The 72,089-nt window shown below is 41.8% G+C and overlaps 3 protein-coding genes and 1 long non-coding RNA gene across 4 annotated transcripts; 1 reads left to right on the forward strand and 3 right to left on the reverse strand.

Moving 5' to 3' along the window:
- Positions 742-5,331, reverse strand: LOC110436262. Its single transcript, XR_002454073.1, has 3 exons — positions 1,947-5,331; positions 1,550-1,838; positions 742-822 (listed from the first exon to the last, which is right to left on the reverse strand). It is a non-coding gene; the product is annotated as an uncharacterized LOC110436262 (long non-coding RNA).
- Positions 11,496-14,913, reverse strand: LOC110436187 (calnexin homolog). Its single transcript, XM_021462574.1, has 6 exons — positions 14,752-14,913; positions 14,579-14,648; positions 12,420-13,546; positions 12,249-12,320; positions 12,035-12,151; positions 11,496-11,925 (listed from the first exon to the last, which is right to left on the reverse strand). Exons 1-6 carry the CDS (start codon positions 14,821-14,823, stop codon positions 11,782-11,784), a joined length of 1,602 nt encoding a protein of 533 aa, XP_021318249.1. The 5' UTR covers positions 14,824-14,913; the 3' UTR covers positions 11,496-11,781.
- On the reverse strand, positions 31,851-39,690 carry LOC8075236 (ribonuclease TUDOR 1). The gene is made up of 17 exons (XM_021463980.1): positions 39,605-39,690; positions 37,650-37,808; positions 37,489-37,563; positions 37,263-37,370; positions 37,067-37,171; positions 36,780-36,974; positions 36,463-36,678; positions 36,266-36,373; positions 35,984-36,160; positions 34,791-34,991; positions 34,296-34,652; positions 33,980-34,210; positions 33,639-33,824; positions 33,484-33,561; positions 33,002-33,397; positions 32,443-32,814; positions 31,851-32,277 (listed from the first exon to the last, which is right to left on the reverse strand). Exons 2-17 carry the CDS (start codon positions 37,803-37,805, stop codon positions 32,053-32,055), a joined length of 3,186 nt encoding a protein of 1,061 aa, XP_021319655.1. The 5' UTR covers positions 37,806-37,808; positions 39,605-39,690; the 3' UTR covers positions 31,851-32,052.
- LOC8075237 (putrescine hydroxycinnamoyltransferase) lies at positions 44,295-45,862 on the forward strand. Its single transcript, XM_002446337.2, has one exon. It carries the CDS (start codon positions 44,344-44,346, stop codon positions 45,718-45,720), a length of 1,377 nt encoding a protein of 458 aa, XP_002446382.1. The 5' UTR covers positions 44,295-44,343; the 3' UTR covers positions 45,721-45,862.

The raw sequence follows: 72,089 nt of genomic DNA on the forward strand, positions 1-72,089 counted from the left end.
TACAGGATCCAACTGACTGGTTGATCACAAACCTAAACTCCTCCTGAAGTATGGGGGAAATAACAAGAGTAAGTCCATGTCGAACTCCACAAGTATAGCAACTAGATTGTATAGATCCCACAATCTCATGATCAATGTGACATAAATAATGTAGAGCATTAAACAATAAATAATGAGCATATTAACACACAAGAATCATCACCCTTAATGTAGATGTCCCCAAGGTCGTTTCTGACCGTGAGCTCGGCTAGTATACTAGTTTTAACACTCTGCAGAGGTTGTACATCTTTACCCATGAGTCATGATTTACCCATTCGCCCGAGGTAGCTAGTCTCTTAACCCCCTTCCTAGAGAGGTCGGCAGAGATCACTATGAAGCCTTTCAAAAGTTCGTCTAACATGTTAGGGCCGCAAGGTTTCCTTCGCGAGCAGATATAGATACCCCCTTCCGAATGGCACAATGACGCGCAGCCTATACACATAGGGACAGGGGCTCGCACTATACCCGTGTCGGTTCAGCCCCTCTAGCGCTCTTTTGGGTAACCTCTAACAAGCTAGAAAAGGTCTTCATATTGAGCTAAAGCCAGAGCCATTACAGCCCTCATGGTTACACTGTTATCCCGGGTGATCACATACAGATAAATCATCAAGTGGCTAAAAAGTCATTTTTATCATTTATTACTTAACATTAATCTAGTCATACGATCATTGTCATAGAAATAAAATCCAAATGCTATACTTGCCTTAAACACTTGCTCAATTCTCACACCATCAGCTTTCAGTCATCATCTTCTGATCTTCGGCGCCCACAAACGATCCTCGTCTACTCATAGCAGGCGCCACGCAATAGGCAGCCATACAAGCAGCAAATAGAAACAACTAAGAACAGCACACCACACAAGAGAAAACAATGTACTAAAAAAAACTAGTTTTGCTGTCACGGGATCGCAAGAAAAGCTGATAGCAAAACTATTGTTATAAATAAACAGCCATTAAGAGATTTATATTATATAAAAGAAAGAACAACAGGCTTAATTTATTTTATTTAAATAAAATCATAGGAAATTTACTAATTCAGATTAGATAAATTATATTTAAACTTTAAAAGTGGAAGTTAATCATGTTTTATTTATAATTATTAATGTGTGGTTCATTTATCAAGTTAAAGTAAACAAGTGACAACATCTAATTTCAATTTTTGTACGTGGAACAAGTTTAAACTAACCAGATTTAATTTAAAAACATATTTATGTTACTAATATCCAAATTTACAGTTAAACATAAAAGCTCGATATTGTCCTATATTGTTTTTTTATTTAGCAACTAATTTCATGCACATTAATCTAATTAATATTTAATTGTAAACACAAATTAAAAACTCGTAGCATGAAAACCGTCGCCCGCTAAACACGTCAATATGATATTAATCAAACAAAAATAAACTTGCATAACTAAAACGTACGTACGATGAAGGGTTAAAGCTATTGAAATTTTGTGGGATTTTACTAAAAAGGAGAACCGGAGACTTCACGAGAGATGTAGATACGTACTGTGTTTGGTCATATTAGACGGTTTCTCGGGCTAGTCTGATACGTGATCGCTACTTGCTTTGCTTGAACATGGCTGATTACGAACGAACTGGCCCTCCATCAGCAGTCTCACGGCAGCCGGCAGGATGTCTGGAAGTAATCATGATCTTCATGGCCATAGTCCGCTGGTCACCAATGGCAGCGTCAAGCACGACAGCTCTAGTTGACAAACATATAGGACAGCTCCAGTTGACAAACATATAGATGATTTCAGATGAGCAATACGTCAACAATGGTCCGAGGCTCGCAGCTGTAGATCGGCAGGATGCTGGGCACGTTAAGGAAATAGATACCAGTGTACATGGCCTAGGGCATGATAGACGATAGGAGAAAGGGATGAGGACATGCAGGTGCTCACCAGTAGTTAGTCAGCTGAAGAGGGCGTTGACAGATGATGGCGAAAGATAGATGATGACAGCTTGGAGCGGAGAAAAAAATATTATTATTTACTACCTTAAAAGAATTTCCAAACTAGAGACTCTCTTTACGTAGTTTTGGTGTACTTTAGTCAAAGGATCGGTACGTATATATATAGGGAGAGAAACTCCCCACCTCCACGTCAACTAGCGATATGGTACTAATTGATTTACAACTTTTATCTTTACTAATAGGCCTAATTAATTATTAAAGCCCATTAGTAAAAAAACATTTGGCCTTTGAATGATGACGTTGGGTTAGAGTAAAATGAAGGATTTATTATTTTCGAAATTAATTATTTTCATGGATAAAATAATTCTAGAAAAGTCCAGAATTAGTAGTTAAGCCACGAAAAATACTCTAAAAGCTCCAAAAATTTGGGAAAAATTCTCAGAGACATTATAGAACATGAGGAATCCAAATAAAGTATTTGGAGCTCATGATGAGATAATTTGGGGCATCTAAAAATTAGATTTATGCTCATAGAAAAGGCTAGAAAAATACCTGAGAAGTTTGTAGAGATTGCTTGATGGACAAGAAACTCAAACGAGTGACTTAGGTTTGAAAGAAAAAATTCTGAGAGACCCTGACCGAAATCTTGAGCTAAGAGACAAGGAATTTGTTTGTAGAAAAATATAAAGATGTACCAGTTAAGGAAGATCGATCTACTAAACGTATTTTTTTAAAAAAACTTTGCTTAGTCTCAACACACAAAGGAGCAACAAACAAACATCACATAAAACATATGTACCAGCATGTATGCACAACAACGTTGCTAAACCCTATGATGAATTTTAATTTAAGGAAAATTTTATTTTACTATATTTTCATGAGCACAGAAATAAAAAATAAATTATTTTAGCTTTATTTTCAAAGAAGCAAAATTTAGGGTGTTACATATTATTCCTTCGCTATGCCCTGCTCGTATGGAGGAAAACGGATCGGTTATGGACGGATATAATTGATATCATATTTGTTTTCATATTTTTGGTCGGATTCGGATTCAAATACAGATAGTGTTAGCCATGCCGGATAGGATACGATTCCATGTTGACATCATAAATATACGATTTGAGTATTCGGATATAGATACAGTATTGAAATGTTGAATATCTAGACTCGGATATGGACAACTTTAAACTCATCTAAAAGAATTTGGTCTCGAATACATTCGAAAATTATTCGTACTATTTGTATCCCTACCTACTCATCAGCACTACTTCAACGGTACTTCTTAGCAAAGGAACAATGTTTTCTTCTCACAATATTTTAGCATCAGCATCAGCCTTAGAATCCTTATAATTGGAGATAACTTTTTAATGCTTCAATATCTTATAATTACATAGGACAGAAGGAGTAGATACTAATTCATATATTGACACAAACCAAAATAATTTTGTTAATTGTACCTTAGAACTTGTAATAGCATCTCGAAGACACTCTCCGTGTGGATCATTATCATAAATTTACAAAAAAACACGATAGAATTTCTAAACCACATTCCAGACCAACTCTTCACTCTCCACTGAGCCTCTTTGTACCCGTAGAAGAGAGATTTTAGTGAAAAATACCCTCCAATAACTTCTCTAATTAGATCTTCAAATATTAACATCATCTATTCTAGATTTCTCACTAGCTAAAGATAGAGTAAGGTTGGATCTTTAGAGTGCACCAAAAAAATTAGAGAAGCTAATGGAGGGTGGAAGGATATCGAGAGTAATCTTTATTCAAATATCTCTTTAAATAATGATTTAGAAAGTGGGTTTCAGAAAGCCTCTTGAACATGCTCTAAGAAAAAGACTACATCACTGTCTCTATATTCAATATATGGTAGTTTTATCATGATTTTTTTACACAAGAAAAATGGTAAACCTAGTGTAATTTAAAGTGGTACTAGCAAAATAGTAGTATACCTTTTTTGTACAACACCAAAGTGGCAGGAGTTAAGGAAATGAAATATACTACATATGGCGAGTATACAACCCAAACCAATAGCAAAACATATTATTAGAGGGTATCAATCTGGAAAGCACTTAAGTATTCCGGCTGCGGAAATAATAGACTTTCTATGTACCCTGTGATATGTTCTAGTTCTTGCTAAGACCACATAGTCACAACATGTCTACTAACCTAGTCACAAAAAAAAACATGTCTACTAACCTCTGTGAAAGCCCAGTGAGCAAAGGGTAGGAAAAAACGCCCAAACTCTATGTAAGATGGATCACCTTATTTTCAATAGTAGATCTCTTGGTTTTTAAAGTTCTAAATGCAAAATTTGGGCCAAGGCCAAGAAGATCCTATTTTTCTGATATTTCAGCCCAAGAAGATTTTGGAGAAATTCAAATCTTTTTCAAATGATCGAACAAATGCAAAATTTTAACCAAAGATTCATAACAACAAGATGAATTAATCCAGAAGATCTACTCAAAAGGATAATAACTGTGCTTCAAGCCATTATATGACCAAGTTTGAACAATCCAAAACCATTCCTAATTCATGTCAAACTCTCGGCCAAGGCAGTAGATAAAAAACCATCAATAATAGCTCCAAAACTGACATGTTTTATATTTTGAGATAGGAACAAACTGAAGCATATAATTTAATAGTAATATAGAAGCTAAATATTATTAACCATGTCATATAGAAGCTAAATATTATTGACCATGTCATATAGAAGTTGTAATAAAGATTGTAGTCATATAGAAGCATATATAAACTTATAGTCATATAGAAGCTTCTACAATATCTTCTGGAGTTGGTATCCGATCTCAAGAAGGTAGAGGCTCACCTTCCCCAACTCTAAATGGTGCTGGAGAGATCTAGAAGTAACAAGAAACCATTGGGCAAATAAAGACATCATCTAGATAATAATATAAGTAACAAGAAACCATCTCGTGAAACTGAACCAGCTAGCTATGAATAAACAACATAAAAGATTCAGTAACTAAACCCACCATTATATCTGAGTAATTCTAGTGAGATCATTGAAAACCGACACAAGGACACTACTGCATACAGGAACAGTTCTTTTTTTTTTTTGTGACTACAGGAACAATTCTTATATAGCAGTCCAAATAATACTAAGAAAACCTGATGGTGTAGCTACGATTAATACAGCAACCATGGGGCTATCATTTTCCAGAGTTACAGTTTCCAAAATTCTTCGAACTTTGTAGTTTCAGAAATCAGAACTGTCCAATAACTGTCTATTTTCAGAAATCAGATAATACTTCAACTGCAAGGATAAAGATTCAAATGATGCTCAAATAAGTTGAAGTAATAGTTGAGCTGTGCACTAACTGGGGCTGATATGGCAGCAAAACGGGTAGCCGGGAAGGGGGAAGGCACCTGTCCACTGCAGTGCTCTTCTTATATACAGTAGCAGAGGGGCAATATTCCCTGGTTAGGACAACACGCAAAGGAGAAAGGAGATCTCTCTCTCTCTCTCTAAGATATGTAATTACTATGAAATTTTGACTATTCTTAAATACAAATAAATATAATCCAAATAATATACATTTACTCAAGGTCATCGGTAGAAGTGAAAATACATGAAAATCATAAAATTTCGGTTGAAATTCCAAGCCTTTATACCACTATTGAGGGTGACGAATTTGTTTGATGGTTATTAACTGTCAAGAAAATTGATTTTTAGTTTTCCTGTTGGTATTTTTCTATTTCCCTATTGGTAACTGCACCGGCAGGGATATTCCAGTTTATAGTCTTAAATGATATTGTCACGATGGAATACGTAATATTGTCATGACAATTTTATGATAATTCTGTTCCCCTTTTGATATTTTAGTGCACTTGAGGCATTGAATATTTAATTGTGCTTCATCTGAGGATACTTAAAAAGACAAATTGTGAATACTTAAAAATGTGCAAATGTGGCAGACAAAAGATACTTTTAGAAAGTATACTGAGTTACTGACCATGGCAATATCATATTCACTCTGAAATCACCCGGAACCTACGATGCTATCAAGGCTCTTATAATCACCAGGCTATCTACTCTAAAATATAAGATATTTTGGCGTTTTTAGGAACATACTTTTGATATAGACTTAGATATACATTATGCCTAGATATATAGTAAAAAGAAATGTATCTTAAAAACAAAAATATCTTATAATTTAAAACTGAGGGAGTCCACAGACATTATAAGTTATTATTTTGTTTTGTTTGTTTTTTTTTTTTTTGCATCCAACAGAACCCGGCAGAAAGAGACTAAACGGGAGGGTGGAAACAAGGTGGCAGCCAAACGAATAGCTGGGAAGGGGACTGCAGTGCTCTATCCGCATTCCGGAAGCTAATTAAAGACTAAAGCTGAGAATAATGTAGGAATGGAATCATGCTCAAAGAAGAAAAGGTAAAGGGGATAACTTGCAAGGTGCGTCCCGTAAACCACAAGGCATCTCAGGATGGAGGCACAGCCGTACCAAGGCATTCTGATTCTGACAGTCTTTAATCTAGCGTTGCTTTCACTCGCAAAAAAAAAAAAAAAAAAAAAAAAAAAAAAAAAAAACCTAGCATGAGCTTTACTTTCTTTTAGATAATGCGCATTGTTTTGCTTGTATGACAATATATCTCAAGAAGTGAACATGAGTTAAGCAAGAACACTTTTATTAGCACGCTGTTAGATTTAATATGGGCTTGGCGCATATTTTATTTAAAAGAATCAAATAAATCCTAGGTTCATATTATATGCTATGGTGCATGAATTGTTTCTTATCACTCAAGACAATTATGGGTAGGAGTTTCTATTCCTAAGTGTGAGCGGAAGTTACATTCCATTCCTAAATGAGAGAGTTACAAGAGTTTCCGCTCCTAATGGCGACATTTACAGGAGTTTTACTTATGATGACGGAAGTTTTTTCGTGAGCGTCTCTCCCACTCCTGACTCTTGATCTCTTGTGCCCCCACTCGGCTTCCTAGCTAAGTGATAAAAACAAGACACGCTTCAATATTCAGACTAGCTCTAGTCTCTCTTGGACATGCACCTCACCGGTCTTTGTCGAGTTGTCTTAGAGTTTTCTTGTCCCAGTTCTCTGCACGTATGAAGAGTTGGGAGAGCAGACCTCTGGAACTGTGCTTGGGTGAGCTAACGATCAGGTTTTTTAGGACACTTCTTTGAATCGTCGTCATCTTTTTTCTGGTGGGCGCCGACGTTGTTGTCTCATTCTTCCTCCTCGATTCCTCTTCGTCTACCTCCCGGTGGACGTTCGAATGACGGCATTGCATACATCTTTCTGCGTCAACTATGATCCACGACTTCAAGCAACTCACCATGGGTGAGAATTGAACTACCAGTGCCTTGGGCTCTAGGTCCCTCTGCAGGGTACATACCTACTCTCAAATTTATTAAATTCAATCTCTTTTTGGCTATGATCAGCATGTCGTTCATAAACATATTTGCTAGTAATCTGAGTAGTAGTAAAAGCACACATGTACACATATTTGTCATCACAATTTTGCTATTACATTTTATGATTACTTTTAACATAAAAATGCCTAAATTTTTAACAGACGCTTGATAAGACATACAAGCCTTCTGCGAGATTACTACCATGGGTGAGAATTGAAAATGCCTAAATTTTCACTATAACTGAAAATTCTCTCATATCCTCTTGCAAACTCAAAAGTATCAAACATTTAACAGTGCTTATCAGCAGGTATCTTCGTGTAAGATCTATTTGTGACAGGCAGAGTTTGTCATGCCTAAGATTTGCCATATTTCTTTTTAAGTAAATTGCATGGCCGGTCCTTAAAGTATTACGTGGTTTTTATTTAGGTCCCCAAACTACCAAATAGCATGTCTGACTATTTAATGTATTTAAGTGATCTCATCTAGGTCCACAAACTACGAAATCACGCGTCTGACTCCCTAATGTATTTAAGTAATCTAAGTCCAAAATATATATAAGGTGTCTTAGGAGCTGACATGGTCATCCACATGGATATAATTTAAGCACGTGGCTCCTGATTTAAGACCACAGGTGCGGCCGCCCGCTCGCCCCTACGGCATATGACTTAGTCATGTACTCCCTCTGTCCCGATTTATCTGTCGTTGGGAGCCATGCACAAAGACTATGGTGGAAGTTAAAAGACCAAGATGCCCCTAAGAAATCAGTGCATGACAGCGATTCTCCCTCCCCTGCTGTTCCTTCGATTTTCCCGAGACAAATCTAACCAAAAACTCAGATCCATGCTCGACAAATCAGATCAATCAACTAATCAGATCCAATCGGCCAAGATCATCCAACAAAATAGATTAAAAAATAGAGGAAAACACAACTCCAAGCAGGGGCGCGAGACACAAATCCGCCACTGCATTGATGGCTGAATCGGCTTCCGTCCAACGAACCATCTTGACGACGACTCGCAGCTCCTTGTCGGTGCGCACCCAGGAGGCCGCTGCACCGCACGGTCGCCGGTAGATCTAGGCTGCTCCACCTCTAACTGCACGCGGGTGGAGGAGAATGCACGCCGGTGGAGGAGAAGGGGAGTCATCGGTGGAGGAGAGGTGGGTCGCCGGCGAAGTAGGAGAAGGTGAGGGGGCGCCGATGAGGGCGCCGATGTCGGCCCACTCGGGAGAGGGGAGCGATGGTGTTGCGGACTTGCGGTGACTACGAGGGGATGAGAACAGGGGGCGGTGGTATCGGTGATAGGGTAAGACTGGGCTAGACGGTAGGTTAGAACGACAGATAAATCGGGACAGAGGGAGTAGGCGGTAATGACGGCAATCACGTTACCATCCATCCTACTATTGTTCTTTGCTCAGACATTTTGTCGAACGCACGCTAGGCCACCCATCCTACTCATTGCTCACCGGCCGGCGGCCACCACTTCCCTCTTGCCGGTCGCCTACGCCACCGCGGTGCCCTGCTCGCTGCTCGCCCGTGTGGCCACCGCGTCCCGCTCGCCACTCGCCTGTGCCGCCGCGACGCCCTGCTCGCCCACGCGCATCTCCTAGTCGCACAGGCACATGCACAACGTGGCGAGCACCTCCATGAAGGCGGCGGCGGACTCGGCGTTGGCACTGACGGCACGCGGTCAGACACGGTAGAGCCATGTCATCCTTTTGGCCGGCGCGGCCTACAGCCACCACTGCGTGCTCGTCAAGGCGGACGGCAACGGAGAAGAAAGGTAACGGTGGGTGAAAGAGACAGAATCGGGAGATGACTCGAAGCGCGAGCGCTCACGCCGATCAGGACGCCGAGAAAATGGAACTTTTCTTCGGCCTTGTTTAGTTTCCAAAAAATTTCAAGATTCCCCGTCACATCGAATCTTGTAACACATGCATGAAATATTACCTATAGATAAAAACAAATACTAATTACACAGTTTACCTGTAATTCACGAGATTAATCTTTTGAGTCTAGTTAGTCCATAATTGGACAATATTTATCACAAACAAACAAAGGTGCTACAGTAGCCAAAACCAAAAAAAATTCCAAACTGAACAAGGCCTTTCGTTGCTTGGAAGCCATGACAGAGCATCTTTTGCAGCCGACAAGCCAGGCTTGGTGATTGGCAAAATGAATCAAACAAGTGAGGTTGCAGCCCAGGAGCACAGGGACACCCTCTCAGACCTTGAGAATAGACATACAGTAGGTTGTACGCGATCATGCTCTGCTTGTTCTAACACTTCTGATATAATAATTACTCTGTAATAGAAATGTGATCAGCATTATATGCTACAGTTATTTCAGATATACACTGTTCTTCTTGTCGAGAAAGACCTCAACAAGTTATTGGACACACTCGTCATTCACAGAGCCAACATGTGTTTACCTTGGAATAGCAACGGATACTGATTGTACTTGAAATGAATATTTGTTGATTCCTTTTGTCCAATGTGCATGAAGCTACTCATGCATGGTTCTTACGGCTGTTTCAGTTAGATTGGTGTTCCTTTTCCTACTCATTTACCTGATAATTCATGTTGCAGTCATAGGCCTTGTTTAGTTCACCCCGAAATTCGAAAAGTTTTCAAGATTCCTCGTCACATCGAATCTTGCGGCACATGCATGCAGTATTAAATATAGACGAAAACAAAAACTAATTACACAGTTTGTCTGTAAATCGCGAGACGAATCTTTTGATACTAGTTAGTTTATGATTGAACAATATTTATCAAATAAAAACGAAAGTGCTACAGTAGCGAAATCCAAAACAAAGCCATATTTATGAACTCTGATTCTGGTGCCGCTGCCGTTAGCAGGCTGTTGTCTTTGTTTTAAAATAGTATCCGTATAGCGGAACTCTGGTCTAAGTTCCTTTCTTGTATTGTTGGGCCAAGCATTCACGTGTGAATGTGAAGGCCGGAATGCTGTTTATTCCGTGATCTAAAAAAAATGTTACACTTATATTTATGAAATCTTCTTCGGTCAGAATTCAACTTCTTCGGTACAAGTGGCTGAGGACGGAGTACATTCATCCATGTTTCTTCAGTAAGAATTCAACTTCTTCAGTACAAGTGGCTAAGGATTTCGACAGGATTTTGGAGGGGACTAAAATTGCGCGGACACAGACTTCATCCCTTTAAGAACGCGGACAGACCATCATGATTCGTGAGACGCACTTGAAATTCGTCGACACTCCTGTGAGACGCACTTGAGCCAACATTTTTGCTGATCCCTTTTCAGAATCCACCTTCTTTTAACAGTTAAGACCGGTCGCGGACTCGCAGCTACATATGGATTCACCATTGCAAAACAACGGAGTTCGGTTTAGCAATGGAACATTCAAACATTCCAGACATAAACCTGAGTTCAGTTTAGCGATGACACATTGACATCAACCTGCTCAGCTATGGAACATTCAAACATTCCATACATCAACCTTAGACTTTGCTTAGTTTTGAAAAGTTTCTGAATTTGGCTAGTATTTTCTTTTTATTTAGTAATTAGTGTCAATCATAAACTAATTAAACTTAAAAGATTCGTCACTGTGCAATTAGTTTTTTTCATTTACATTTAACTTTTTTTTATTCGACAATTAGTGTCCAATCATGAATTAGGCGTAAAAGATTCATCACTGTAATAGGCAAAAAATGGATTCGATGTGATGGGTAAAAAAATTTTAGGTAGAGAACTAACAAGGCCTGAGTTCAGTTTAGGCCTTGTTCAGGTAGTGAAAATTTTTAGTTTTAGATATTGTAGCATTTCGATTATATTTGGTAATTATTGTCCATACATAAATTAACTAGACTTATAAAATTCGTCTCACAAATTACAATTCATATGCCCCAAGAATTCCATTGTTTTGCAAATTACAATACATGTGATAAGAAATCCAAAAAATTTTAAGATTTCATGTGACAGGAAATCCAAAAATATTTTGAAAACTAAACAAGACCTTAGCGATGGAACATTGACATCAACCTGGTGAGTGCTGACAAGCATTCATACCCACCAAATCCTAAATCCTAAGACGTCCAGAAACAAGAATTTAACCAGGCATTCATCCAACTGAACAGTCTCCCAAAAAAAAACATATGAAATATTTCTTCATTTGATCTACCAGAACAAAAAAAACCATCACCTCTATCTGATTGAACAAGTGATTATACCCGTCAGGCACAGCACACAAATGACCAACAAGAACTAAATTCTACAGCTCGTGAAGGGTCCTGGTCTAACCATGTAAAAACAAATCAGCAGCAGGGGGAGCGGCAGAGGTGACTTAAGTTCCTATTATACACTCAGAAATATTAAGAGTTCTCAAAATAAGCAGGCGCCAGAACAGCCAAACACATCAAAAACAGGTCTCTACGTCTCCCTGCGGGTCCTCCGACGTGGGGCTGCTGTCTCCTCCTTTTCGTCCTCTTTCTCATCCTTGTCACCACTGCTTCCAGCACCGTCGGTCTCTGTGGCTTTGGGCTTCTTCGCCTCAGCTGCGGGTTTCACAGGTACCTGGAAAGAAGCAAATGTAGTGGATTGAGCATTCTAGTCAAGTTCAGAACCGTTACAACAGTAATACATTGGTTGGGAAATTGTAACACATTGGTTGGGAATAACTTACCGCTGGCTTCTTGCCACCAAAAAGGATCCTGAAGAGAACAGTAACGAACACGATGACAACGGAGACCAAAATGCCAATAGTGATGTTGGGCTGCTTCTCTCCCTTCTCGATAACATCCTGTTTACAGGATTTAGATAGAACATGTCATTTTCTTTGATAAAACATTAATCCTGACATTTGACAGGAGAGGATAGCAAATATCTCCGAAACTCACAATGATCTTGGTCTTGTAGGGTGCCAAGAACGGAACATCAGCAATCTTGTACAGGACGTCAAAAATCTTCTTCTGCAGGTGCATAACCAGTTAGGGACAAGATGGAACAACGATGAATAATGAAGAAAGAAATAACAGTTATGGCTGCAAAAGATCAGAAAAATGGATCACCTGGAACTCAGAAAGACCATCCGCACCAGCAGCAGCCTCCTCAGCCTTCTCCTTTTCCTTCTCAACATCATACTTGGGCTTCCAGGTCTTCTCCAGAATGGAGGTGGCAACCTTCTCATCATCAGCAATCAAGATATTGTCAAACAGGATGCCATCCTGCATTGTCCAGATCTCAATACCAATAGCAGCAATTGGATCAAAATCAGGCTTGTCAAGCTCAAAGTACTCAGGGTTGGGGATCTCCTGAGGCTTCCAGATCCCCTTGTAGTTGGGGTTGTCAATCATAGGTGCATGCCACTTGCCCTTGTAAGCAGGATTCTGCTTCATTGGCCTCTTCCACTCACCGCATCCAGGTGCCTCTTCACACTTTGGGTTGTCAATCTTTGGCGCCTCCCATTCACCATCCTCCTCATCATCCCAGTCCTCGGGCTTGGCTGCCTCAGGATCATCAATCTCCTCAGGCTCGTCATCCAACCATCCCTCAGGCTTGGTGGCTTCCTCATCCACAATTTCCATGGGGGCATCCTCATCCCAGTCATCAGGTTTCACTGCATCTGGATCAGGGATTTTAGCTCTCTCATCCCAGTCCTCTGGCTTCTTGTCATCAGGGTCAGGAATGGTCTTGGATGGGATAAGTGCTGGCTCAAAATCATCAGCAGAAAGGAAGTTTGCCTTCTTCTTTTCTTCCCCGTCGACCAAAATTCTGACCTCATTGTCTGGCTTCAAGATAGCCGTGTAGACATGAGAGAGCTTGTCATATGGGACAGAAGGTGGGAATTTGAGGTGATGCTCAACATACTTTCCAGTCTTGGGATTCTTGTGCTTAAGGATGAAATGAACCTTGTTGGTTGACCCACACTTATCTGGACCAAACATAATTGTGTATGGAGTCTCATTATCAAACTCCTTGGCATCCCATCCAGCATCCTGAGGGCGGATGTACTTAATGTAGGCACCTCCACATTCAAGGCCATTCTGAAGCCTCACTTCAAACTGCAGGACCACTGTCCCATCCTTCAAAGTAACTGGCTCATCAAGCTCCTTGATTATGGCGTATTTCCTTGCCTTCTCACTGACAAGGAGGCCATAGTCTTCATGGCCATCACTCTTGGCATGCTTCCACACACCTACGAACCATATCATGTAGTCATTAAGCTATGAAAGAAAGAACAGAACAGAAATTATGACTAGTAACAACAATGTTCAAACAGCAGCAGGCAACTAGTAGTTAAGATAAGGATTGCATATCAGGACTAAGACACTACTCCCTCCATCCACAAATGCAAGCAACATGTTGTTTCAGGAAGTGTAACTTTACAAATTTTGACTAATAAATAGTCAAATTATGGTGTTGTCTAGTGTACAAAGGCTGTATAGATTCATATTCAAATTATGACCAGTGACAAGAATGTTCACAGATAAATAGCATATTAGAAAAATCTAACAGGCACCTAGTTAACAGATAAATAGCATATTAGAAAAATCTAACAGGCTGTAAGGATTGCAAGCTTACTTCATATGAAGAATGTTTAATGTGGCACAGGATTACAGGAATACAAGATACCACTAGCAAACTGAACATACTAATAAATTTATTCTTTTTTGAATAACCTAGTTCATTAACACATGCATATATAAATAAAATTATCCAAAATCTCTCCTGACGTCTCATGCTATATTCTAGCACAAGTTACTCACTCCTTCCAGTCATGAATAGATGAGGTTACTCTCGACTATCGAAGCATAAGTACATTTTGGCAGTTCCAGAAACGCCAACCATTCATATCAACAATGAGCCAACACAGAAACCAGTCACTTCAATGATCCTCTGTTCGTAACAGCTACAAACCACCGTAACTTGTGTCGGCACTGTCAAAAGGTTATACTGAACGTTGGGACGTGGAGACTAGCCACAGCTCTGCATCTAGAGGCATCTAGAGCGGGTGCTGCTAGCGAAGCACATCCGATCGAACTAAAGCACATACATGACTGACAGTATCGATCGTGGATCTCACGAGTAATTGCACAGTTATCTCCCAATTTAAACACCGGAAACTACGATCTCAGACGAAGAAGCTCCCACAACCCCACTAAACCCACGGATCTAAACAGATCTAGCGAAACCATAACGAGCGCGAGAAGTAGACGCGCGCGCATACCTTGGTACTCGTCCTTCTTGGAGACGACCCATCTCCCCTCGAAGTCCTCGTCGAACGGCTCGTACAGCAGCTGCAAACAACAACACCGATACCATCACAAATCTCGCCCACAAAATTCAAAATTCAGAGAGAAAAACAAAATAGCCAAATCGACACAGGCTCGCTTAGATTACCGGATCGGAGGCGCGGATCTGAACGAGCAGCGCCGAGACGAGGAGCAGCAGCAGCGCGCGCCCTCCCATCATCCTCTCTGTCCCGATCTCCTCGAGCCGGGGGCGGGGGGAGTTTCTGGAAACCTTCCAACTAGAGCGAAGCGTCCGCGAGAGGGAGCAGACGTGGGTGGGAGTATAAGAAGTGGGCGCGGTGGAGTGGCTGCACGGCTCAGATTAGGAGAGGAGGGGAAGGAACGGCGGAGATGGATCGATCTGGGTAGGAGGGCCGGCAGTTGCGAGGAAAAGGCCGTCGTGTGACTTGTTCCGGCCAATGGGAGGGTGCGGGACGTGGTGCTGGCCAATTGCACGCTGCCACGTCTGACTCGTGACGCTTCGGTGTTGTAGGACGCCATGTCAGCCGCCCCAAGGCACAGAATGGTAGGATAGGATCCCGACCAGCCGGTGAAACCGTCAAAGTGGGGTATGGCATCTCCATCCCGAAATATACAGACTACACGTATAAATTTTGAGTCATTTTCAAATTTTCTTGCATGCCATTATAAAGAGTTTTGTACAGTAGGAACTAATAGTCTTGGGACCCTTTATATTGATTTGTTATAACAAAAAATATTATTTCTTCTTTGTTGAAAAGTACGACTGAAGTAATAATATAAAAAAAATAAGGTTTTCATTTTCTTCGGTGCTACTTACAATAAGTTGATTAGAGTTCTAAATTTGTTCTTTTTTTTTCTGGTGCCACTTCGTCCATACTGTTGTGGTGCCAAAATTTAATCATTCTTTTTACTAACACTAATGTAATTGGTATTTCAAATTATTTGCAACACTAATTTAAATAAATATTATTTTTCAACTATTTTGTATTATATCACATTTGTGATTTGTGATGAACAGACACTAAGGCTTTGTTTAGTTCGCGAAAAATTTTGGGTTTCGCTACTATAGCATTTTCGGCTTTATTTGACAATTATTATTTAATTATAGACTAACTAGACTCAAAAGATTCGTCTCGCGAATTACAGATAAACTGTATAATTAGCTATCTGTTTTATCTATATTTAATATTTCATACATATGCTGCATGATTCGATATGACAGGAAATTTTAAAAAAAATTTGGGAACTAAACAAGGCCTGATATAAGGCAGCAAGCAAATGATAAAAATTGAGATTCTTACATCCCATAACTAAACCAGACAAACACATAAATATATATATGTATATTGTGAGCTGAACTCATCTTCTATCATTGCCGTTTCCAACTACATTCCTCTTTATCTTAAAAACAACTTGAATTCTTTTTTTCTCTCAAATATCTTAAAAAGAACTCCATTCCTGCCTTCATGATCTCATCTTTCTTATCCTTCTCTGCAATGGCTGATCACTGCAAGAAGAAAGGCAAATTAGTCAAAGGTCAAACAATGTTAATGAACATCTGCAGTAATGAAAATATCATCATAAAAGAGTGCAAAATAAATTATTTCTTTTTTTAAAAACTAAATAAATTATTTCTAGAGGAATGCTGATGTGTATAAGGTTCCAGAGCATATTGTATGGTTTTTCCATCCATTTCATACTACTTAGAGCGTGTTTGGTTGGAGGTATTGTTGGTATAAATTAACTGCACTCCATTTAAATAGATTTAAGTAGGATTATCCGCAAGCGCACAAATATCATACCAGTGTCACATTTTACCCGGAGGTTTTAAATATCGTATCCACGGGGAACAGTTGTCATGATGACATAGTATATAGACTTAACCCTACAATTAGGCTAGATCATATCAAGAAAAAGGAAATAACTAATGCACTCTAGTTCCGACTCCAGTAAACTTTGTATAATACCGTCTTATCGTGCAAGTAACCCGAATAGGGGAAGAATCAGAGTAATCCCCTATGAGGCACCTATGAGCCTATCAATCCTATTAACGGGTAGTGGACTACAGAGGAATCAACGCAGCTATCACCTACTCGAGCTGATCAGGGAACATTCACAAGTAAACCTAGCCTAGGCACCACGCCTACACTACAAAATACTACTTCAACCAAGTTACGACCAAGATCAAAGCACTCAATATGAGTTGTGAACCAAATAACGAATAAGAACAAGTTGCTTACTTAAACCAAAAGGGTAAGTACAAAAGTACCTCAGAACGTAGCTCCGGGCGAGGGAACTGAATCCAGAAGAATACAGCCACGAAGAAGCACCGATAGGCCGGAACTCTTCCAGAATCTCTACTCCTCTACTTAATCTCTTTAATCTCTAAACAAGACTAGACCTAGAAGAACTAGTCTCTCCTAATTGCTACATCTAGATGAACTAGATCTAGATGAACTATAACTAGAACAACAAGAGGGACCCTAATTCTAATTATGTGGAGAATATGAAGCACCAGGGTGTAGAATGCCTCCACGGAGGAGGTCTGCCCCTCTATTTATAGCCCGGTGGGATCGACATGCGCTGTAGGATCAAACCGACTTAACCAAGGGCCGAGATGCATCAAAAGAGGCGGTGGAGGAACCTTCCGGAAGGGGGAAGCCAGAAACCCTAGGGGGCGCCAGCCGGCGCTAGGGTGGGGCCGGCCGGCCCCACCTTGTCTCCTCTATAGGTGTAACACCCGATTTTAAGAACAAAATCAGATATGCACCATATGTGAGTTTTAGAAAATAAACCTCACATATAGCTACAAATAAGGGGTAATATCAAAGGACAACGCATAAATTATATAACATAGATAATAAATCAGAAAACAACCTTAGGCAGCAAACCACGGACGATAACTCCAAACTTTGGGTGTTAACTTCACTCTACAGGATCCAACTGACTGGTTGATCACAAGCCCACTACTTCTCCTGAGGTGAGGGGGGGATAGCAAGAGTGAGTCCAAGACGAACTCCGCAAGTATAACAACAAGATTGTATAGATCCATGGTCTCACGATCAATGTGACATAAATAATATAGAGCATTAAACAATAAATAATGAGTATCTTAACACAACAAGATTCATCACCTTTAATGTAAGAATCCCCAAGGCCGCTCGTGACCGTGAGCACGGCTAGTATACCAGTTTTTTAACACTCTGCAGAGGTTGTACATCTTTACCCATGAGTCATGATTTACCCTTTTGCCCGAGGTGATCAGCCTCTTAACCCACTACCAAGGAAGGCCGACAGGGATCACTATGAAGTCTTTCAAAGGTTCGTCTAACAAGTTAGGGCTGCTTGGTTTCGCTAGTCAGTCCGTGTGATTCTACCCCGCAGGGGATCCACGGTCTGCTATCCCCTATTTGCGCCACGCGGGTAACCTCTAACAAGCTAGAAAAGTTACTCATATTTGACTAAAGCCAGAGCCATCATAACCCTCATGGTTGCACTTTTATCCCGGTTATCACTTGCAAATAAATCCTCATGTTGCTTAAAAAGTCATTATTATTATTTGTGGCTTTATATTAATTTAGGCACAAGATCATGGTCATAGAATTAAAACCCAAATGTTATACTTGCCTTGATCCAATTGCTCCTGCTGGTCCTGCTGGCCTCACTTGCTTCCAAGGCTCTAACCTTGATGACCGAAGTAATGCCCACCGTCTAATCTAGATCGTCGATTATCAACACACAAACAATCGGAGACAGACATACACGAAGCAAACAAGATTACAATTAGAACAGTACACTAGTAGTAAATAAATTTAAATAAAAGCTTTCCAAAATCATCTACACGCTGCTACGATCACGTCAACGCAAAGTTCACGCAAAGAGGAGTTACGACGTGAAATCTACGCATTAAACGGGACTGCAAAGGCTATCTACGGACTTGTAATTAACTAGGAAATCTAGCAATGGTGAACCTAGGCAACAGTGGTACCAACACGAAGCTTATGAAATTATGAAACTAACACAACTTGAACGGATCGAAACGGAGCTAAAACAGAGAAGATATGAATTTTCTAAGATTTTGTTTAGAAAAGTAATTAATTAAATAGGGTCACGAAATTAAAATATTTCAAACTGGTGAACCAAGATTACTAACACAAAGTTCATGAGATTATGAATCTAACGCAATTTGAACGGGTCAAATTGGAGTTAAAACAAATATTTTATGGCCAAAACAAACTCAGTGGCTATTTTGTAATTTTGTGAAAGCGTATTCTGCAATCAAACCGGCGAAAATACGTTTTCAAACTCGATTGGCGTAACTCTAGAAGGCACTTTGGACCGCGGGTTCTAAACTCCAAAACCGCAGGGGTTCTTTAACAAATTTCACCCCGAAGGGGTATCTTCTAATCACGACCGTTGATTCGCGATCCTACGATGCAGATCAACCCAGGGAGGAGAGGTTGCCGCCGGCGGCCGGTGCAGGGGGCAACCACGGTGGCGCCATGGCCGTGGTTCGCCGGAGTTTGTGGTTCTAGCGCTAGAGACCACGGTTTTCGACGGGGAAGGCACCGGGGCATACATAAGCTTCGTGCAAACTCACCACAAAATTGAAGGCGTGGGGGATCTCGGAGAGGACCGGCAACAAACGGCTGCTTCCTGTACACATTCGGCACGAATTAGGGCAGCACTGAGATCGATAGAGAGAGAGGGAAAAGGGTACCTACGGCTTCGTGATCACGTTGCGGAGCTCACCAAGCGGTTTTTGATGGCCTCAGAGAAACAGTGGGCGCTAATGGCGATGGCGTGCGGCTCGGTGAGATCCGAGTGTGCTAGGAGAGAGAGCGAGTGTGGTCTGGGAGGGAGAAATGGTCGCGGGGCAACAGCACCGGCTCGGGCGTAGCTCAAAGGGAGCGAGGCGACAAAGTGGAGAACGTGGGAGCGGGGGCGCGGTTGCCATCGGCGCTCCGCGATAGGAGAAGGAGAGCAGTTGGAGGGAGGGGATGGATCTGACGGGTGGGTCCCACATGGCAGAGAGAGAAAGGGAAAGGAGGAGGCGGTTTGGCAGTTGCTGCGCAAGTTGGGCCGGCCCATGAGGAAAAGGGGAAAGGCGTGGTCCGATAGGAGTTGGGCCAGGCTGGAATGAGAGAGGGGGAGGGAATAGGATTTTTCTTTTTATTTTTCAATAAATTTTCAAAGCTCATTTTTTTCAATTTGAATTTGAATAAATTCTCTTTGCAAAACTTCACACATCACAAAAATAAATGTTGCAGCATGTATGCATCAACATATTTCTAATATTACAGTAAATTTTAATTTCTCAAAAATTATTATTTTTCCTATATTTTGATGCTCACAAACTTGACTCAATAAATCAAATTCAACTATTTAAAACAAGGGAATTTTTATGGCGTTACAATAGGTCTCATTCCTTCGGGTGTCTTCTAGAGCCTTCCTGACCCTGTTGGCGGTGTTGTTGCGTTGCGGTTAAGTCTCATGTTTATTTTGCACTTGAATCCCTCTGCTTTCTGTAAAATAAACCCTGAAAAACACAGAATATGCAAAACTCGTAGAAATTGTTAGTTTAAACCCTATACTAGTGTGTATTCATGTTCTCCTTCGGATTTAAAGTTCTAATAAAAGTTGACGTTATCGACCGTCAACAGGTATTAAAATTTAACACGTACTGTAACTCTTTCATTTTATTTGGCAATTAGTGTCCAATCATGGACTAATTAGACTTAAAAGATTTGTCTCGTAAATTACTCTCTAGTTGTGTTTTTAGTTTTATAAATAGTCTATATTTAATACTCCATGCATGCGTCCAAATATTCAATGTAACAGAAGTTAAAGTTTACCGATGCAAACCAAATAGGACCTTAGTGGAAGTTCATAAATCACAACTACTAAACCACGGCAATTATTAGTTGTTTTATCCACTTTTTAGGTAAAGTCAATTCCATCAGTCCACTAAAATTATAAGACTTCCTTCAAAGCCAATCAAAATTTTGTTTTCCCCTCACTGCCATCAACTGGAACTTTCCTTTCCCTCACACTGCCATTCCTTCAGTTTCTATTAAAATTTGTGTCACTAACAAAACTGGACCCATGCAATGACATCGCTCCGTCTAACTTTGATGCTAAATATACCCCTTAGCATTTTGTTGGGAGTCAAGAGTGAGTTAGGGTCTTGTCTCTAATTTTCTATTTAGTTGACAAAGAACAAGATCGATCCATTTTGTATTTAGTTGAAGGAATAAATGGATTCGATGGTATTAACTACTGTTTAATCGGACCCACATGTCATTAATGGGACTCGCGAGACAATTTCTTTCATCCTTATCTCTTCTCCCCAACCCCAGCCTCTCATCCTTGTCTCTTCCCCACTGCCTCGGTAGAACCCCTTGTAACACACCCGCTCCGCCACCGCCTGGCCCTCACCCTTGTCATGGGAGCGCTCTTGTGGCCCACACCCCAGCCCCAACAGTACAATTGCAGGCAGACTCGTTAGCGGCCGGCCGCTAACCCGCATACAATTGCAGGCAGGCTCGTTAGCTGCCGGCCGCTAACCCGCATCGCTTGCTGTAAAGTTTATTAGTGGACTTGCAGCTTACCACAAAGCTATGGATCTTGCGGACAAGTGTTCCGCAGACACAGCAAATTTATATGCAAAACCCATAATACCTGCAACAAATTTGTAGTATAGTTCATATAATATAGCTTCTGCACACTAAGAGACCCGAGAGGCCCATAAGGCCATAACGTAGACCCGAGAGTTAATGAAATAACCAAGGAGATGAGTTTTAATATGGAGCAATTAAGAAAAATAAAACAAGGAGAAGAGCGAATGGGAATATAGGATTATGTGAAGTTTAACATATTGCAGGCTCCTTTACAAGGGCTTCACATACTGATCACTATTAGTTTAGCCAGTCTCATACAGTTTCCATCTTATAACAGTACAGGGCAAAGCCATATGCTATTCATTCATCAGGCTGAAGGAAACCATTCACAAAGAAGATCCATGTGCACCCCTTCTTTGCCACCTTCTTTGCTCAACTTGACACCTCCTTTCCTCAAATATCATCACCATCGCCAATGCTATCTTGTGATAATTTAATATCTGATAAACCTGAAACATGAGCGAGTAGTGAGTTATATGGTGTCATTATTGCTCAATCAAGAATACTAAAACTAACATTATGCTACTTTGTACAATTAAAAAAATGTACCTTCTGCACTCAACCAATCTTGCAGGCATACTAAGGATTGAACTCTCTTGCTTGTTAGTTGGCTACTGTAGTCACTAACAATTCTTCCACTAGTGGAAAATGCGGATTCAGAAGCTACAGTTGATGCGGGTGCTGCAAGCACATCTCTTGCCATAAGCAAAATGATAGGATATTTCGTAGAATGTATCCTCCACCACTGTAGAATATCAAAATTCTTTTGTCGAGGGAAAAGATCATCTTGCAGATATGTGTCAAGCTCACTTTTCACTCTCTTCCTTTTTGTGCTGCAAGATGTTGTTCAAAGTCTGCCCAACAATCATATTCATCAATACTTCCATCATTAGGCTCTAGGTGTGAGTAGTTTAAATCAGGTGCCATTGGTGAATATGCAGAAAACAGATTTTGCAATGTAGCCTTCACCATTTACTGTATGCTGGACCTTTATCACCAAAACCAGCGTTCAAACGAAATGATGCAAAACTCAGCTTAAACCTAGGATCTAGAACTACTAGAACACATATATGCAACAAGCATATGTCCTAGTATTTCTGAAACTTCAGATTCATTTTACTCACCATAACTACAATGGAAATATCTGTATGTGATTCCAAAGTTTCTATTTTTTCCTTTGACTTTCGATAGGACATAGAAACATTGGTTTGCTATTGGATATAATGTACCAGAAACAACATTTGTAGCATCATAGAAGGGTTTGAACACATTGCAAAGTAGGTCTGCCATATTCCAGTCTGTATTAGAAGGCTTGTCCATGTAATTAGGATCTTGTTACTCCATAACATCAAAGACTGCCCTATACTCTATTAGAGACTTCAGCATTGAATAAGTTGAGTTCCACCAAGTTGGAACATCACGTGACAGTCTCTTCTCACAGGATATACCTAACTGTACAATGATTTCCTCGAAACACTGTTTATGGGCTTGGGAGCTTCTAATGTACTTGACACTATCTTGAATGTGGTCGGTAGAACCATCTATCACCTTAAATCCCTCCTTGACAAAAGGTTCAACACATGCGCTACACAACGCATATGTAGCAGATCACCATTTCCAAGCATAAGGTGTCTTTCCAAAAGATTTTTCCTTAGGGAACAAACCACGTTGTTGTTGTTATTTGCATTATCTAATATGATGCTAAATAACTTGTGCTCTAGTTTCCATTCTTGCAAACACTTCAACAATGCATTAAACAAAGTAAGACCGCCATGGGGTGAAGCTACAAGACCAAAACCTATTATTCTCTTCTGCAACATCCAGTCATTATCAATGAAGTGGCAAGTAATGCACAAGTAACCTAGGTTCTGATTTGAAGTCCACAGATCAGCAGTTAAATAGACCCTTGAATTTGGATTTTTGATAGTTTCCCAAAGGGTAACCTTCGATCCTCATATGAGCTCATAATATCCTCAGCAACTGTAGTTCTAGACACTATGGTAAACCAAGGATTTAAGGTAGCGATAAATTTCTAAAATGGTGCATGGTCAACTAAACTAAAGGGCAGCTCCTACAACACAATGAAGTTGACCATGGCTTATGTGAGACCTCTTGGTCAAACTTCCAATTCTTCAGAGCTAGTGAATCAGGGGATAGTCCTGTTTTGATGCTTTCAACCAACTAGTTCATTCTTGTCCTTTCTTTGCACACTTTCAAATGCCTACGACAAGCACTTCTACCATTATCTCGAGTAGCACACAAGAGCTCCAAACAATGAATACATTTAGCTTATACTACTAGATTCCCCTCATAAATAGGCTCAAATTCTTTCCACACATCAGATCTAAGTTTACATCTCTTAATTGGTCTTGATACATCTGTACAATAAGTATGTAAGTATTAATTAGTACAAGCATTAGGATGACAAAGCTACACTCGAGATCTGGCGCCCCAATCCTGCAGAAGTCGGCACCTGGATCTTGGAGGCTTCATGGCCCCCATCCTCTCCTGCCTCCTCTTGCTCCACCGTGGAAGAGTGCGAGTCGATGGCCAGGTTTCGGCCGCCTACCACGGCTAGATTTGGCGTTCCCACCATCTATGGAAGGCCTAGGACGAGCTGAAAGGGCCAGCGGAGGAGGGTGATGCTCGACGCCATCGTACCGTGACGGCGCGATGTGCGATAGCGGTAGCTGGTAGGGTTCAGGAGATGCAGTAGTTGCGGGTCTTGCGGGCTTTGTCTCCTACCAATGGGCTTGGTGGGTTCAAAGATGTTGGGCCACAAAAAAACTACAGCTGGGCCACTACAACAACGAAGAGAAATTTTGTGGGGCGAACATGAGGGTCTCGTTAAGAGCCCGCCCCGCGGCAGGCGATTTGCCAGACCGTCCCTCCCCCGGCAATGTTTTTCCAGTCTGCCCCTGCCCCGGCGGCGCTCGGTCGTCTAGCCCTACACTAGCTCTGCCTGGTCACCCTTGCCCTGACGTCGCTCTACTGGACCCATCCCTCTTTGACGTAGCTCGGCTAGCTGGCCTCGCAGCAACTCTACCCGCACGCCAACTACACTCGCACAGCTTGTCTCACTAGGTACACTCGTGAGAAGGAGAAACACGCCATCCATAGGGGGCGTCCTTGTCCTCTTGATTTCATGGGACGGGAATAACCCGGATATCAGGCGAATATTCTTCCTAGAGGCAGCTCGGTCCTATTTTGCCCCTGAATCAAACACTAGCAAAACGAGGATTGTCACGAGTACTGAGCCATAGCTTAGCTGGTTTGGATTGCTGGTGTGCGTCCAGCCCACCCGCGTTCGAAGCCTGACTTCGACGCTGGTGTCTCAACCATGAACAGTGGTTCCCTAAAAAAATTTCATTGCCTTACACGAATGTGTTATAACTGTCGGATCTCTTAGCCGTGTTTCATAGCCTAAGTGTAAGATGTAGGTCTAGCATCCGCACTAAGAGTTTGTGAAAGAGTGGGTAGCCTATGTAATGTGTGTTGGTGCGCGAATTGAGCTTATACGCGAGGGTAAGGGCAGCCAAAAAACAAGGATCGTCACATCCCTGATAAACCTTGCAACCAAACGGCTGACATTAGGTGCCACCCAAAATACCTATACGATGTGTCAATTGTTCTTCCCTTGACTCCAGTTCTCCCGATCCCATCTCCATCGAGCGCACTGAGAGAGGAAATGCTAAATCAGGGTGGGTGGCATCGGGTGTGCGACCTGAGAAGCGGCGGCGACAGCTAAACGTCACGCCTGTGCCCGCGCCCTCGGTTGAGCTTCGTGTATTAGTGGCGGGCCCAATAGGCAGTCCAGGTAGGCACAGGACTACTCTAGATTTTGGCCCAAAAATTTTTTAGTACCCCTTTCAGCCCATAGAAACTTGGCCCATCCTCTTTCTCGGTTTCTCCCTTCTCAGTCTCAGCGTCCTCCGATATCCCGCATCCTGCGTCCCGCATCTGAGTCTGAGGATTGGCCGCCCCCGTGCCGCCGCCCCTGTAGGCCCGTACCGTCGAGTGCCCGAGTCGCGGAGGCGGAGACGGTGAGCCGCGGTGCCCCCAGGCCCCAGCCCCCGTGCCGCACTGGCGCACTGCCGCTGCCGCCTAGGTGCCTCACGCGCGGACGCGCGACGCAGGCAGCTAGGCACGCCGCACGCGGGCACGCGGCTCACACCGACACGGCGACTCCAGCACCGAGCCACTGCGTGTGACGCCGCTCGCCGGCCAGCCCCGTGCCCCCGCAATGCGCCAGCGCCCCTGCGCTCCCTCGACCCTGCAGCAGACCAGCAGTTCAGTTCCTGGTGAGTTATTTTTTTTTTCTCCCAGATCTGTGAGACTGATTTTGTTTGACTTAGAGCCAATAATTGAATGAATTTGTTGATATATTTTTAGAAAGTTGAGGTATGAAGAAATCAAATATAGCAGTTCTTTTCCAGAAACATGAGAAGAAAAAAATGCAACTCAGACTGCTCCACCAATTCCAGTTATTCATGAAGAGTTGTCTATTCCAATTGTAGAAGATCCTCTAATTGCGATTTGCGAGTGTAGAAAGTGGTATTTTACCTGTGGATGGAGGGACAGAAACACCTACAACTACAAGCACCACAACTCTACCCACAACAGATGAAGTTGAAGAAGGGATAGAAGCAGTAGAAGTAGAACCGCCTCTAGTTGCAGCCGCTGATGTTGATTCTCTTGAGCATGACCCAGGCCTAAGGAGGTCTATTTTATTCTTTGATGTGAATGAACAAGACTCTATCAGAAGAAGGTACATTTTAAAAGGCCCATGTCATCTTTATGCCTATGTCTATCCATTCAGAAAAATCTATGGGAAAGAACGCCGTTTTAGTTTTCTTTGGTTTCAAAAGTACCCGTGGATTGAATATAATGTAGAGAAGGATGCAGCATATTGCTTTCACTGTTATTTATTTGGTAAAGGAAGTGGAAAATTTATTACAGAAGGTTGGAATAATTGGAATGTTGGAGCTATTGCACTTGACAAACATCAGAATTCAACTTTACACAAGTTTGCTCAAGAGAAATACAGCTTATTTGTGCAAAATGGTACAAAAATTGATAATGTCATTGTGAAGGTGTCAGAAAAGGATAGAGCTGATTACAAGGCTAGGTTGACTCATTCACTCCGATGTTTGAGGTTTCTTTTGAATCAGGGATTAGCTTTTCGTGGGCATGATGAAACTGAACAAAGTGTCAACAGAGGAAACTTTCTTGAACTCTTGAATTGGCTTGCAGGAAATAATGAAGAGGTGAACAAAGTGGTTCTGAAAAATGCCCCAGGTAATTGCACATTGACCTCCCCTCGCATACAAAAACAAATTATTAGATGTTGCTCTGAGGAAACTACTAGATCCATACTTGAAGCACTTGGGGATGATTACTATGCAATTCTAGCTGATGAATGTAGTGATATATCACATAAAGAACAACTAGCAGTTTGCTTGCGTTATGTTGATAAACGTGGAAGTGTTTGTGAAAGGTTTCTTGGAATAGTTCATGTTCCTGGCACCACTTCTTTGGAACTTAAAGCAGCTATTCAATCTTTACTCACTAGTCATCACTTGACTCTTAGTTCTTGTAGTGGGCAAGGATATGATGGGGCTAGTAACATGAAATGAGAGGTTAAGGGGCTGAAAACATTGATAATGAAAGAGTCTATGCATTGTTTTGCACATCAACTCCAATTAGTACTTGTTGCAGTTGCAAAGGGAGATGTTGGGGCTAGTACTTTTTTGCTAATGTTTCACGCTTGCTGAATATTGTTGGAGTTTCTTGCAAACGGCATGATATGCTTCGAGATGTTAGAGCACAAAAACTGAAGAAAGCACTTGAATTGGGTGAAATAGAAAGTGGAAGTGGGTTAAATCAAGAGATGGGATTGGCTAGGCCTGGTGACACTAGGTGGGGTTCTCATTATAGAACTGTTTTGCATATCATTGACATGTATTCAACCATTCAGGAAGTACTCATAACCCTTGGAAATGATCCCACACAAAGAGATGATTGGCCAAACATACATGCTATGGTTCTGATTTTAGAGTCATTTGAGTTTGTTTTCAATGCCCACTTGATGCTTGTGATTCTTGGGTACAACTTGTCTCAATCTTTGCAAAAGAGAGATCAAGATATTGTTAATGCAATGACTCTTGTTGGTGTGGCAAAGATAAGGTTCCAACAATTGAGGTCTAATGGGTGGGAAGATTTCTTAGAAAAGGTTAAATCATTTTGCATCAAATTCTCTATTGATATTCTTGCAATGGATAGCAAATATGAGCCTCATGGAAGATCCCATCGTTTTTATCCTGTACAAACAATTGATGATCATTACAGAAGAGAAGTGTATATTGGTATTATTGATAGAATTCATCAAGAGCTTGAGAATCGGTTTGATGAGGTTAGTAGGGAGTTGTTTATTTGTATGGCAGCATTGAATCCTTCCAATTCATTTGCCTCATTTGATGCTAAGAAAATCCTTAAGCTTGCAACTTATTATCCCAAAGATTTTTCAAGTTCGGATTTGAGGACACTTGAAATTCAACTTGGCACATATTTTGAAGATGTGAAGATGGATGACAGATTTCAAGGACTGACCACCCTCGGTGAGCTCTCTACCAAGCTTGTTAGCACTAATAAACATGAATATTATGGTTTGGTGTACTTAGTCCTTAAATTGGTATTGATCTTACCGGTGGCGACAGCAAGTGTTGAAAGAGTTTTCTCTGCCTTGTGTTTAGTGAAGAATAAGGTGAGAAATAGTATGAGTGATAGGCTATTGAACGATTGTTTGGTTACCTTTATTGAGCGTGATATATTCTCTTCTGTAAGCGAGGATGACATAATTCATGCTTTCATGGCAACGAGAAAGCGCAAATTAAAGTAGCCATTTATATTTATGTAAGACCTTATCTTATATATAATCTATTTGTGCAAGTTTCAGACTAATTTATGTAAGCTTTGAACATTAAATTGTATTGTCGCAATTTGCTTATTTTATAGTAATTTTACCGATTTTTTTCTTTGAATTTTATCGTGTTGCGCATGAAAAAAAATTTAGGACTACCTTAGTTTCAATTCCTGGGTCCACCTCTGTCGTGTATAGATGGCCATCGGGCCGTGCCGGCCCGGCCCGACAGCCCGGCGTGCCGTGCCGTGCCGTGCCTGCCTCGGGCCGCGCCGTGCCGTCGTGCCGGTCGGGCCGTGCCATCACCATGCCTCGTGCCGGGGGTACGGCCCAAGGCACGGCCCATGGGCTGTCGGGCCGGCCTGAAGGCATGGCGGGCCACCGGGCTAAGGTCGTGTCAGGCCAGTAGCAAGCCTATATTTTTTTTTAAATTAGCAGGCTATATTTCTTACCAGACCATTCAAGATGGATGGATGGGCCAACAGGCCTACATTTATTTTTTTAGAATTAACATGCTATATTTTTTACTAGATTATTAAGCACCGGACCATCAGGCCGTGCCTGAGCCGTGCCACAGGCCCGGTTGCGGCCCAGGCACAGCTTGATGACTCAGGCCGGGCCGAGCCAAAATGCCAGACCGTGGGCTAAGCCAACGAGCCACGGGCTGTATCGTCAACTATACCGTCGTGCCCGTGGCCACGGGTGAGCAGCAATTGGAGGGCTACGGCGTGCGAGCGACGGTGAGAGGCGGAGGGCCGGCAGCCGCGACTTGCCTCCACGCATGGGAGGCAGAGGGCCGGCGCCTCATCCTTGGGAAGTCGGGGCAGCCAGCAGCAACCTGGCCTCGGCGCTTGGGAGGCAGAGGACCGGGTACGGTCACGCGGGCCCGTTGGCTTGGAGGGCGGCCGGCCTCAGCCAGCAGCCTTGGACGAGCAGCGCAAGTACGTGGGAGGGAGATTATACATGTACTATTTTTATTCACTTGTCTACGTAATAATAAATACATGTGTTATATATGTATTTATATTCACTTTTTTTATCATATATATGTATAATTGTCGCTGACATTTGGAATTAATAAATATTTTGTTTTTTTAGAATCATTAATAAATATTTAGTGCAATGGTATCCAGGGAATGGATGAAAATATCATGCAATGGCATCTAATAAAGAAATATAGGATTTGTTTAGTTCTCCGTGGAATACAAAATGCAAAATACTAACTATTTTGCAATGATGAAACGCAAAATGCTAAAATTTTCAAAGTTATGTTTAAGCCCAATTTAGTTCGCGAGAAGAAAATTTTTAGGTGTCACAACAGATATGTCGAAGGAATGAAGGATGTCGGGAGGGGTTTTCAAATACTAATACAAAAATAAATTACATAGCTCACCTGAAACTACTAGACGAATTTATTAAGCCTAATTAAATCATCATTAGTACATGTGGGTTACTGTAGCAATTATGGCTAATCATGAACTAATTAGGTTTAAAAGATTGGTCTCGCGATTTACAACCAAACTGTGCAATTAGTTTTTTCGTCTACATTTAATGCTCCATGCGTGTGTCCAAAGATTCGATTGGATGGGTGAAAAATTTTTGGATGGGGAACTAAACAGGGCGTTAATTCCATCCAAAGTACAGAATTTATTGCCCTTATTATGACCTTTTGAGGTTTTTTTGGGCTTTTTTGCCCTCTTGAGGCTAAAATCCAAAATAGAGAATGACAACCATTTTACCAAAAAATGTACATGATGTTTAGTTCCATTATGCAAAATAATGAACTAAAATCCAAAATTTTTTAGATAAAATGGAAACTAAACATCCCCATAGTATAATTTCACTGTGACTTGAAGGGTGAAATCGTCATTTTTCTATGCAACCTAACAGCAACTTAACTAGGAACCAAGAATGGCAGCAAGGGAAAGGGAAATTTCAGTTGATGGCAGCGAGGGCAATTGGAAAACTTGGATGGCTTTGAAGGAAGCCATATAATTTTCAATGGCATTAAGGGAATTGAATCAAGTACCAAACGTCTTATACTATTTTTATGCAAAACGTCTTGTACTTGAGTACAAGTTTATATTATAACAATGACCCACCCACAGTAATCCCTGGGAGCTTGGGGAGTTGGGGCGGGGGGCCGGGGGGGGGGGGGGGTAGTGGACAATGACCCACCCACAACATGATCTCCACTGGGCTTCGGCCCGGGGTGGGGGATTACAGAGCAATGAGTTTGATAAGAATGTTAGAGCAACTTTAATAGACTTTTTATATCCTTCCTAAATACTAGGAATATAGATTTTATAGGAAAAAATTATCCTCCAATAGCTTTTCTAAATAGTTATCCAAATATAGCCATCTTCTATTCTGTATTTTTCGTTAGCCAAAAATAGAAGACAAGCATAGCTGCGCATGAGGTATAAAAAAACTGTTGGAGTGTGAAAAGATATATAAAAGTGATTTTTATGTAAACTTCAACAGATATGCTATCCATGTTATCCTTTTACATTTTTAAAGTATAAATTAAAGTCCAATAAGTGTGCTATCTGGTTTGCTAAAATAGCAAGTTTGCTATTCCTAAACTTTCGCTTGTCATATATAGCATGTCGTTCTCACTAGCTATCCTATACAAATGCTGTTGTGGAACTCTATGCTTTGAGTGAGTTTTTTATTTTACATAATAGCTAATTATTATTTAAAGAGTGAGATTTAGAAAGACTCTTAAAGATGCTTTAGCATGTCCAAAAGATATTATAAATCTCTTCGTGAAATCTGATTTATTAGCTACTTAGAGGTTAAAAACGTGTGCAACAGCTTGTCTATTGGCCTCTCCAATTTAATTATCTTGCTTTGTATCCCATAACTTGCTTAGGAGTATTTTGGTTGGAGGTGTTAAAGTTTAACTGGTATTATAACTCTTTTGTTCTATTTGACAATTAGTGTCCAATCATAGACTAATTAGGTTCAAAATATTTGCCTCACAAATTACTTTCTAGCTGTGTTTTTAGTTTTGCAAATAGTCTATATTTAATATTATATGTATGTGTTCAAATATTTAATGTGATATGAGTTAAAGTTTACTCATATAAACCAAATAGACCTTAGAAGAAAAGGAGAGCATTATTCGCTCGCCATTCGGACCTTAGCAGCCTGGGAACGGGAGCATAACCTACGTTCCCGTTCCCATGTTTCACATTTTGGAAACGTCTATGTTCCAAAAATACACAAATATGTTCCTATTTTCACATTAAAAATGATACTTTAAGTTTCCGTTTTTATTCTCATTGCCGAGACAGGGACGGGAACATGACTCCTATGATCCGGACTCATCCCCCCCCCCTCTCGTGCTCCTCCACCTCCCACGGCCACGGATGCTTCATCTCCCATGTCATATCCGTCCCTATGTTGCGCATATGTTTTCGACCCGTTCCCTAGCGGCTGCCAATCATGCCGCTCCAGCGAAGTTTTCTACACTTTTCTGGTAACGTAGTTCAATCCAAAACGCTGCCACTATTTGCACCAATCAACTTATTACCTTCTCTAAATAAGACTTATAAAGTTACTAGTTGCATACACCTTGGGAGGTCAAAAAAAAATACAACTTGGAAATGGGAGTGTATGTTTGCATTTTTTTCAGTTACTGGAGAAAATTTAACTTTTGGACAGGATCATGCATGCTTGCAACTTCATTGGCTGAGAGAAAAAGAGCATCAAAATATAAAGAGTCGGCTGCGGTGCTCTAGTTTTTCGGAGAGCTAATTTTTCGTACAAAGCCTCTAAATCCTGCTATTTTGAGATTAGTTTTACAAAGTCTTTTGGAGATGCTCTAACCCTTGTTAGCTCGAGCTGGCGCTTGTAGGTCTTCATTGTCATTAATGTCGAGCTCCTTGCCTTCTACAGATTTTTCAGGCGCACCCAACGCAGCCTGAAGCTGCCAAATGCCACGATACTTCTTCTTTGCATGTTCTTGGAATTCCTCCAGGTTTTTCATGGTAGCCCTCCTCTCCCATGATGAGTTCCACCTCTTCCTGTCGAGCTGAGCCAAGCCATTCTGCTGACAATCAAATAATTAATAGTCTAGAAAGAATGCAGTACATTAGTAGCCACTGTACGATATTATTGTTAGCTAAATGCATTATTATCAATGTCAATTGAGAACTAAATAGAGGTACCGTGTTTTTTCAACCAATCAATGAGAAAAGTGAGAATACCATACCTCTAGCATTGCAGAACTGATGCTGATTTCAGCATCGTCATCATACATGCTCACAATAAGTACTTCTCCAGTTCCTTGTCCTTCTAGCTTCGCTCCCACACTGCTGCGTTCTTCAACTGTTGCTATGAACTCTCCGTTATCAAGCAAGAGCATACTTAGATACCATGCAGCTTTTTCACCAAGGTCATCCATTATGTCAGGAACTACAACGAATGCAAGACTGCACAGCTTGGCTAGTGGAGGAATCACGGAAATAGAAAATTTCGCAGGCGCAGGTCTCAAGTGGCTGTAAGTAACAATCTCTTGGTTTCCATAATCAATATAAAACACCTCGAACTCCCTCTCTGTGGGACCCTGATGTTCACCCACAATCTGCAGAACCGGAAATTATGAGTGTATATTCAGAATTTGACATACGGACAGTCTAAGGGGGAAAAAAGAAGATAAAGATTTAGGATTTTTCCTAGAGATGTAAAGTTGCAGACCTGAAAACCTTGAGCAAAGAATATATAAATATTTAATATTTGTTATAGATATATAAAATTGGTTTTCATCATACCATGGCTCTGTTCCAAGAATTGTCGCGGCTGAACTGGGCTAAAACCACATCTCCCTTTGTTGGATTAAATGGAATATCATTTGATGGATCATTAACTTTAGAAGTGTTTGACTCTTCAGCAGATTGAACTTCACCTTTCATAGTATTTTGGTGATCTTTAAACAAACTAGACCACCTAGAAGGAAAAATATGCTGCTTAACTTTAACTTCCAAAGTATCCAATTGAGTATTTGTTGTTTGATCTTGATTTTCCAAGGTATCAGAGGTATCTTTAGAAGTTTCTGATATTTCATTGAATTTCAGAGAAGCAAGCTGTTTTTGGATGTTGTGCATGCGATGGTCACCAACTATATGGGCATAGAACTTTCCACCACCAAGGACTTCAGTTACAATAACCTTAAAGAACATGAAGCAAAAGTTAATTAGAACATTTGTATTGTGCATATTTTCATGTTACAGCAAAAGAAATTAAGTAGACAAACCTTGAAAGTCTCTTTTCCATTTTGTTCAGTCACGGATCCTTGGGGAATGACTTCTAGTTCATTGTAATTCTCCCACACCTGGAAAGCAAGAGTGCTATATAATTAACTGAACATTACATGTTCTCTATCTATTATAAAAAACAGAACTACATCACCTTCAGTTTCTTCTGCTTTGCGGTTTTTTCTGCCTCGATGAGATTTCGAGCATATGGATTCCTGTCGAGTCCAAATGAACTAAGTTTGGCTAGGCCAGCTTGAAGAAGAACAGAGGCCATATTGGTCTTGGACTCCCATAAAGAACCTAAGAATGTCCCATTCTTGTCCACCGCTTCAATCTCAATCTGCACAAGCACGTGCACTCAACGTCCTTTAGAGAAATGCATAGCCAAGAATATGAACAGAATGAAGAGAAAAATGTAAATAGAAGTAAATGAAGATATGAACAAGAAATTGCAAATAGACAATCAAATGAAAAAGGAAATAGGAAATAATGTACCTCCACATCACGTTGGAGTATCCTTCTTCTCATCAAACTAATGGCATCATCTGAGTAGGGTTCGTTTTTACCAGGGCACCGGACACAAGAGAATGAAAAGGCAATGGTGCTTGTCTCATTAGGTATTGTTAGTTTGAAGCGGTGGCCACTAAAAATGTAGTCAACAACAGCAGAATGCTTTTTATTTCGCTGCAACAAATGGAAAAACTCTCTCGCCTTCTTTGCAGGAACCTAGAAAATGAAGTTGGATTAAATAAATGATGTGAGGCAAGAAACAACAATAAAAAAACTTCTCTAGCAAGAGAAAAATCCTAACTGTTGTCAAATCATTCATGTGAGTCACAGGATAATCCTTTTTGGAGTGATATCCTTTCTTTGCTTTTTCAGCATGTGAATAGGCCCCCAGGAGTGCATCATAGTGGTGTGACCTCTCCTCATAGTCCCGATGTCGTGTGATATCAGCAAATCCTCGCGAGAGCAGGAGCACAGCCACATTGGCTCCAAGCGGGTTGCTAGAGCTATTAGGGGAAGGAGAACCAGTTCCATCAACCAACGAGGGTAGGAAGATAGATCCATAATCTAAAACTCTGGTGCCAACTTGGTTGGTTTTGTCACTGACAACTTGTCCATTTGCAATGTTGATTCTCCTAGAATACTCCATTGAGACATGAACCTGAATGTTTAAAGATTGAAGGAGTCAGATCATGGGATAAAATTTTAAATTTCAATGTTCTTTTTTCAATTTATCACTAACAAGTATATATTATATTGTTTTAAAAAGATAATGGATAGAACAATACATTTCCCATACCTGTTTACCAATTAGTCGTGTGCGCAAGAATTCCTTGGCTGCACGAGCAAAATGTTCAATAGTTTCGCTCTCTCCAGAAGGATGAACCATCCTAGGAGCTCTTATGCTAGAAAGATTTACTCGGCGTTCTGCCAAAGGACTTCCACAAGGTGCAACATCATCAGCAACAATTACACAGTACCCATTCACCACCTCTATGACCTGTAGTGATATGATATTAAGCCAAACCATATTAGTACAGATGATAAAGCATGGGCAATTAAATATAGATCTTGTTGCAACCATAGAATGTAAGATTTGTCAAAAGGTTATATAATTTGTTACTTTTTTTTGAAAATAATAGAGATGAATCTTCAACTCATGCAACACCAGGAGTTGATGTTCTCATAAAAAGAACAGTTGTATTATGCCTAAACTACCCTCTATGATTCTAAAATAAAAGAACTGCATACTTTGGTCACAAACACTCATCCAGTGCACTTGACCAAGGTTATAGTATGCAGGCGCTCAGCATGTTACCCTCATTGCCACTTATTCCCCACAATTGATAAGAGGAAGACCATGTAAGCCACAATTTAGCAGCCGCCCCTTCAGTTCAATCTGTTGACATATACAGTAGGATCCAATTTTCTGCGCAGCTTTACTAACACAAAACAACAAATACTGGTGCTGATTGGTGTGCATTAAATTAAATTACACTTCATTAAATCGTCTTATCAACATACAAATATAGGTGCCCAAAACATTGTGCAGCCATCATTGTGACTGCTGTTGCACTACCAGCCTCAAGCACTCTTACATAGCCTACATTGTGCCAAGACATGTTAAACAAGGCAAAAGATTTGAATTTGCTACTTTTTTACGCATACATAGAAAATCAATTAACAACATAAAGCGTTCTTGAATATGGACCGCGTCCTGATGCAATTTTCATAATAAAACATATATATTTGACTAATTAATTGTTGGTAAACTTGTTAAGCTTTAGTTCATTGCATCAGAATATGGCTTTCATTTATGGTGGATGTAGTATTCTTGTTTCTAGGGCCATGCATAAAACTTCAACGTATGCAATTAATGTTTCCACTTCTAATGCAAAAAAAAAAATTAATGCTACTTCTATTTAAATGAACATGATGAAAAATGAAATATTTTCTATTTAAAAGAACATGAATAGTTGTAAAGGAACCAACTTTTCCCGTGAATTTCTGGTTGTGTATGGGTCTTGTATTTGTAGCAGGTGGCCGAAATCCAGTCCATATCCTTAGCTGTCCCTTCTTAGCCTGAATATCTGCATTCTTTAGCTTTTGTTTGGTTTCAGCCCCAAGCATGTTCGCACTCCATTCCATATACTTATACTTTGCAAACCCCTGTATGAAAAAGTGATAGGAGGTGCTCGAAGGTAAGTTAAATTTAATAAGAAATAACTGATGTAGCAACATTTTATTGGTGAAAGGTCAAGCAATAATCCATACATTTTCTATAAGCTCAAGTGCTAAGTCCTTATCAGTATTTCCATCCCAATAGTACACTGAAGCAAACATGTTATCAAAACTGTCTGTGCCCCTCAATATAATCCGTACCTACATAGAATGTGAATAGCAATTATATTATTCAAAAGGTAGTATTAAGCTCTAAATTGTAATAACTTAATATTAATAAGCAAACTTACTTCTCTGTTGAGAACTCTTGTCTCGGTGAAGTGTTTGGCCTCTCTACCGAACCTATCTGGTGGAATTTCAGAAGAAGTAGATGATGATGGTAATACGAGCTTCTGTTCTGCTGCCATAGGTACTTGAGCTGTTGTACTGTACACATCAACATCGCCAGTAGCTCCAGCTTGAGAAGCCATACTTGGAATGAATGCTCGTCTTCCCATAGATGGAGCCTATGATGTGAGTCCGACAAACCTTTTTGGTTAAAAAATGTTCAATTCAAGAAGAGGTAAAGGAAAGAGTAAAAGGACAAAGACAATAAGAATAATGTTACCTGAACTCCAGCAACATAAACCTGAACGAAATGAAAACTAGGAAGCAAGTAAACTCGGATGGTGCTACCATCACGAACTTGCTCAACAATGGCTTCTAAGGCCTTCCCTTTCATTTGAGCAAAAAAATCCTTTACATCAGAAGGGTTGGTCGATGATGGCAGAATTCTAGTTGAAGCCTCTATGATGTCATGTTCCTAGATAAACAACCAGTAAGATACACATTTTATGATCACAATGCAAACAACAAGTATGCTCTAATGCACGTTAACTTGACGCATATACTAACCTTACTCCAACAACCTGAACCTTGATCTTTAGCCTTTTCCTCCAATCTTAGCAATTCTGTGGTATATGGATTGTTGTCACCCTTACGACGACCTTGCTCTTTTACCTGATCAACCGAATAGCATTTGGAACTAAAACGATACATAGAATAGAATATGAGAAGATCACCAAAGCAATAGAGTGAAAGATCATCTCACCTTGGCAAACCCCTGGGCAACTACGAGGTATGCAATATTTGTGTCACCTAGATAAACTGTTCCATACTCACGGCCTGAAGTAGTAGAGTCCACTTTATAGACAATATCCTGCTTTCAATTTTAGCTCATATTATAGTTGTAAAAAAACATCAGAGATGCTAGGCACAAGGACAGTTCATGAGAGTACATATATGTATGTGTGTGTATATAAAATATGTGTAAAGACCTTTCCGATGCAGAGTTTTCTAAGGAATTCCCTACTTTCCCAAGCAAATGGCTCGTCTGTTCCATAACGACGTGCCTAATGCAACCACCAAATCAGTATTAGGGCACCACCACACATATAAATCTGGATGTGCGGATCGATGTACGTACATGAGATCTTACCAGCCTTGGAGCAATGATGCACGACAAGATGAGTGACTTCTCAGGTGGGACTGCATCCCCTGGTACACTGTCCATTATTAACAAGGTGTCACCAGAAGGCACAGCCTTGACCTTCCCCCTCTTCCAGCCTGAGCATGGCACGGCTGAAGCAGCCATTCCCTGCAAAACCAAGAACGAACCCAGATGATTAGAGTACATATGAGTAGTAAACCAATTAGAGAGTTTAAGGCCGCAAATAAAGTAGGAAGTGTGTGCAGGACACCGAAGGTTAGTGCTGTGCCATTGTAGAAACGGCCTGCTGGGAAAGAAGCCTAGCAGCGGCTGTGACAAAAATCTTTGCTGAGTAACCCGACAAGAAACACTCGGCAAGATCTTTTTGCGGTCTAAAATTAGGCTTGAGTGGGTTTTGCCGAGAGTGGTACTCGGCAATGCCTTTGCTAAGTGTTTTGTGGCCTTTGTCGAGTGCCAAGCTGAGGAAGCTGAGAGGCCATATACCATATGATGGAATAAGAATTTGAATTTGGGAGAGTACATCTCTAACTATATTTTTACTGTTAACTAAACCAAGTCAACATAGAGCAATGGCACTCCCCAGTCCCACACACACCCTAGCTAACCCCCCTGCACCCTAAAATACAGTTGTAAAGAACACCATCGCACACAAAAAATTACCAATACTTTTTTCCAGACCAACACCAGTAGCTTCATCTGACCCACAGAAGCTGTCTTTTATTAGCCTGGAAGCTAGGGGAAGGGACGACATGCACATGCATGCAATATACGAAATTATACTTATATATAAGTCAATATATGCTTCAAGCTTCATCAGATCTACTCTCTTCATCCTAAATTGTAAGTCATTTCAAGAATTTTAGAGAGTCAAAGCATCTCAAGTTTAACTAAATTTATATGATAGGATAATAACATTTATGATATTAACTAAGTATCCTTAGGTTGTTCATTAATTATATTTTCATAGTATATCTATTTAATGTTATAAAATTTTATAATTTTTTTTATAATTTTGGTTAAACTTGAGATGTTTTGACTCTTTAAGATTTTTGGAATGACTTACAATTTAGGATGGAGGAAGTACTTTAGTAAGTTTAGAATTGCATGCTAGTTCCGCCACATCAAAATCAAAACTTTGCTAGCTAGGCAGGCTTGCCTCATAGATAGGTTTGCTAGCTTAATTCTACTCGTTCACCCAAAACCGTGCGTGCACACAGGTCCTAAAATCTTGTGAAAGAAACCGTTCCTCGCCAGAGCCAACTTCGTCTTCCTGTGTCACACTAGCTGTGCGCCGTCGTCTTCTCCGGGACCGGGACACTGCCCCGTACGTACGGCGGCGTCGGCATCTCCACGACCACGGCCAGCTCGACGAGTCGTTCGTATGTCGTTAGAAGCACTACTCGGGCTGGACCACGTACGTTGCTGCCGCGCGCGGCGATGCAGAGACCAGCTGCTGGGTGACGGTGGCGCAGCAGGTCGTTCTTGACAACCAGGGTGCGCTCACCGGCCGTGCTCGTCCCTGCCATTCCGACGTGCGCACGGAAACCGCGTCCCTGTCCCTCCTGTCGTTCCGATCCAGTTGCGAGCCTCAGCGCCGGAGCCCAATCCAGTAAGAGCCGCAAGACGCAAGCCAGCATAGCAAGTCGAAGCTAATAGCAACCGGTGCTCCATCCTCCGCTGATCAGATGGATCACCCCAATCCCAACCCCATCTTTACAAAAGATCCAAAGTACGAGATAATTCGACTCCAAAACCTACCGATCCACCAACACACTCGAACCAAGAATTAACCCCAAAGCAACTACGGACGCATCCATCAGATGAGAATTATTAACCGCAAGCAACGGACGCATCCATATCAGAGAATTATTAACCCCAACAAGCAACGACCTTGCGATGGCGAGGGGCAGATCGATTCATCTAGCTAGGGACGAAGTACGTACCTCCGGCGCTTCTGCGAGCTAGCGAGAGCGAGAGCTCACACCCCGGTAGCTAGGGCCGAGGAATAGACGCGAGGGGGACGGAGGCGGCTGGGTGAAATTGGAGCAATCGATCGGTTTTGGCGGCCTATCTATAGGGGCCAGCGGGCTTGGCCTTGGCGTTGTTGGTGGCCTGATTGTGGCACTGGTGTGGCTTAATTTATTGTGTCCTTTTCGGCTTGTTCGGCCGGCCGATGTAGCATAGCAGGTCTCTTTTTCTTTTTCCTCATCAAAACTGCCGTGGAGGTAGTTAGGCACAACCTAATTCCATCTGCTTCTTTGTTAATTTGGTTTGAGGAGCAAATATTTTAAAATATATATCCGTAATCCTATCTGGTGGGTATATCTATCTGTAGATTTATTTTAAACGTACTTTAATCCTATATCTTGTGGGTACCTAGAGATTTTAAGCGTACTCGATCATATCAAGCAAGAAGTGACAATATGTAATGATCTGAAACAAAATTATATTAAAGCCTTGTTTAGTTAGGGAGGAAAAAAAATTTTGAATGCCACATCAAATGTTTGATGTCGGAAGGGGTGTTCGGATACTAATCTCTACAACTAAAAATTATGGAGAGGATCCATCTACCACACTCATGGTGAAGCCACAAGTCTCCTTTTCCTGTGCCATAATAGGTATCCCATCAACCCAGGCTCCACTCACCCATACATGCAAAATTATTTTAACGAACTAAAAAAAGTCATGACTCTTAAACTGAAGATATAAATTAAATTTCGATTGAACCATTAAATTTCTTATAACAAAACCTTCAAAAGAAGATCACACATGGATATATTTAGATAAAATTTTATTAATGAATATTTATCTCTATAATTAAAAAATATGAAGAGGATTCGTCCACAACTCCCATCCTTTGGTGATCTTTTTTACTGCGTGATGGCACCCTATCGCATCTACCTAGGTCTTACTCACCTATGCATGCAAAATTGTTTTAGCGAATTAAAAAAAGCTATAACTCATAAACCAAAGATATAAATTAAATTCCGATTGCACCATTAAATTTCTTATAACAAATCCTTCAAAACAAGATCACACATGGATATATTTAGATAAAATTTTATTAATAAATATTTATCTTATAAAGATAAAATATTTTATTTTATTAAGTAGAGACAATATTCTAGGTTCAACAGACAATGTTCTATCTTTGTCAAAAAAATGTTATCGATTTAGAAGAATAGTATTTGAGTTTTAGGTTTATGAAACTGATATTATAATATACATAAAAATACATAAATACATGACATAGATAAAAATAATAATAAAATCTAGATTAAAAAGCATAAGAAAAAATAAAAACACAAAATGAAGAAAAATTTCAAATAATATCAAAGGGTTAATCAAATATCGTAAATATATTTATAGAACATTAACATCACTAAATACATCATAGAGCATCATTAAATATATTATAGAACATCACATCTATTATAGATTACATGTATACTAAGTGAACACCATAAGAAACATCATAGAACATCACATATATACTACGTTAATATGACATAACACAACATAGAACACTAAATATACTACATAAACATCGCATATATATAAAAAATAAAAAATTACTAAAAAGAAAAATATAAAAACAACATGATTAACAAATGATAAAAAGTGCATAGAGCAAACAAAATAAATGAATAAAATCAAAAAAACGAAAACTGGAAAGAAATGAAAAAGGAAGAATATAGACAGAAAAATAAAATAACAATGAAGAATATAAAGTATGTGGATTTTAAAACCCAAAACAACGTACGAGCATTAAACTAGTAAAAAAACTAATTACATAACTCAGCTGGAACTGAGAGATGAACTTATTAAGCCTAATTAATCTATCATTAATACATATAGATTACTGTAGCACTTAAGGCTAATCATAGACTAACTAGGCTACACTTTTTTCCATGGGACATAATTTTTTCCATGCACTTAGATGTATACACTATGTCAGATACATTAAAACAATGTATTTCTCTCAAAGAAAATAATGTATTTGAAAATTTTAAAATATCTTATAATTTGAAATGGAGAAAGCAATTTCTTTATGTGTGTATAGAGTCTGAGCAAATGTATAAAACGTTTGTAAAGTTGTATGTAGTTGCATGAAACGTGTGTAAAGTTATACGGTGGGTCACAACTAGTACTACTGGAAACGCGTTCTTTGTCGAGGGCCTGAAGCTTTGCCGAGGGCCAAATCTCGGGCACTCGGCAAAGACACTCTTTGCCTGGCCCTCGGCAAAGACAGACCCTCGGCAAAGACAAGCCCTCGGCAAAGAAAATCTCAGCAAATTAGATCCGTTGGGTCACGGTGGCTGAGACCCGTTAGGCTTTAACGAGAGCCGGTCGTTAGGCCCTCGATAAAGTTTTTTTTTCTAGTGTTTAGACCCAAAAAATATTTTTTTTATAAATATAGTTTTTGTCGAGGGCAGTTCTCGGCAAAATCTTTGCCAAAGGTTTCTGGGGCCTTTGCCGAGGATCCCTCGGCAAAACATGCGAGTCCAGTAGTGCATGACGGATGAGCAATATGACAAAACCGCAGTTGCAATCAGTGTTTTCGAAGGCCTTGTTCATCGTACTAGACTGTTCCCAAGCAAACGAACAGGGCCAAGACAATATAGTCCCATGTAAGGATGAAAATGGAACGAAAATATTCTAAACTGAACCACATCGCATTCGTATTTCAGGTCTTTCATATTTCAAATATAAAAGTAAAAAACAGTTTAGACATTTTTCGACCGTTTTCTATTTTTCTACTTTTAATTTGAAATATTCTGAATTCAAAATTTGGTTTAAACCGAATCTGGCCAACTATACGGTCACACAGTCCAATTATAGGCTACTCATCACGCAGTTGAGAGCTGCCCTCTATTATATGGATGACACCTAATCTCATCTCCCTTAATCTCACGAGGTGTTACTAAATCGCAGAAAGCCAGCATCATCAAGCTCATCGGTTTAACATCCACCTACAAAATCAATCGTTCAATAGTTTCTTCCTCACTGAGTAAATATTTGTTACTCAAAAGAAAAGGTTGAATAAATCTTTAAAATAAAATACTACATCTATTCCAGAAAAATCAATAAAATTATCCTGAATCAATTCGAGTTTATGTTTATATAACATCTAATTTTAGTTCAGATTCTAAACTAGTTATTACATCTAATTTTAATTCCTACTATCCTACTAGCTATTAATTGCTTGTTCCAGACTTGTATTTATGTATCGTCTATTGTGTTAAATACCTAAGATCAATGATCATGTACTTTTTTAATTATTATATGCATTTGAATTTGATCGTGCATATACTTAGTCATGCACTTAGTCCTACGGGTTGGTATTCCGTATTGAGTTTTCGTATATCGACCGTGTTTGATATAAATCTGCTCGAATTGGTTCGTTTTTGGAATTCTCGATATTTCGTAAGTTCGTGTTTGTTTTTGTGTCTGACTTTCATTTTTATTTTTGTATTTTAAATATAAAAGTAGAAGATAATTTAGGAGTTTTTCGACTATTTTCATCCTTAGTCCCATGTACTTAGATATACTACTAGATAGTATCACACCATCATATAAAGCTTTGCAAAATTCGACTTTATTTAGAACTGGTGAGTGAGCAAGCTGTAATTTCACAAAACATGCATATAGTTGTATTGTGCTTCACAACCAGGATGGGTAATAAGCAACAGAACAAAGCTGCAGTTGCATAAAATGTGTATTTCGCGTCACGGCAGGATGGATGAGCAAAATAGGGGAAACCTGTAGTTGTGCATGCGCAATCAAACAAAGCTTTCCAAGGAAAACTGCAGTTAAAAAACTGCAGTAGCACAATCAAACAAAGCTTTCCAGGACGGGTGAGCAACAGAACAAAACTGAAGTTGCACTATCAAACAAAAGCTTAGGCCCTGTTTAGATTGGAGATGAAAAATTTTTGGGTGTCACATCGAATGTGTCGGAAGGATGTCGTGAGAGGTTTTAGAAACAAATAAAAAAACAAATTACATAGCTCGTGTGGAAACTGCAAGACAAATCTATTAAGCATAATTAATCTGTCATTAGTACATGTGGGCTCCTGCAGCATTTAAGGCTAATCATAGACTAAATAGACTTAAAAGATTCGTCTCGCGATTTTCAACCAAACTGTGTAATTAGTTTATTTTTGTATCTACATTTAATGTTCCATGCATGTGTCCAAAGGTTCGATGAGATGGATGAAAATTTTTTGGGTGGGAAACTAAACAGGGCCAGTATCACAGTTGGCATGGGTGAGCAAACAAAACTGCTGTTTCAAAATTAACAAAGCTTTACAGGACAGTCCCGTAGGCTAGTGGTAGATTGCGTATCATAGTAACGCACGCTTTGCAAAGCTCCAATTTATTCAGTTCAGAAGAGGTGAGTAGTGTGCAAGATGTTGCTGCATAATATAAGACGCGCACAAATTTGTATTGCGTGTCACATTCAAGACAAATGGTGAACAACAGAACAAAACTGCAGTTCCACAATCAAACAAAACTGTTCAGGACAATGCCACACACTAGTGACAGATCGTATCACTCACACTAGCTATCACAGAAATAAGCTTCACAAAGTTCTATTTATTCAGAGAAGAGGGTGAGTGAGCAAGCAAGTAAACCAAACAAAAGTGAGCCATTGCACACAGGCCGGCCGGCAGACCGCCATGGAAGTGAAGGTGATGAGCTCTAGGCTTGTCAAGCCGTCCTATCCACCAGGTGTGCCACAACCAGACACCACCGAGCATGTGCCTTGTTCGGTGTTCGACAAGATCACATACCACATACAGATGGCCATCATCTACGCGTTCTCGCCGCCGGTGCCTTCCATCGCCGACATTGAGCATGGCCTCGCCGCCGTGCTGGGTGTGTACCGGGCGTTCGCTGGCCAGGTCCGTCCGGGCCCGGCCGATGGCGAGCTCGGCGTGCTGCTCAACGACCATGGCGCGCGACTCATCGAGGCGTCCGTGGACGCCCGCCTTGCTGATGTTGCACCAGCGAAGCCATCGCCTGACGTGCAGCTGCTGCACCCTGGGTTACATGACGCCGAGATCGAGGAGGTGGTGCAGGTGCAGCTCACGAGGTTCGGATGCGGCTCGCTCATGGTGGGGTTCACCGCGAACCACGCCGTCGCCGACGGTCGTGCCACCAGCAACTTCCTCGTCGCGTGGGGCCGCACCGTGCGCGGGGTCCCGATCGGTCTTCCGCCGCCCCTGCACCACCACCCGGGGCTCTTCCGGCTCCGAGACCCGCCGCGCTTTGAGTTCGAGCACCGCGGCGTGGAGTTCCATGACCGCCGCCCGACCCCGACGACGCCGGCGGCGGCATCATCCTTCCTCACGGCGGCACACGGTGAGACGAAGACGACCCGCCACGACATCGTGATCCACAAGGCGCATTTCACTAAGGAATTCATCGCCGCGCTCCGCGCCAAGGCATCAGAAGGCCGCCGCCACCACCACCACCATTTCAGCCGGTTCGAGACCATCGTCGGCCATGTGTGGCGTGCCATGACGCGCGCACGGGGCCTCGGTGACGGCGGTGGTGACCCGTGCCAGGCGTCTGCCATACGACTCTCCGTCGACGGGCGGCCACGCCTCGGGGTGCCAGAGGCATACTTCGGCAACCTCGTGCTCTGGGCGTTCCCGCGCACCACGGTGGGCAACCTGTTGACACAGCCGCTAACCCATGCGGCGCAGGTGATCCACGATGCGGTGAAGCAGGTGGACGATGCCTACTTCCAGTCCTTCGTGGACTTCGCGAGCTCCGGCGTGGTGGAGGAGGAGGGATTGGAGACGACAGCCGTGCTCACCAGGGACGTGCTGTGCCCGGATCTAGATGTCGATAGCTGGCTCACGTTCCCATTCCAGGAGCTAGACCTGGGCACCGGCGGCCCGTCCTACTTCATGCCGCCCTACATCCCCACAGAGGGGATGTTCTTCCTCGTGCCGTCGTGCCTTGGTGATGGCAGTGTCGACGCCTTCGTGCCTGTGTTCAAGCATAGCCTTGAGGCCTTCAAGCAATGCTGCTGCTCCGTGGAGTAGACAACAATACAGAGCCAATCGTTCACAGCTTCCAGTAGTGCGTAAAAATAATATTAGAATAATAAGCTTTTGCATGCTTGCTGGAAACTTTAATATTATCTCTCTGTACCGTATTTTCATATGCTTGCATTGTTTGTATATATCACCCTGGCTTAGTACTCTGGTGTGTGCGTATCCACATCTTTGGCTTGTGCACAATTCCTATATATATAAATATAAATATGTACAAATTCATCGATGACTACTTTTGCACCGTTCTTAAGCATGGACTCACATACACAATAAACACTAAGATACCCAACAACAAATAGATCATCTCTACCAGATCTCAAATCTCCTCTCCCATCTCTAAAATCTTGTGATGAGTTTGTTTGCTTGCTCGCATCAGACCTCCATAGCACAGCTCATATCCTTGTTTGGTTACCTGCATACATGCTGTTCATATGCCAGCAAAAACTGTTCTCAAAGCAAGCCCAGCCTGCACCCCATAATTCAGACATTACCAGCCCCAAGACACAGTCTGTCCAGGAACATAAAAACACAAGAATAGGATATGAAGGTAGAGGTAAAACAGACGATTGAGCAAAACACAAGAAATAAATAGGAGGTGGTGTTTGGAATGCAAGAATCCAAAACATAGAAATCATATTAGCATAGAAACCGTAAAAGAAAAATTGTACTTCCATGAACTAATAAAAAATTACTGCATACCATATCTCTAGAACTCTCTTGTCTTCTCTACAGATCCATGGTCCGTGTACTAAGTCTATACAGAATTCACCTCTTTCTTATCCTTTCGTATCGTTCTTAACCTCATCTCATTGCGCGCTCTCTCTCTCTTGCATCTCATGGCGCTAATGTTTCTCGTTGTTTTAGACCAAAGGTATTTGAAAGAGCATCTAGGCCCCTAGTGGTTTCGGTGATTAATGACATTGTTGATTACTATGACTAACGTGTGTTTTGCAGAGGCAAAGTCATAGGTAAGGTCATGGTATATAGATACTCGATGGACAGGGACGTACATGCCTACTTAATAGTGGAAATCGTTTTCGGTTTTCAAAGGATGGATGGACATCGTCAAGACTAGACTGGGTCTAAGTGCCATATGGTGAAGAAGGGCACTTAGAGTAGTTTAGGACTTTGTTTTCCTTTGACCGTACTATTAAGAGGGGCTTTGATCTATTAGCTTGACTTAGGCAAGGCTTTAGGTTTAGGTGTGGTGCACACTTGGTAAACCTAGCACTAGGCAGCTCAGAGATAGTCCTTAGATCGAGAGGAACAAACTTCGTGTTGGAGCGATCGCGTTTCGACGAAGTTTGGGTGCCCAAAGGGGCACCGGACGCTCTGTGAGTGCGTCCGGTGAGGCCCTTAGCCGTTGGAACAGTTTGGTGCTTAGGGTTAGGCACCGGACGCTGGCACCGGTCGCACCGGGCAGCGTCCGGTCCCATACCCAAGGAGCTTGCAAAGTTCCCCTGAGCACCGGACGCTAGCACCGGACGCGCCGGATAGCGTCCGGTCCCATGCGCAGGGAGCATGTAAGGTTTTCCCGAGCACCGGACGCTAAGAGTTAGCGTCCGGTGACCTGTCAGAGAAAAGAGCAAGTAGCCGTTATGAAGCACCGGACGCTCGGTGCAGTGCGTCCGGTGCAACATAATGTGCGTCCGGTGACCCCGTTTTCAGTGGAAAACGGTTGGCCGACCTTTGGACTTCGTGGATAGTATTTATACTCGTCCACCTCGTCCAAGAAAGCTCTCTTGCCCATTTGAACATCAAAGAAACTTGTTTGTGGAGCAAGAGAATTGCAAGAGCCTAGAGAGGATTGAGATTTGAGTGATTTCTTGAGAGAATCCTTCTCTAGTGAGTTCCAAGAGTCAAGTGTGCATCCACCACTCTCTAGAGCCTTGTTTGGGTCAAGTGAGAGTTCTTTGCTTGTTACTCTTGGTGATCGCCATCACCTAGACGGTTCGGTGGTGATTGGAGGCACGAAGACCGCCCGGGAGTTCTTGTGGGTGGCTCGTGTCAAGCTTGTGAGCGGTTTTGGGCGATTCACCGCGACGGAGTGTCGAAGAATCAGCCCGTAGAGAGCACTTGGTCCTTGCGCGGACCAAGGGGGAGCAAGACCCTTGCGCGGGTGCTCCAACGAGGACTAGTGGAGAGTGGCGACTCTCCGATACCTCGGCAAAACATCGGCGAGCACTTTCTTCCACTACTCCTTTACTTTCTAGCATTTACTTTGTGCTTTTACTTTCTTAGAATTGCCATGCTAGAATAGGATTGGAACTAGGTTGCAAAACTTTTATCCGGTAGCTCTCTAAGTCACACTAGGCACAAGGGGTTGAATTGGAGCTTATAGGTTGCTTAAATTTTTAGAGAAGCCCAATTCACCCCCCTCTTGGGCATCTTGATCCTTTCAATTGGTATCAGAGCCTAGTGCTCATTCTTAGGCTTCACCGCCTAGAGAAAGATGTCTCACGGGGATGGACCGCCACCCATGTTCGATGGGGATGACTTCCCGTATTGGAAGATACGGATGGAGTCATACCTTGAGGCATGCGATGTAAAGTGCCTAAAAGCCGCAACCGAAGGGTTTGCCCCTCCGGAAAGAGCCACCGCTCTTACTCCACAAGAGCAAGAAAACGAGAAGTGGAATGCAAAGGCCAAAAACCACATCTTTAGAGGTCTTTGCAAAGAGGTGTTCCACCGTGTTCGGAGTCACAAAACCGCCAATGAACTTTGGAAGGAACTTTGTGCGCTCCATGAGGGAACAAAGAGTGAACGCGAGGAACGCTATCACCTAGTGATGAACAAGCTTAATACATTTGAAATGCTTCCTAAAGAAAATGCTAATGAAATGTATTCTCGCTTGAATGTCATTGTAGAGGAGCTAAATGGACTTGGGCTTACACAAATGAGTACGGCCGATGTAGCAAGGAAGATACTATGTGTGCTTCCCATTGAGAAATATGGGCACATAGTAACCGTGCTTCATCAAGGCGATCTTTCCACTGCTACACCAACTACCATATTGGGGAAGATCAATGCTCATGAGATGTACATGCACATGAACCCTCAAGATGGCTCCTCGTCGGCCAAGAAAGAAAAGAAGGACTTGGCTCTCAAGGCTTCTCACAAGGGCAAGGCCAAGAAGATTGAAGTTGAGTCATCAACTTCAAGTGATGATGATGCATCCATTGGCCTCTTGGTGAGAAGAACCACAAAAATGTTGAAGAAGCTCAACAAGAATGGAGTCAACTTTGACTCCAAGAAGAAGAAATTCTTCACAAGTAGCAAGAGGATGCCCATCTCCGAGATGGATTGCTACAATTGTGGTGAACTTGGGCATCTTGCTCATCAATGTCCAAAGCCCAAGAAGGACAAGTACAAGAAGAAGAACAAAGAGCAAGATGACTCAAGTGATGATGAGAAAAATGACAAGAAGCAATACAAGAAGAAAGGTGGCAAGAAGAAGGAGCACTACAAGAAGAAGAATGGCAAGGCTTATATTGTTGGTGATTGGCTCACTGACATTGAAAGCTCAAGTGGTGACTCCTCCGACAATGAAAGTGATGATGAGAAGGTTGCCGCCATTGCCATCGATGCTCCGTCTCCATCATCTTCACCACCATCTACATCCTCTACACACCTATGCCTTATGGCTAAGGGTGACCGGAAGGTACAAAGTGAGGATGAGAGTAGTGAAAGTGAAAGTGAATATGAATCACCTTCTTATGATGAACTTGTAAAATTGCTAAACAAGTACACTAAAGTCATAAGAAAATCTAGATGTGAAAATGAAAAGCTTGAACTTGAAAATGAAACACTTCTAGCAAAGCTTAAGTCTAGTGATGAGCTTAGAGATCAAAATGAAATCACGACCACTAAGCTCAAGGAGCTCAAACTCTCTCTAAAAGAGCTCAAAGAAAAACATGATAAACTTGAGAGTGTTCATGATGAGCTTATCACTAGATATAGAGCAATGAAAGAAGAGCTAACAACTCTAAAAGCAAACTATGACAACCTTGAGATTGCTTATGAACTTGCAATTGATGAAACACATGTTGCTACTAACAATGTTGCTAAGCTTGATGTAGCCACATCTTGTGATGACTTACTTGTGGAGAGCACAAGCAAATGTGTTGATTGCAAGGGCAAGAAAGTGGTAGTGGCCGAGAGTTATGAGGACACTATCAAGCTCAAGGATGAAATTGTCATGCTCAAGAAAGAGTTGCAAGAACAAGCCAAGCACAAGACCAATGTGATTGAGTCACTTGATCAAGACAAGAAGCTTGCATATGAGAACAAGTTACTCAAAGAAGAAAATCAATATCTCAAGCTTGGTTTGATGTATGACAAGCAAGAAGAAGATGAGACATTCATCTTGGATGAGTTAGCTAGCAACAATGACCCAATCATCAAGAAGCTAACTCAAGAGAACAACAAGCTAAAGAAAGAGAAGGAACACCTAACCATGGGGTTAGCAAAGTTCACAAAGGGGAAGGACCTTCAAAGTGAGCTTTTCATGAACACCGTTATGAAGATGGACAAGAGTGGAATTGGCTACAAGGCACATCAAACAAAGCTCATCAAGTCACTAGCTACTCATGATCAATCAAGCAAGCTAAAACCAAAGAGATGCTTTGAGTGTGGTCAAGAAGGACACTTTGCTCATGAGTGTAAGGCACCACTACCACCACCCTTGCCCAAGCATGCAAGACCATTTGCCTTCAATGCTCACTACATTGTAAGGAAAGACAAGAGTGGCAAGGTCAAGGTTAGCTTCATGGGGCCACCAAACAAGCAAAGGCCAAAGAAGATTTGGGTGCCAAAGCAACTAGTAGAGAAGGTCAAGGGCCCTAAACAAATGTGGGTCCCTAAATCTCAAGCTTGATCTCTTGTGTGTAGGTGAACTACAAGACCGGTGGATCACATTGGGTAATTGTTAGTGGTTGCACTCAATATATGACCGGAGATCCCCGGATGTTCACCTCTCTTGAAGAAGATGTTAACAACCAAGAGAAGATCACATTTGGTGACAATTCAAAAGGGAAAGTCAAGGGACTAGGAAAGGTTTCTATTTCAAATGACAACTCCATCACCAATGTGCTCTATGTGCAATCTTTGAGTTTCAACTTGCTCTCGGTTGGACAACGTTGTGATCTTGGATTTGAATGCCTATTCAAGAAGAAGGAAGTAATTGTGACCAAGGAAGATGACAATGAAGTAATTTTCAAAGGCTTCCGGCACAATAACTTATATGTAGTTGATTTCTCATCAAATGAAGTTGATGTCAAGACTTGCTTATTCACCAAGACTTCACTTGGGTGGTTGTGGCATAGAAGGTTAGCACATGTTGGAATGGGCACACTCAAGAAATTGATGAAGAAAGAATTGATTAGAGGCTTGAAGGATGTGACATTTGAAAAGGACAAACTTTGTAGTGCATGTCAAGCGGGCAAACAAGTTGCAAACACTCATCCAACCAAAGCCTATCTCTCTACTTCAAGAGTGCTTGAGCTACTTCACATGGATTTGTTTGGACCAACCACTTCTGCTAGTCTTGGAGGAAACAAATATTGCTTGGTCATAGTTGATGATTTCTCTCGGTACACTTGGACATTCTTCTTGCAAGACAAGGCCGAAGTTGCATCAATATTCAAGAAGTTTGCGAAGAATACCCAAAATCAATTTGATGTGAAGATCAAGAAAATTAGAAGTGACAATGGCAAAGAGTTTGACAACACCAACATTGAAGAGTATTGTGATGAAGTGGGAATCAAGCATGAGTTCTCCTCAACATACACACCACAACAAAATGGGGTTGTAGAGAGAAAGAACCAGACATTGATCACCTTGGCAAGAACAATGCTAGATGAGTACAACACTTCGGAGAAGATGTGGGCCGAGGCAATCAACACGGCATGCTATGCTTCAAACCGGCTCTTTCCACACAAGTTCCTAGAGAAGACACCATATGAGTTGCTAAATGGGAAGAAGCCCGATGTCTCATTCTTTAGAGTGTTTGGGTGCAAGTGCTACATCTACAAGAAGCGCCAACACTTGGGAAAGTTCCAAAGAAGATGTGACATTGGCTACTTGGTTGGCTATTCATCAAAGTCCAAAGCATATAGGGTCTTTAACCATGCCACAAACATGGTTGAAGAAACATTTGATGTTGAATTTGATGAAACTAATGGCTCCCAAGGAGCAAGTGATAATCTTGATGATGTAGGTGGTGAACCATTGAGGGATGCCATGAAGAACATGCCGGTGGGAGACATCAAGCCCAAAGAAGATGATGATGATGTGCAAGTCATTGAGCCACCAACCACCTCACATGTACCACAAGATGAAGACAAAGATGTGAGAGATGCTCATGAAGACACCCAAGTCACTCATGAGCAAGCGGTGGCACAAGCACAAGATGTTGATGCTCCCCAACCAACCCCTCAAGTAGCATCAAGAAGAACATCACATCTCCTCCAAGATCACTCTCAAGATCTCATCATCAGGAGTCCATCACGTGGTGTAACTACTCGTTCTAGACATGCTTTATTTATTGAACATCACGCTTTTGTGTCTCTTGAAGATGAACCAAAGACCATAGAGGAAGCTCTTCGTGATGCGGATTGGATCATGGCCATGCAAGAGGAGTTGAACAACTTCTCTCGCAACCAAGTATGGACACTTGAAGAGCGACCCAAAGATGCAAGAGTGATTGGAACAAAATGGGTCTTTCGGAACAAGAAGGATGATCAAGGCAAAGTGGTGCGCAACAAGGCAAGACTTGTGGCAAAAGGCTTTTCACAAGTGGAAGGTCTTGACTTCGGTGAAACCTTTGCACCGGTGGCAAGACCTGAAGCAATCCGTATCCTACTTGCATATGCATCAAGTCATGATATCAAATTATTTCAAATGGATGTGAAAAGTGCCTTTTTAAATGGTTATATTAATGAGCTTGTCTATGTTGAGCAACCCCCCGGTTTTGAAGACCCTAGGTACCCCAAGCATGTCTACCGGTTGTCCAAGGCACTCTATGGTCTCAAGCAAGCTCCTAGAGCTTGGTATGAGAGGCTTAGGGACTTCCTCATTGAGAAGGGCTTCAAGATTGGGAAAGTTGACACAACACTCTTCACCAAGAAAATGAATGGGGAAATCTTCATTTGTCAAGTTTATGTTGATGATATTATTTTTGGCTCTACTAATGAAGATTTTTGCAAGGAATTTGGTGATTTGATGTCCAAGGAGTTTGAGATGTCCATGATTGGCGAGTTATCCTTCTTCCTAGGATTTCAAGTCAAGCAAATGAAGGAAGGGGTCTTCATCTCTCAAGAGAAGTACACTCAAGATCTTCTCAAGAGATTCAAGATGATGGATTGCAAGCCAATCAAGACTCCCATGGCATCAAATGGGCATCTCGACTTGGATGAGGGAGGTAACCCTATTGACAAGACTCTCTATCGCTCCATGATAGGAAGTCTACTCTACCTCACCGCATCTAGGCCCGATATAATGTTTAGTGTGTGTATGTGTGCAAGATATCAAGCAATGCCTATGGAATCTCACTTAATTGCGGTTAAGAGAATTCTTAGGTATCTAAAATACACACCTTGCCTAGGCTTGTGGTATCCCAAAGGTGCAAGATTCCAACTTGTAGGCTATTCCGATTCGGATTATGCCGGGTGCCGGATTGATAGAAAAAGCACATCCGGAGAGTGCCACTTCCTAGGTAGATCACTTGTCTCTTGGATGTCAAAGAAACAAAATAGTGTTGCCTTATCAACGGCCGAGGCGGAATACATTGCCGCCGGTGCTTGTTGTGCACAAATACTCTACATGAAACAAACTTTGCTAGACTATGAAGTAGTACTAGACAAAGTACCTTTGTTGTGTGACAACGAAAGTGCCGTAAAACTTGCAAACAACCCGGTTCAACACACCCGCACAAAACATATTGACATCCGCCACCACTTCCTTAGGGATCACGTTGCTAAAGGTGACATATCCCTAGAGAATGTGGGAACGGAAAATCAATTGGCGGATATCTTCACAAAACCTCTAGATGAAGCTAGGTTTTGTATGTTGAGAAATGAACTTAATGTGCTTGACATGTCCAACTTCACTAAAAGATAAAAGTTGTGCGTTGAAACTTGTAAATAACTTTTGCCTTGCATTTCATGCATACTAAATCTAAAATCCAACTTGCATGTAGAGCTTGTCTAACATGGTTAAGATAACCCCCTTGTGTGTGAAAAAGCTTAACCTTGGATCAAACTTGACAAGTTTAGTTTACTTTCAAGTATTGCACTTCAATTCATATCATGTGCATGCTTGTTAGTTGTCCGTTTCTTTTCGGTTATTCGTTGAGCATCCGCTGTGTTCGTCCATAGATAGGGGGAGCATTCAAAGCTCATTATGTTTCAAACCCCTAGCTTTATGGCCATACGATGCTCCTTGGTGATGTTCTCGAACTATTTTCATAAAAACTACTAAGTCTATGGCTAAATATTTGTGAAAATTTGAGAGTTTGAGAGAAGTCACTCATACCAGTTCCATTTGGTGTTTAATTGTGTGCTTTTGGAAATGGAACTTGGTTGGGTCCTAGTCGGACGAGGTGCTTAGTTGAAAAAGTGCTCAGAGGAGCACCGGACGATGCACCGGACGCTGCCTCTGAGCGTCCAGTGCGGTGAGTGTGTCAGATTGCACGCACCGGACGCAGGAACAATGTTCCTTCAGCGTCCGGTGTGGTGCGTCCGGTGCTCACCTGGCGTGACCTAAAGCACCGGACGCTAAAGCCAGCGTCCGGTGCCCATCGTCCGGTGCAATGCCAAAATGCAAACCTCTCTGCGCATGAGTCCGGTGGTCACCGGACGCGTCCGGTGCCACATAAAGAGCGTCCGGTGACCCCGCGGCGGGCGCATAAAGCCCGCGCCCAGGGGCTTCGAGCGGGCGTTGCTCTTTCTTTTCCGCCGACATCGCCCGAGTCTCCCCGTGCCCTAGACCGCCGAAATCATCGCCGCCGCAGTTGCTCCTTCCTCCGGCGATCTCCTTCTTCCTCCCCGCGGCCAGATCTGCCCAGAGATCCTTGCCCCATCCTTCTCCTCTCGCGCAGATCCATATCGAGTGGATTTGAAGGATTGGGTGAGTTTCTCGAGTTTATGTCTTTAAGGTGCTTCTCTTAATGTTTCAATGGATTAGGATAAGGTTGTTTGACCTCGATCTTCTCCATTTCCCCGTTGCAGCACCTTGAGGAGTGGTTCCGTGTTCTTTGGCAGTTTCCGATCGAGAGATTTCATCCGGAACGCATCTCGTCCGTGGATCGTAAGCCGTTCGCGCTCTTATCTTATCTTTTCTTGCGATCCATAGGTTTATCTCATCTCTAGTCAATATGATTGCTTATATATATCCTACATTGTCTATTCTCTGCAGCGCGTTAAATCTCCGTTGTCAGTTGGTTGTTTGTCGGACGTTTGATCAGTCTTTAGTTCTTGCAATGGCACGTTGCAAGAATGTCAGTGGACCGACAGCCAGTGCAGGAGGTTCCCCAGGTGGTGATGGTGGAGGTGATCCTCCCCGTCGCCTGTCAGCGGCAGAGAAGGGCAAAGGCAAGAAGCTAGCCACCAAGAAGCGCAAGGCAAGTGACAGAGAGGCAGAGGTCGCAGAGGCAGTTGCAGCAGCGGCTGAGGCAGCCGAGAGAGGTGGTCGCTCTGGTTCTCTGAGGATCGGTGATGATCTTACGCCACGTCAGCGGCGTGCAGTACTTGAAGCAGAGGCATTCCCTAGATCCCCTCCAGGCACTGTGACAGTTGGAGGACAGAGGATTAGGCTCGTGGTTAGGGGTCCAGCTCAGGAGGATCCGGACACCGAGACAGAGACCCAGGCAGAGGGTCCAGCACAGGAGCAGGAGCAGGAGCAGCCACTCAAGAGGTCGACTCGTGCTCGTACTCAGGCCGTTCCTCGGACCGGCACGCCGGGTCAGTCCACTTCCACAGCTCGTGCTACACCAGCGAGAGGTACACCAGCTTCACGCCCGAGGCCAGTCAGGATCCACCGGGATCTTACCCTTGTGTCAGCCAAAGAGATCCAGCAGCTGCGGTTCGTTCCGTTTCCGACTTGGTTTCCAGCTGCCAGAGATCCCAGAGCCGGTGCCCGCTTCTACACAGTCGTCCAGGAGGACATCTACGAGGCACTAGTTCGCTCTCAGGCTCAGTTCAGGGAGCACAGGGTGATTGACCTAGAGATTCTCGGGAACGTGGTTGGGGCAGATATTCGACAGTATTTCACTTACCTCCACGGACTTCCAGAGTTACTAGCACTCCCCGGCACTTACTGTGAGCAGTGGGTCAGAGAGTTCTACGCGTCAGTGTGGGTTTCTCCAGATCACAGCTATATCCACTACGCACTGGCAGGCACGGACTACAGAGTGACAGCTCAGAGGGCCAGAGAGGTACTTGGACTGCGAGCCTCTCCCACCAGGATTCACCAGCTGTGCTACGGGAACGTGGATCCCCCTCGTCGTCCTCACGGTGGTGAGATACCACCAGTTGACTTCGTGGCTCCCTGTTTCCGTGCACCTTTTGGGGAGGGCTCCAGCAGGACAGTGGGAGATTTGACACGCCCAGCCAGGATCCTCGACTTTGTGTTGAGGAAGACTCTTCTCCCTAGGACAGGCTACAGAGACGGATTCACTCGTATGCAGCAGTGGCTCGTCGCTCACCTTATCTCCCAGACGCAGTTTGATTTGTGGGATCTGATCGTCTCAGAGATAGAGGACACCATTTCAGAGAGCTTCAGGGGATGGCGTCAGTTGCCGTATGCACATTGGATCACTCTACTTATACTTCGTGCTAGGCCACTGCCCCTGCCAGCTCACTTGCAGAGGGAGTTGACAGAGTCCGACACCGTCTTCCCCCACTACGACCCCCGGCAGATGTTGAGAGCGCACCACGACCTTCGCGGTGCCCCTCCTCCTCGTGCTCCACGTGGACCGGTGCTCCCACCTTCTCCTAGGGGCACCCGCAGTACAACAGCCGTTGCAGAGACAGAGGAGCAGTAGGATATCGCTATTGGGGCGTTCGCTGATGCAGAGGCAGAGGGCGAGTTTGACTTCGCTTCAGACAGTTCAGACGACGACTATCAGCCGCCAGTGACCGACCTTCCTCCCAGAGCTCACGACCACGAGGCAGGCGGTTCGTCGAGTGCTTCAGACCCCGCCCTGCTTGCTATCCTAGAGGGGATGAGGGCAGATCAGTGCCGTGCAGCTGAGGAGCAAGCGAGACGTGACAGGGATCAGGCTGCCATCAATGCAGCCATGCAGGCCAGGCAGGATGAGCTCCAGCGTCAGCTACTCACCTTTTAGGAGCAGCAGCTTGCTTTCCAGGCCCAGCAGACAGCGATGATGGCCGCCCTCATGGCCGCCTCCGGGATTCAGCTACCGCAGATACAGCTCCCAGGCACGTCGTCAGTCAGGCCCCCTGCTCCTGCGCCCCAGACTCAGAGCCCGTCTCAGCAGCCGCTTCCGCTACCCGCTCAGAGTCAGCCGTTCTCGATGCCACAGCACCAGGTCTCTCAGGGTGCTATCTCTTTAGGCTTTGAGCAGGTACCGCAGTTTACCCCTCTCCGCTCAGGCTTCACCCCTCAGTCAGCTTCAGCGTCACAGCTTGTGTGGGACTCGCAGACAGATCCGCACCTCAGCTTCACCTACAGTGCTCTGACTGGTGACCCTACACCTCCTCCTCTGCAGGCTCCTACAGTCTTTACGGCACCAGTTACCACTACAGAGCTTCTGTCGTCGTCTGTAGCGTCGTCCGAGCAGCTTGCACCATCTACTACAGTACCAGAGACGACAGCTACAGCGACCGAGTCCGTGCCAGCTTCGTCAGCGGGACTTGAGCAGCCAGCACAGCCTGTGACAGCGCCAGAGCAGACCCGGACCGCTTCTCCAGCACCTGCAGCTTCAGAGGGTCACTCCACCTCCTCCGCCTCGACGGCCGACAGTTCAGATGATGCAGCTCGTTTCGTGGCCGCGCCGAGGGACTCTTCTGCTCCGCCTCCTCCACCGACTTCTTAGGTTTTTGGCGCTTGATGCCAAAGGGGGAGAGAGTGCGTATGAGAGAGTTAGGGAGTTAGGGGGAGCTAGCTAGAGGAGTTAGGGGGAGCTAGATAGAGAGGGAGTTTATTCTTTGAGATACTTGATATGTGTGCCACTTTATCATGCATCACGTTTACTTTTATGCATTGCACTTGTGTGAGATACTATGGTTATGAGACATGTTTTGTGCTTTATATGATATCTTAATGTCATGTGTTTTGGCTCATAATCTTTGCTTCCGCGTTTCTACTCCGATGTACTTATGAGCCTAGTGTTTATATCCTGTCGTATATCACTCACATATTTGGATGCAGGGTATTGGATTTGGTTTATATAAGCATGACTAATCCTTTGTTCTTATTGTAATATGCTTATTGAAACCAAGTCACTTTAAAAACCTCAACTCTCTTTAGACATGAGGTTGTCATCAATCACCAAAAAGGGGGAGATTGAAAGAGCATCTAGGCCCCTAGTGGTTTCGGTGATTAATGACATTGTTGATTACTATGACTAACGTGTGTTTTGTAGAGGCAAAGTCATAGGTAAGGTCATGTTATATAGATACTCGATGGACAGGGACATACATGCCTACTTAATAGTGGAAATCGTTTTCGGTTTTCAAAGGATGGATGGACATCGTCAAGACTAGACTGGGTCTAAGTGCCATATGGTGAAGAAGGGCACTTAGAGTAGTTTAGGACTTTGTTTTCCTTTGACCGTACTATTAAGAGGGGCTTTGATCTATTAGCTTGACTTAGGCAAGGCTTTAGGTTTAGGTGTGGTGCACACTTGGTAAACCTAGCACTAGGCAGCTCAGAGATAGTCCTTAGATCGAGAGGAACAAACTTCGTGTTGGAGCGATCGCGTTTCGACGAAGTTTGGGTGCCCAAAGGGGCACCGGACGCTCTGTGAGTGCGTCCGGTGAGGCCCTTAGCCGTTGGAACAGTTTGGTGCTTAGGGTTAGGCACCGGACGCTGGCACCGGACGCACCGGGCAGCGTCCGGTCCCATACCCAGGGAGCTTGCAAAGTTCCCCTGAGCACCGGACGCTAGCACCGGACGCGCCGGATAGCGTCCGGTCCCATGCGCAGGGAGCATGTAAGGTTTTCCCGAGCACCGGACGGCGCACCGGACGCTAAGAGTTAGCGTCCGGTGACCTGTCAGAGAAAAGAGCAAGTAGCCGTTATGAAGCACCGGACGCTCGGTGCAGTGCGTCCGGTGCAACATAATGTGCGTCCAGTGACCCCGTTTTCAGTGGAAAACGGTTGGCCGACCTTTGGACTTCGTGGATAGTATTTATACTCGTCCACCTCGTCCAAGAAAGCTCTCTTGCCCATTTGAACATCAGAGAAACTTGTTTGTGGAGAAAGAGAATTGCAAGAGCCTAGAGAGAATTGAGATTTGAGTGATTTCTTGAGAGAATCCTTCTCTAGTGAGTTCCAAGAGTCAAGTGTGCATCCACCACTCTCTAGAGCCTTGTTTGGGTCAAGTGAGAGTTCTTTGCTTGTTACTCTTGGTGATCGCCATCACCTAGACGGTTCGGTGGTGATTGGAGGCACGAAGACCGCCCGGGAGTTCTTGTGGGTGGCTCGTGTCAAGCTTGTGAGCGGTTTTGGGCGATTCACCGCGACGGAGTGTCGAAGAATCAGCCCGTAGAGAGCACTTGGTCCTTGCGCGGACCAAGGGGGAGCAAGACCCTTGCGCGGGTGCTCCAACGAGGACTAGTGGAGAGTGGCGACTCTCCGATACCTCGGCAAAACATCGGCGAGCACTTTCTTCCACTACTCCTTTACTTTCTAGCATTTACTTTGTGCTTTTACTTTCTTAGAATTGCCATGCTAGAATAGGATTGGAACTAGGTTGCAAAACTTTTATCCGGTAGCTCTCTAAGTCACACTAGGCACAAGGGGTTGAATTGGAGCTTATAGGTTGCTTAAATTTTTAGAGAAGCCCAATTCACCCCCCTCTTGGGCATCTTGATCCTTTCAATTGGTATCAGAGCCTAGTGCTCATTCTTAGGCTTCACCGCCTAGAGAAAGATGTCTCACGGGGATGGACCGCCACCCATGTTCGATGGGGATGACTTCCCGTATTGGAAGATACGGATGGAGTCATACCTTGAGGCATGCGATGTAAAGTGCCTAAAAGCCGCAACCGAAGGGTTTGCCCCTCCGGAAAGAATTTTTAGGGTTGAATTGGAGCTTATAGGTTGCTTAAATTTTTAGAGAAGCCCAATTCACCCCCCCTCTTGGGCATCTTGATTCTTTCAGTATTCACCCAACTTTATTAGAAAACGTCAAGGTTTTGGGATTCAAAACTGAAAAAAATTCGGGCACTACCGAATTGGACGAAATTCGGAAATTTCGGAAATTTCGGGCCGAGATCCAACCAATTTTAAATGGTCAAATTTGAATTTTGATCCAATTTTGTTACAATTTAACAGAAATCAACAGAATCTCTTCTCTAGCGTCCTCACCGCCCAAGCCTGTCTGCTCCTCACGCACATGGTGCCACCAATGACGCCAGCGTGGTTGCCGCTGCCGGCGTCGCTGCTGTCGCGAATCCACTGGGTCGCCGCCGAGCCATTTGACAGCATCAAAACTCCACGTATAGGGATTGTAGCCAAATATGAGATTTTCTATTTGAGGAAGAGACACTGCTGCATGATCAGGCATTAGCACCGGTCGGGAAGGGCCTGTTGCCCCGGTTCCCGAGCCGGTGCTGCCCTTCCGAGACTAAAGGCCCACCCTTTAGTTCCGGTTCGGGCAACCGGGGCTAAAGCCCCCCCTTTAACACCGGTTGGTGGGTCCTGCCAGGGCTGCCACGTTGCAGGACCCTTTAACACCGGTTGGTATTACCAACCGGTGTTAAAGGGTTTCTTTTTCTTTTTTTGGTTTACTTCTTCGGTTCTGTTTATTGTTTATATATAATATATAATAATAGGTTTTTCAATACATGTTTTGCTGATACAATAATATATTTATATTACACGCATATTAAGCATATATAAATGAAAATTATAGGCTTAGCTTAATAATTAAGCTTTGCCTATAATAAAATGAATAGACCACATCAAAAATTAAATAGATATGTAAAAAGCTTTATATATATAGTTTTATATGTACAAAATTCGTAACACATATATACATAGAGTTTTTTCTCCCAATGTCTACAAACGATACAAATGATCATCGTTGTTTGGAATAAGAGTTTCGTTGTCGTTGAAGTGAAACTCGCCGTTTGGATTGATCACTTGGTCGCGGAGAAATCCTGCTATCGTCTCTTGGATAGCTTTGATTCGGTCTTGTTGTAGGACCTTTTCCCTCAGCCATTCCGTCTTTAATTTGAAATAAATAAAAAAGGTATTAGTTATCTAAGTTATTCAATATAATTCAGGAGATAATGAAAAGAGACATGTAACGTACTCTGAGCGTCTCTGTGGGTGTTTGATTGACTTGTGCCATCATGAATTTGCACACGTAATATGCACATAGATTGTTCCCCCTTCTTGTCTTAAACACCACTGTACGATATATATATAAAAATATTCACGACCACGACAATAAGAAGGCTAAAAGTTAGCGAAAGTTTGTTAGCTAGTAGAACTTACTTGTGGATGTATTATGTTAAGCGGTGCTTTACATCCACTGAGATGTTCACGGTCAATGAATCTTTCCCAAACCCTATACACAGCCATTGTGGATCGTGAACTAATAATTACAGAGTCATATTATGATATTTTTGTAGCTAAGATCGACATTACGTACCTTTGAATAATGTTTACCATTTGTTGATAATTTTCTTGTGGTTTTCTCATTGAGTCAAAGATTATCAACCGGTTCTTGGGAATTTCAATGACCATGAGTATCCAGTGAAAGCTGTTTACACACACATATATATAGTCAGTCCTATAATGTAAAATAAAATATGCATGCACTTAATAACTATATAACTCACTCGAAGTTGAAGGGGAAGAGTATTTTTTGTTTTTCTTTTTGGTTCACAAAGAACCTCATAAGATTGGTGCAGACTTCTGTCTCATGATCTGCTGTCCACACTGTCTGCGGAGCCTTGAAAACAATGTAAGGGTCAACGAACCCAATACTATTGTCATTTCTCATTCTGAGCTCTCTCATTTGGGGCCTGCATATATACATACAAATTCTAAGTGTGTAAGGATTATATACATGTAATTAAAGAAGTTAGAAGTATAATAAAAAGAAAAAAAATACTTACAGACAAAAGCAGCTGACAAGAGATTTGTCAAGAGCGTCGAGGTGGTATAATTGGTGCAATTTTTCGAACTGCACGTATATGAGGTCATCTCCACGGAAGTAGTGATGTTGTCTAATACGAACAGAAATCCAATTCTCTCCCCTTTTAGACGCCTCAATGCACCATTTGTTTATTGCAAACATTTGTGTGCCGAGCTCGTGTAAACGCTTAGGGTCGAATAGACTCCTGCCCGGTTCATATCTTGCCCTCCATTGATCAACTACCTCAGCTTTTTCAAATGTTTGGCATCCAAGAATGGCGGCAATTTCTTCCATATTTAAACCGCTCTGTCCAAAGTAACGCTCAAGCGAGTCTAGCTCAGACAACGCTAAGGATTTCTTTGGCATCAAGTCTTCATTTGAGCCGTATTGATTTGGCACAATCAAAGGGGGCACCGGTTTTGATACTTCTCCAAGCTGTGGGACCCCCTTTCCTACTCTCTTCTTAGTAGGCTGTGAAGACTTGACCAGAGACCGCTCATAGTCCGAAAGTGCTGGCTTTTTCTGAGCTTCGCGTTGCTTCTTTTGATGGTCCGCCACCTTCTGCCTCAGTTTCGATGGCTTCACATAAAAGTACGGCTTTTCTGGGTTAAGCCGTTTTTTCCTATCCTCCTTTATTTTATCAAAAAATTGTTGGACCTCAGCTTTGGATGTAGCAATTACCTCCTCTTCACTGTTTTCGTAAGGTAATTTTTCTAGCGTCTTAGCTCTCTTTGCTAAGGCAGCCTTCTTTGGAGGTGGGACCGATGACTTCGGTCCTTCTTGGGCGGACCGCTTCTTACTACCTCGCTTTGGAGGTGAGGGCACCGACCGTGCACTCTTTGGAGAGAGCGGTGCAGGCGGTGGAGGTGGTGGGGCCGATCTTTTTGGCGTTGGAGAACGCGGTGGAGGAGTTGGAGACCTCGGTGGAGGAGTTGGAGACCTCGGTGGAGGAGGTGGAGACCGTGGTGGAGGCGGTGGCGGGGTCGGTGTGGCCACCGCAGGTGTTGGAGGAGATCCAGCATTGTCACCGCCTGCAGCACTATGATGCGCTGGGGAGAGAACTGGACTTTGGTTGGAGGAGTCCCTGCAAAGAAAACAATTACAAGTTTTGTGAGCAAATTTTTTTTTTAATTTCAATACATAATAAATAATATAAGAAGTAAAATCACACACAAACCTGTGCTGAGGAATAATTATGAAGCGCTTGCGCCAACAAATAAATGTCTTCTCAGCTTCACCTAAGGTCTTCTCTCTGTCTCCCCCTTCTATGTCTAGTGGCACATTGCCACAACCTTTCTCAACCCTATCAACCGAGACGCTAGCATATCCACTAGGTACTGGTCGATTATGGATTCTTGGAGTTCTCGTTCGGTCGATAGGGTTGACAACAGCGATAGCTACCTTTTTGGTTGCATTCCCATCTGGTACATGCAGCTCACAGGTAGTAAAAGCCTCTGTGACATCATCCACGGGGAAGTGTAGCTTCGTGTCATCCTGAATGGTTGGTACCTCCGTGGATGCACAGCTGCTTTTCAACTGGCCTGGGGGCTAACATTGACCTCAGGCTGTGATGTACCTTGCCCTTTCGTCATTTGACTAAGTGCTGCTTGCACTTGCCATTGAATCTCTGCCTGCATCCATTCTTCACGAGCTTTCTCGCGCTCTTGTGACTGCAGAACAAAAGCTTCCAGGCGGCGGATTCGCTCTGCCTCATCATCCTTCTTTCTCTGGCGGCTTCTGTAGGTATCTTGATCGGCTTGGAATGATTGCAGCCACGGAACTGCCCCATAGCCTCTCGTACGCCCACCGTGCTCAGGATTTTCAAGCGCATAGGTGAGTTCATCCTTCTCCCTGTTAGGCCTGAACTCACCAGACTGAACCGCCTCTCATGCACGGACTAGTCTCTCTGCTGCTCTAGAGATTTCTTGGCCCCAAACTAGCGCCCCGATGTCTGGGTCCACGCTTCCCCCATGACCGTAGAACCAATGCTTGGAGCGCTCGCTCCAATTCTTTGCTATTGTCTCGGGTGTGACCCTCCTAGCAAGCATCTCCTGTTCCATTCGGTCCCACTTGGGAACAGCACTCTTATAACCACCTGATCCCATATGATGGTGGTATGTCTTTTTACTGGCATTCTCTTTGTTTCTATTGGCTCGTTCCTCGCCCTCTTCTGATGTTTTATACTGCACAAAGTCATCCTAGAAGGCCCTCAGCTTTACATATTGCTTGAGGTTGAAATTTGGAGTCTCGTTTTTCTTGACATATTTATTGTACAAAGACTTCTTCTAATTCTGGAAGAGTGCTGCCATCTTCTTCATAGTCCAGTCATAAATTCGCACCTTCAACTCTTCATCGTTGGTGTCGAAGGTGAAAACGTCTGTGACGGCTTTCCAAACTAACTGCTTGTCACGATCAGAGACAAAACTGATCTCAGGAGCACCTCGCTTCTCTCTCCATTCACGAGCACTGATCGGTATTTGATCTCTCACAAGATATCCACAGTGACTAACATATTTATTTGCATGCTCACCAAGTGGTCTGCCTGTAGCTATCTCAAACTCAGAGATTACATAGCGGCCCTCCAACGGCTTCTTTGGCCCTCGTGGAGGTACGCTTCTCCCTGTAGAGGTCGATCCAGAAGGCTACACGTAGATATAGAAACAAAAATACTAAATTAATAAGTAAGTAATAAGTCTAAAACCTAATGTAAGAGATGCATTAATTATATATGTTTACATTTACATACCTCGTCAGTATTTTCTTCTTGTTGCACGACAAGTTGTTGCTCAGGGGCATTGCCCTCTTGTTGCTCAGGGGCATTGCCCTCTTGTTGCTCAGTACGATTGCCTTGCATGATCTCGTGGTAATCAACAAAGTACTGACTACCGTCGTCGATCATATTTTGAATGACATCTTCCATATAATCAGAATCATCATGAGGACGGTCAGCCATTTCTATGTCTGCAACCATACATATATATTAGAGACTTCCATATAATACACTAGAATAATATACTAAAAGAATAATACTAGAATAATATTACAAACAATAATATATACAAAACACTAGAAAATAAATAGATATTAGAGACTTATATACTACTAGTACTACTACAAATGAAAGTGCTGGAGTTCTCCAAAAATAATACTAGAATCTTAAGCCTAGTAATACACTAGAATAATATACTAAAAGAATAATACTAGAATAATAGTACAAACAATAATATATACAAAACACTAGAAAATAAAATAGATATTAGAGACTTATATACTACTAGTACTACTAAAATGAAAGTGCTGGAGTTCTCAAAAAATAATACTAGAATCTTAAGCCTAGTAATACACTAGAATAATATACTAAAAGAATAATACTAGAATAATAGTACAAACAATAATATATACAAAACACTAGAAAATAAAATATAATACAAGAATAATACAAGAATAATATACTACAAATATATACTAAAAAATAATACTACAAATAATATACTAAAAAAATAATACTACAAAATAATACAAGAATAATATTAATATATTACAAATATATACTAGCATAATATAATTTATAACAGGTCAACACTACACTTATACTAATGTACTAAAAACTATTACTAGAATAATATACTAACATCATGCATTATATATATACTTAATATATATACTAGCTAGCATTCATTAATTATTATTTTTGTGTAAAAATATATAGAAATCACTAAAATTGCAAAGTGATTGGCATATAATTCATAACATTTATTTATTTTATATATATAAACTGCAGTGGAGTATTTATTATATATATATATATGTATATATCGATCTCGGTTTTGGATTATACATGCCGTGTGACGCGCGGGGCCGGGCGTGGAGAGGCGTAGATGGCGGCGCTGGTGGAGATGGTGGTCGCGGCGGCGGCGCTAGTGGCCGGAGCTGGCCGCGGCGGCGCTGGAGACGGCGGCGCTGGAGATCGGCGAGGTCGCGCGCGGGCAGATGAACGGGCGGCGGCGCTGGATACGATGAACTCGACGAAGACGAAGATGAACTGCTCAGATCCAGGACGCCCATGACTTAAATAGGGGCGGACCCTTTAGCACCGGTCCATGGCTGGAACCGGTGTTAAAGGGTCCTTTTAGCACCGGTTCCAGCCACGGACCGGTGCTAAAGGGTCCTAGGCGGGGTCCTAAAAATTTTCAGGACCCTTTATCACCGGTTCCCACTATGGGCCGGTGCTAAAGGCCCTGTTTTTTACTTTAGGTCATTTTAAAGTGTTTATATATACAGTTTATATTATAAATTGTATAGTAAATTAAATATTTTGCATAATATTTTTCAAACAGTGACATATATTGTAATTTTTTTAATGTACACATGAAAATTTTTAACCTTAAATATCTTGCTGTATATTTATAATTTGCAATGATTTTGCAAGAAATGTTTAGTATTTTGTTAATGCAAAAATATATTATTCCAATAAATTTACAAAAAATTTATCCAATCAACTGGAAATCTATTTTCACATCATATTGACGTTAAACTTTTTATTTTTGTTATTTATTACTCGGAATGGTAGTAGGGTATAGTTTAAATCAAATAAAAAATCTATTTATCATATAAAAATATATATCTTGACGAACACACCCTTTGACCAAACCCTAGATGGTCCCAAATGGAAAAGTCATGAATACAAAGTTTGTTACACTCATCAAGTTGTACATTTTGTCTAATGGTCAACTTTTCATTTGGAAAAGTTTGAACCACTGAATTTTGAATTTTTAGAGAATTCATAGCCACGCAGCAGTTTCGGAACCCTAGATGGTCTCGAATGGAAAAGTCATGAATACGAATATTGTTCCACTCATCAAAATCTACATTTCATATATATACCATTTTTGCATTTGAGAAAGTTTTGGGAAGGTGTAGTTGAAAATCCACAATTGACACATATAGTTTCATATAGTTTGTGTGAGATTCAAGATTTGGTGGCTATTGTTAACTTAAACTTTCTCAAATGAAAAAGTTGTGTATATAAAAAGTTTAGATCTTGATGATATCTAACAACTTGGTATTCAAAAGTTTTTCATTTTAAGTAATTTAGTTTGTCATTTGACCAAGTTTGACCAAAACCCGTCTTGGATTTTATAGAAATGTAATTAGGATTGGCTCAAACATATCCAAATGGAAAAATGGACAATATATAAAATATATATCTTGATGATCTCTAACAACTTTGTATTCAAACTTTTTTCATTTGAAGTAATCAAATGGGCCATTTGACCAAGTTGGACCAAAGTCAAAGCATTGGTTTTTACAAACACACCCTTTGACCAAATCCTAGATGGTCCCAAATGAAAAAGTCATGAATACAAAGTTTGTTACACTCATCAAGTTGTACATTTTGTCTAATGGTCAACTTTTCATTTGGAAAAGTTTGAACCACTGAATTTTGAATTTTTAGAGAATTCATAGCCACGCAGCGGTTTCGGAACCCGATGGTCTCGAATGGAAAAGTCATGAATACCAATATTGTTCCACTCATCAAAATCTACATTTCATATATATACCATTTTTGCATTTGAGAAAGTTTTGGGAAGGTGTAGTTGAAAATCCACAATTGACACATATAGTTTCATATAGTTTGTGTGAGATTCAAGATTTGGTGGCTATTGTTAACTTAAACTTTCTCAAATGAAAAAGTTGTGTATATAAAAAGTTTAGATCTTGATGATATCTAACAACTTGGTATTCAAAAGTTTTTCATTTTAAGTAATTTAGTTTGTCATTTGACCAAGTTTGACCAAAACCCGTCTTGGATTTTATAGAAATGTAATTAGGATTGGCTCAAACATATCCAAATGGAAAAATGGACAATATATAAAATATAGATCTTGATGATCTCTAACAACTTTGTATTCAAACTTTTTTCATTTGAAGTCATCAAATGGGCCATTTGACCAAGTTTGACCAAAGTCAAAGCATTGGTTTTTACAAACACACCCTTTGACCAAACCCTAGATGGTCCCAAATGAAAACGTCATGAATACAAAGTTTGTTACACTCATCAAGTTGTACATTTTGTCTAATGGTCAACTTTTCATTTGGAAAAGTTTGAACCACTGAATTTTGAATTTTCAGAGAATTCATAGCCACGCAGCGGTTTCGGAACCCTAGATGGTCTCGAATGGAAAAGTCATGAATACCAATATTGTTCCACTCATCAAAATCTACATTTCATATATATACCATTTTTGCATTTGAGAAAGTTTTGGGAAGGTGTAGTTAAAAATCCACAATTGACACATATAGTTTCATATAGTTTGTGTGAGATTCAAGATTTGGTGGCAATTGTTAACTTAAACTTTCTCAAATAGAAAAGTTGTGTATATAAAAAGTTTAGATCTTGATGATATCTAACAACTTGGTATTCAAAATATTTTCATTTGAAGTAATTTAGTTAGTCATTTGACCAAGTTTGACCAAAACCCGTCTTGGATTTTATAGAAATGTAATTAGGATTGGCTCAAACATATCCAAATGGAAAAATGGACAATATATAAAATATAGATCTTGATGATCTCTAACAACTTTGTATTCAAACTTTTTTCATTTGAAGTCATCAAATGGGCCATTTGACCAAGTTTGACCAAACTCAAAGCATTGGTTTTTACAAACACACCCTTTGACCAAACCCTAGATGGTCCCAAATGGAAAAGTCATGAATACAAAGTTTGTCACACTCATCAAGTTGTACATTTTGTCTAATGGTCAACTTTTCATTTGGAAAAGTTTGAACCACTGAATTTTGAATTTTCAGAGAATTCATAGCCACGCAGCGGTTTCGGAACCCTAGATGGTCTCGAATGGAAAAGTCATGAATACCAATATTGTTCCACTCGTCAAAATCTACATTTCATATATATATACCATTTTTGCATTTGAGAAAGTTTTGGGAAGGTGTAGTTGAAAATCCACAATTGACACATATAGTTTCATATAGTTTGTGTGAGATTCAAGATTTGGTGGCAATTGTTAACTTAAACTTTCTCAAATAGAAAAGTTGTGTATATAAAAAGTTTAGATCTTGATGATATCTAACAACTTGGTATTCAAAATATTTTCATTTGAAGTAATTTAGTTAGTCATTTGACCAAGTTTGACCAAAACCCGTCTTGGATTTTATAGAAATGTAATTAGGATTGGCTCAAACATATCCAAATGGAAAAATGGACAATATATAAAATATAGATCTTGATGATCTCTAACAACTTTGTATTCAAACTTTTTTCATTTGAAGTCATCAAATGGGCCATTTGACCAAGTTTGACCAAAGTCAAAGCATTGGTTTTTACAAACACACCCTTTGACCAAACCCTAGATGGTCCCAAATGGAAAAGTCATGAATACAAAGTTTGTCACACTCATCAAGTTGTACATTTTGTCTAATGGTCAACTTTTCATTTGGAAAAGTTTGAACCACTGAATTTTGAATTTTCACAGAATTCATAGCCACGCAGCGGTTTCGGAACCCTAGATGGTCTCGAATGGAAAAGTCATGAATACCAATATTGTTCCACTCGTCAAAATCTACATTTCATATATATACCATTTTTGCATTTGAGAAAGTTTTGGGAAGGTGTAGTTGAAAATCCACAATTGACACATATAGTTTCATATAGTTTGTGTGAGATTCAAGATTTGGTGGCTATTGTTAACTTAAACTTTCTCAAATGGAAAAGTTGTGTATATAAAAAGTTTAGATCTTGATGATATCTAACAACTTGGTATTCAAAATATTTTCATTTGAAGTAATTTAGTTTGTCATTTGACCAAGTTTGACCAAAACCCGTCTTGGATTTTATAGAAATGTAATTAGGATTGGCTCAAAATTATCCAAATAGAAAAATGGACAATATATAAAATATAGATCTTGATGATCTCTAACAACTTTGTATTCAAACTTTTTTCATTTGAAGTCATCAAATGGGCCATTTGACCAAGTTTGACCAAAGTCAAAGCATTGGTTTTTACAAACACACCCTTTGACCGAACCCTAGATGGTCCCAAATGGAAAAGTCATGAATACAAAGTTTGTTACACTCATCAAGTTGTACATTTTGTCTAACGGTCAACTTTTCATTTGGAAAAGTTTGAACCACTGAATTTTGAATTTTTAGAGAATTCATAACCACGCAGCGGTTTCGAAACCCTAGATGGTCTCGAATCGAAAAGTCATGAATACCAATATTGTTCCACTCATCAAAATCTACATTTCATATATATACCATTTTTGCATTTGAGAAAGTTTTGGGAAGGTGTAGTTGAAAATCCACAATTGACACATATAGTTTCATATAGTTTGTGTGAGATTCAAGATTTGGTGGCTATTGTTAACTTAAACTTTCTCAAATGGAAAAGTTGTGTATATAAAAAGTTTAGATCTTGATGATATCTAACAACTTGGTATTCAAAAGTTTTTCATTTTAAGTAATTTAGTTTGTCATTTGACCAAGTTTGACCAAAACTCGTCTTGGATTTTAAAGAAATGTGCTTAGGATTGGCTCAAACATATCCAAATGGAAAAATGGACAATATATAAAATGCAGATCTTAATGATCTCTAACAACTTTATATTCAAAATTGTTTCATTTGAAGTCATCAAATGGGCCATTTGATCAAGTTTGACCAAAGTCAAAGCATTGGTTTTTACAAAAACACCCTTTGATCGAACCCTAGATTGTCCCTAATGGAAAAGTCATGAATACAAAGTTTGCTACACTTATCAAGTTCTACATTTTGTCTAATGGTCAACTTTTCATTTGGAAAAGTTTGAACCACTGAATTTTGAATTTTCATAGAACTCATAGCCACGCAGCGGTTTCAGAACCCTAGATGGTCTTGAATACAAAGTTTGTTACACACATCAAAATTCACAATTCTCAAATATAGTTTTCATACAAAGTCAAGCCGACACAACAGTGAACTTCTTCTTGACGTATGACCCTTGGTTATGATCCTGCCGTAACCATGGAGTATCCTCATTGTTTAACAGAATGCTTGGGTCTTTGTTGACTATGAAGGGCGGAATTCGATCATCCCTTTCGTAATCTCCTGACATGTCTGACTTGTCCTCAATTCCGACAATGTTTCTTTTCCCAGAAAGGACAATGTGGCGCTTTGGCTCATTGATGATTGAGTGGTCATCATTTTTTCCTCTCTTTGGTTTCGTAGACATATCTTTGACATAGAACACCTGACTCACGTCTGCAGCAAGGACGAATGGTTCGTCTTTGAACCCACTATTGTTAAGGTCCACGGTTGTCATCCCATACTCCTTGTCGACTGTTACCCCACCTCCGGTCATCTTCACCCATTGGCACCGGAACAAAGGAACTTTAAAATTAGCTGCATAGACTAGTTCCCATATGTCTTCTATGCGTTCATAATATGTTTGTCTGTTCCCATTTGGATCCGTGGCATCCATGCGTACACCACTATTTTGGTTGGTGCTCCTTTTATCTTGGTCAACTGTGTAAAATGTGTTACCATTTATCTCGTACCCTTTGTATGTGAGGACATGCCATGATGGTTGCCTGGCCAACAAATAAAGTTGCTCATCAATGTTTTCATCACCTTGACATTTTTTGCGCAACCAATCGCCAAAAGTTTCCATGTGCTGACGCATTATCCAAGCTTCATTCTTCCCGGGCCACTGGGACCGTAGGAAATCTTTGTGTACCTCAACATATGGTTCCACCAATGAGGAGTTCTGGAGAACTGTGTAGTGTGCTTTATTGAAGTAATCGTTTCCCGTACCAATATATGTTTTCTTCCCAAGTGTTCCCTTTCCGCTGAGTCTGCCCTCGTGTCGAGATTCAGGAATGCCAATTGGATCAAGGTCTGGAATAAAGTCAACACAGAACTCTATGACCTCCTCTGTTCCGTAGCCCTTGGCAATGCTTCCTTCTGGCCGGGAACGACTATGGACATATTTCTTTAGGACACCCATGAATCTCTCGAAGGGGAACATGT

Source organism: Sorghum bicolor, chromosome 6 (assembly GCF_000003195.3).
Source record: "Sorghum bicolor cultivar BTx623 chromosome 6, Sorghum_bicolor_NCBIv3, whole genome shotgun sequence".
NCBI lineage: Eukaryota > Viridiplantae > Streptophyta > Magnoliopsida > Poales > Poaceae > Sorghum > Sorghum bicolor.

Bases quoted from the DNA above. Each gene is read 5' to 3' on its own strand.
- LOC110436187 (XM_021462574.1), bottom strand. From the start codon at position 14,823: ATGATGGGAGGGCGCGCGCTGCTGCTGCTCCTCGTCTCGGCGCTGCTC. The intron at 14,649-14,751 runs GTAATCTAAGCG...TGTTGTTTGCAG, and splicing joins AGATCCGCGCCTCCGATCCG to CTGCTGTACGAGCCGTTCGA. The intron at 13,547-14,578 runs GTATGCGCGCGC...TATGGTTCGTAG, and splicing joins CAAGAAGGACGAGTACCAAG to GTGTGTGGAAGCATGCCAAG.
- LOC8075236 (XM_021463980.1), bottom strand. From the start codon at position 37,805: ATGGCTGCTTCAGCCGTGCCATGCTCAGGCTGGAAGAGGGGGAAGGTC. The intron at 36,975-37,066 runs GTTAGTATATGC...TTGTTTATCTAG, and splicing joins GTTCAGGTTGTTGGAGTAAG to GAACATGACATCATAGAGGC. The intron at 36,679-36,779 runs GTAACATTATTC...CTCACATCATAG, and splicing joins TTTATGTTGCTGGAGTTCAG to GCTCCATCTATGGGAAGACG.
- LOC8075237 (XM_002446337.2), top strand. From the start codon at position 44,344: ATGGAAGTGAAGGTGATGAGCTCTAGGCTTGTCAAGCCGTCCTATCCA.